This window comes from Phocoena phocoena, chromosome 12 (assembly GCF_963924675.1).
Source record: "Phocoena phocoena chromosome 12, mPhoPho1.1, whole genome shotgun sequence".
NCBI lineage: Eukaryota > Metazoa > Chordata > Mammalia > Artiodactyla > Phocoenidae > Phocoena > Phocoena phocoena.
Window position 1 is genome coordinate 608,540 of NC_089230.1, and position 70,801 is coordinate 679,340.

Consider the following 70,801-nt stretch of genomic DNA (forward strand, 5'->3'; position numbering starts at 1 on the left):
GTCTTCTGCAGTGAAAACGACAGCAACCCACCTCTCCACCCACCCTCTTTCTCTATTACTCACACTTCTCTCTGTGCAGGACCCTGGTTCCAATCCCTAGCCTCCCATTCCTTCCCTAATCGACATCAATTTAGCTTCTGAAATCGCCACACCATTGAAACAGCTTGGGACAATAAAGATTGGTAGTTACTACCAAATTTCTAAATACAATGGACATTTTCCTGTCCTTATCTTACTCGACTTCTCAACTGACATGTTGATCAGTCCCCTGTTTGAGACACTCTACCCTCTCAGCTCACAATACTTGATAGTTTTCTTCCTTCTTCTCTCTTTCCGCCAGTATCTCTGGAATTCTTGAACTTGGGCCTTTTTCTCACCTATAGCTACATATGCTAAGTGGCCTCATACAGTTTTATGGCTTTTTTTCTTCACCACTCTATTGCCAGTGCTTTACTCAGGGCCTAACTTAATACATAGTAAGGTAGTATTTGACGAATGAATGAATAAATGATTCCTTGTATTTTTATCACGTAACATAGTTCTTAGTTGGTTTCCATAAAATATTTGTGAAATAACTGAATGGACATTATTATTCTAATCCTGCAAATGAGGAAATGGAGGGTCAGAAAGATTAAATAATTTATCCACGATCACACAGCTAATAAGTGGCACAGCTGGTATTCATTTGGTCTTAATTCCAAATCTTTGTTCTTGCCATTACATCAAACTGCCTCCCTGTATATTTCACTCCTAACTCCAAGAATCCACCTTCATTTACCCTATTCTCAAGCCACAATGGGAATGACCTTTGCACTTGAATATGCCTCTTATTTTCCCACCTCTCAGTCTTTTTCAGGCTTGAACCCATATTTCCACTTCTAATTGCACATTTACAGGAAGTTGTCCTACCAGTCTCTTGAGATACTTTTCAAATTCTATGTCAACCTTAAAATGTTAATTTTCCTGGTTGCAAGTAAATTTTCTCCCACCTGTGAACGAAAAATGTCACCTGCCGTATCAGTAAACAAAGGATGTTGCAGCCATCAAGCCATCACATTATGGCCACCTGACAGTCGGCCCTGGGGGAACTCAGGATGGCGGCAGGATGCCCCACCATCCCGCAGTCATGTGCTGAAGTACCCGTCCACCCGGGCAGTGCACCTGAAGAAACTCAGGATGAGAAAACACAGGATACTGGCCCCCAGTAGCTGAGGTGCACATCAAAGGAATGCTTTCAGTGAGCTCAAACTCTTGCATCTTCCCATACATAGAAAAGTACTAAATTCCTTAACTTGAGATGTCTGGTTTTCTTTAAATAACAGTAATCTTTTGATGTTCCGACTACCAGGTCTTTGTTGCAAAAACACCTGTATATCCTGGCTCCCCCATTGCCTCTTCCCAGCTGTCCCTCGGAGTGATCTGAGAATCCTGTCTCCTGGGCTTGAAGTCCTCAGAATGTCCACCGAATAAAACGTAACTCTCAACTTCTAGGTTGTGCATTTTTTTTCAGTCAACACACCTAAACTGCCTTTAAGTACAACCGTATATTTGTATCATATTCTTTCAGTGTTGAAACTGCCTATGTGCAGGGATTGTAATCACACAGTGCCACCTTAATATTATGCTTTACCTTTCATGTTGAAAGGCTGAATCAGTGTTTATTGACTTGGAATGAAGAGTTTTAACTTTGTATTTGATCTAAAGACAGAATACTCAAGGGACATGAGTAGAACCAAGTAACTGAATATACAAATATATATTTAACATTAAACTCTATCCAGAGAATCTAACTGAGGGTCTGGATCAGTTGAGGGAATTTGGGGGAAAGATGTTGGTTCTTCTTGGCTCATTCAGACAATTAGGCCATTTTCTTCAGTGGGCTTTTGACAGGGAAATGGGGAGCTGCTCGACTGAGGTTGTGAGATAAAGCAAAGTCTAGATTAGCAGCAGCTTGTGAGTTTTGAGTTGTTGGTGATGCCATCTCTGATCTGAGGCAAGTGGAGAAGCCAGGAAAGGGTGGGCTGGGAGAGTCAAAGGAGGTCCTTTGTGTCAACGTGATGGGCTAGAAACAATCCCTTTGTCTTATCTTTCCAAACTTGTCTGCTGAGTGTAAGCGAAAATAATGAAGGAAAGGGAAGCCATCTTGCATTCTAAATCCAAGAATCTTCTCTGTTGCCATAAAACAAGTCATCTACACTCTCAGATACAAAGTGTCTGCTGAGAGGTCAACTTTAACACATTTCTGGCACCACTGTCATCTTTTTTTTTTTTTAACATCTTTATTGGAGTATAATTGCTTTACAATGGTGTGTTAGTTTCTGCTTTATAAGAAAGTGAATCAGTTATACATATACATATGTTCCCATATCTCTTCCCTCTTGCGTCTCCCTCCCTCCCCCCTCCCTATCCCACCCCTCTAGGTGGTCACAAAGCACCAAGCTGATCTCCCTGTGCTATGCGGCTGCTTCCCACTAGCTTTCTATTTTACGTTTGGTAGTGAATATATGTCCATGCCACTCTCTCACTTTGTCACAGCTTACCCTTCCCCCTCCCCATATCCTCCAGTCCATTCTCTAGTAGGTCTGTGTCTTTATTCCTGTCTTACTCCTAGGTTCTTCATGACATTTTTTTCCTTAAATTCCATATATATGTGTTAGCATACGGTATTTGTCTTTCTCTTTCTGACTTACTTCACTCTGTATGACAGACTCTAGGTCCATCCACCTCATTACAAATAGCTCAATTTCGTTTCTTTTTATGGCTGAGTAATATTCCATTGTATATATGTGGCACACCTTCTTTATCCATTCATCCGATGATGGACACTTAGGTTGTTTCCATCTCCTGGCTATTGTAAATAGAGCTGCAATGAACATTGTGGTACATGACTCTTTTTGAATTATGGTTTTCTCAGGGTATATGCCCAGTAGTGGGATTGCTGGGTCATATACCATTGTCATCTTAACACAGCTGTCTCTCGTGTTCTTTTAAGGTTCAGTTACTTTGTTTTCTTCTTTTAACTTTTGGTGAAGTCCAAAAGTGACCAGGTGAAGCCTAAGAACTCGGATTAATAATAAATTCAGTTCAAATAAAATAGGTCTCTTTCTTGGTGACTTTTATGGGTCTACCATTGTACGCACTTTACAACAACCCTGAAGATTCAATAAATGATCGGCTAAGGCTATGCAGCCAGAAAAAGCGAGGCAGAATCCAGCGGAGGTCAGTATACTCCCCAAATGTTCCGCTGCGGAAGCGCTGTCCTCCCTCTCCGCACGCTCGCTCTCCCGTCTTGGGTGGGAGCTGCTGCAGCAGCTACATCCCAACGAAGTCGAACGTGAACTTGTAAGTTTTATGATTTCCGCACGCACTGAGGTGAATGTGGATAAACTTTTCAAATGAAAGCAAGCTGAGGATGTCTTTGGAAAGTACACATTCCATGGCAGGTGGTTCAGGAGCCCCAGACAGCTCGAGGTCGCGAGCAGAGAACAAAGGCGGACGACGGGCAGCGACTGGGAACCGGGAACACCGGGAGATGAGGCAGGGCCCCCACAGTCCACCGCGACGAGGCCCCCGGGAAGGGGGGTTGGGGAGGGACCCCCGGGAGGGAGGGGACGCCCGGAAGGGAGAGGACCCCCTGGAGGGAGACGATGGGGGTGGTGAAGACTCCGGAAGGAGGAGGAGGAGGAGGAGGAGGAGGAGGAGGAGGAGGGGGCGGGGCGGCGAGGACCCCGGGAGGGAGGGGAGGGCAGAGGCGGGAGAGGGACCCCTGTAGGGAGAAGAAGGGGGCGGGGACCCTCAGGAAGGAGGAGGAGGAGGGGGAGGGGAGGGGAGGGGAGCCCCGGGAGGGAGGGGGTGGGGACAGGGGCGCGGACACCTGGGAGGGAGGGGCGGGGAGGGACCCTCGGGATGGAGGAGGAGGGGGAGGGGCGGGGAGCCCCGGGCGGGGCGAGGTGGGAGGAGAGGGCTGACGTGTGAGGGGCTGGGCCGGGGGCGGCGGGCTGGGGGCGGCGGCGAGCGCGCCCAGGGCGGCGGGCCGGGGCGGGGCTGGGGGCTGAGGGGAGCGGCGGGAGGTGGGGCCGCGGAGCGCGCCGGGCTGCGGCGGCCGGTAGGCGGGGTAGCGGCGGGCTAGGGCCGCGCGGTGCCGAGGGCAGCGGCCGGGGGGCGGCGGCGGCGGCGGCAGCGGGCGCGGCGGGCGGCAGCGGCGGCGGCGGCCGAGGGAGCAGAGGGCCCAGCGGGCGCGCACGGCGGCGGGCTCGGCGGGCGGCGTCCTCGGCGGCGGCGGCGGGCGGCGCGCTGGCGGCGGCCATGGCGGTGGCGGCGGCGCTGGCGGGCCGCGGGGCGCGTGGAGGCAGGGGCCGGCCCCCGGGCGGCGGGCGGGCGGAGGGGGCGGGGCCCGGGCGGCGGGCGGCCCGCGCTGCGGCGGCGGCGGCGGCGGCGGCGGCGGCGGCGGCCGGGACGAGGCGGCGGCGGCGGCGGAGGCGGCGGCGCGGGGCGCTCGGGCTGATGGCGGCGGCGGGCGGCCCCGGGGCTGAGCTGTCCCCGCGGCCGTGCGACAGCGACCCGGCCACCCCCGGAGCGCAGTCCCCGAAGGTGAGGAGCGGCGGACCGGCGGCGGCGCCTCGGGCCCGGGGCCGGGGACCTGGGGGCGGCCCCGGGGGCGGGGGTGGCGGCCGTAAGGAGGCCGTGAGGGGGCGGCGGGGTCCCGGCGTCGGGCTGGCCCGTCCGGCCCACCGAGCCCTGGCACAGTCGCGGAGCCCCGCGCGGGTCCGGGGGCGAGTCGGCCTCGTTCCGAAGTCTTTTTGGCGGTTTCTGCGCCGAAGGAGCTTCTGAGCACGTCCCCCGGGGGACTTTCTGCTCCGCGTAGAAATAAAACTTTCTTCAGAAACGGAGGGAGTTTTCTTCACGTTAGTCTGGGATACTGTATGTTTTTAAAAGCTTCTTCATTTGAGGAGTATCTTTTTGAAATATTTGAGCTCTTCCTAAAAAACAGAAATGTGTTCAAGTGGAAAAACAAGCCAGCCAGTTAATGAACTTGGTTTGAGAACAAATAACCGTACTGTTATTTTCAGGCCGACTTTTTTGTTTTCAAGTTTTGTAGTTTGCACTGTTTTAAGGAAGTAAAACGGACTTAGTGTTTTAAAGTCCCAGAGGAGTGGAGAGGAATCGACATGAGCGGTAGGATGTCGTGCATTAAAACATTTTGTTTTCAAAGTTAGTTTACTAGTTTGTGACAGAAGGTTACAATGGAGCGATGAGTTGTACAACCCCAGTATTTCAGTTGTAAGTGAAAAGTTGGAATTGCAACGTGATGGGAACCGGAACCCCGAGGACCCTTGTCTTCGCTGATCCGGGGTCAGCGTTGGCATAGGGACGATTCTTCGGTCCCCTGGCGAGGCTGCCCATGCCAGGAGCCCCTCCTGTGCGGTCCTCTGTGCACGAGGGCCCTCAGGTGCCCCGACCGGTGACAGCGGCCAGGCGGTGGGTCTCCGCGCAGCTGTGCTCGCAGAACCTGAGGCCTGGCCTGCGTGCGGCGGCCCCCCCCCCCCCCCCCACCGAGTACAGGCCCAGCTGCAGGAGCGTGTCTGAAGCAAGTGTGGGACCCCCAGAAACGGGTTTAATCCCAAGGTGGGAGCCGCCTGTGACTCTGAAATGCAGATAGCTGATATCGGAGATTTCGGCAGCCTTAAAGCTTAGGACTTCTGGGTCAATATCGAGGTTGCAAGCGAAGTTCTTTCAACTTAATTGTATTCCATCATAATATTAGGAGGTATATATTGCTGTTTGACCTCTCCGATGTTCACCTTATGTTATAGCACATTTGCCTAGAATTTATAATAGTGAATTCAAACACTACTTGTGAAATTGTGGTTTCAGCTTTTCTGAGGACTTCGCATTTTTAACTTTTTGTCCCTTTTTGAGTGTCTGAATTTTTAAGCCAAGGGAAATGTGCTTCAATGGATATTAAAACCCTTAAAGTGCTCAGAAGCAAGTAAAATATAAATGATACTCAAATGCTTATTGAATATGAAATGTTTCACTTGGGAGAATTACTGTTATGTGTAAGTTTTTGGAGAATGGATTTAGACTGTTCTCCATCTCCTACCTGGTTGCTTTTCTTTATAGGAGTATACAGAGCTCTTCAATTGAATGCTTATTTTGTAAGAACTGAAGAGGAGAATATTCCCCGTTGTTTGCTATTTGGTAAAGAATCTGAGTAAATTCCTAACAGGTGGAGATTTTTTTTTTTTTTTTTTTTTCGGTACGCGGGCCTCTCACTGTTGCGGCCTCTCCCGTCGCGGAGCACAGGCTCCGGACGCGCAGGCTCAGCAGCCATGGCTCATGGGCCCAGCCGCTCTGCGGCATGTGGGATCCTCCCGGACCGGGGCACGAACCCGCGTCCCCTGCATCGGCAGGCAGACTCTCAACCACTGCGCTACCAGGGAAGCCCAGGTGGAGCCTTTTAATACTTTATAATCATAGCATCATAATCATATTAACTAACATTTACTGGGCACTTAATTGTTTGCTAGGCCTTGCTCTAAGGGCTTCCCATGTATTAACTCATTTAATCCCTACATTAGCCAAGTATTGGAAGCAGTATTAGGGTCCCAGTTTTACAGATAAGGAGCTGATCACAGAGGATAACCACTCAGCCTGTGAAGGGCAGTGTCCAGTAAGATTCCAGGCAGTCCAGCTTTGGCATGCTTGACCAACATACTTACTACCTCTGTATTCTTAGAACCGTGGTATTTAACAAAATTGTATTGTCTTAGGAAGCTACATTACCTTGATTTTGTTTTTTAATCTATTTTTTAAAGTCTTAACTAATATGCGATTAAATTAATTTCCTGACACTTGATAACATCATTCATTGCCTTAATGAAACGGTCTAACTTAACAGCCCTTCATATTGTCACGTAGTGGAAGATGTCGCTTAAAATTTTTTTTAAGCCTCTCCTTTTTGGGAGGTATTGTGTGGTGTTATATAGGTTGATGACTCTTATTAGGGTATATTTTTTGCTAAATATTTGCAATGTAAGAAAAAAATTAACAGGATTGATCATCTGTTTTTAGTCCTTTTGTGTTCCCTTTTCACAGGGATATAAGTACCTAAAGTAGCCAGTTAGAATAGTCCAATAAACCAGCTATAAGTTGAGTTCAACACTACGTGATCCGTACATTTTTATCCTAGCTAGGGTAGGAGGATTTGCTTTAATTTCAGAGTATTGCAGCAATTTTATGTGTTTCTCTAAAGCAGGAGGCAGTTTAACCTCTTGGTAAGAAAGCAAAAGTAGATTTAGACTTACAAGTTTATTGAAAATTTTCTTACTTTGATTTGTATTGAAGATTAGTTTTTCCCAGGTCTTGCCCATTCCAGATTCTTGTCCCTGATTAATTATAGTAGGAAGTTAACATTTGTATAGTCCTTAGAAAGCCTTTAAGTTGAGCCTTCTAGCAAGTCTGGGAGGATACATAATTAATCTTTCCTTATTTATTGGTCTTGTTATCTCTTGAATCTTTTAAATGTTTAGGATGATAATGAAGATAATTCAAATGATGGGACCCAACCATCCAAAAGGAGGCGAATGGGCTCAGGAGATAGCTCTAGGAGCTGTGACACGTCCAGTCAGGATCTTGGGTACTGTCATTTTATTGCCTACTAATGTTTTTTGTGGTACGTGTCTTTTCTCTGCATTAGCTCCCTGCTCCCTATCCCCCAGCGCTGGCAAAGGCAATCATTAAAGATTGTAGAATGTTTTTATTGTGTTTTACAACGTGAGAGCCAAGTTGCTTTTTGCTACTTAGTGCAATTTAAACTCAATGTTTCATGTGGTTAAAATACACTTAAATTCACCATTTTAACTATTTTTAAGAGCATAATTCAGTGGCATAAATTACATTCACAGTGTTGTGTAACCATCACCACCATCCATTTCCAAAACTTTTACATAATAAAATTCCCATTTCGCGTATCCCCAGCCCCTGGCGGCCACCATTCTACTTTCTGCCATTACGAATTTGCCTATTCTAGGTACCTCATGTAAATAGAATGATACAGTGTTTGCCTTTTTGTGTCTGGCTTAATTTGCTTAGCATAATTTCTTCAAAGTTCATTCATGTTGTAGCTTGTGCTAGAATTTCCTTCCTCTTTAAGGCTGAATTATACTCCATTGCTATAATTATTCTCTGTGTTATGTTTCTCTCTTTATCTGTTGATGGACACTGGGTTGTTTCCACATTTTGGCTGGTGTGGATAATGCTGCCTTGAACATTGGTGTATAAATATATTTGTTCAGACTTCTTTGGGTATATACCTAGGAGTGGAACAGGTGGGTCACGTGGCAATTCTATGTCTAACTTTTTGAGGAGCTGCCAAACTGTTTTCCACAGTGGCTGCACCATTTTATATTCCCGCCAGCAATGCACAAAGTTTCTGACTTCTTCACATCCTTACCAGCTTGTTGTATTTCCTTTTTTTTTTTTTGATAACAGCCATTCTAAAAGGTGTGAAGTGGAATCTTGATGTGATTTTGATTTGAATTTCCATAATGACCAGTCAAATTGAGCGTCTTTTCATGTGCTTATTGGCCATTTGTATATCTTTGGAGAAATGTCTGTCCAAGTTTTCTGCCCATTTTTAAATTTTTTGTTGTTGTTGTTGTTTAGACATTCTTATCAGACATATGATTCGCAGATATTTTCTCCCATTCTGTGGGTTGACTTTTCACTCTGTTGATAGTGTCTTGATACACAGAATCTTTAATTTTGCTCAAGTCCAAATTATTTACTCTTTCTTGTGTTGCACATGCTATGAATCCACTGCTGATTCATATCTAGAATCCATTGCTAAATCTGAGATCATGAAGATTTACCCCTATGTTTTCTTCAAGTTTTCTAGTTTTAGTTCTTACATTTAGGTCGTCCATCCATTTTTAATTAATTTTTCTGTGTGATATGAGGTAAAGGTTCAATTTCATACTTTTGCATTTGGTTGTCCAAATTCCTAGCACCACTTTTGAGAAAACTGTTCTTTTGCCTGTTACTTTTAATTGGATGGATGCATAAAATGGTGTTATATTCTGCCTGTATTATCCACTGATGAAATTTAGAGGTTGAATTGGTCCGGGTCCAGACATCTGTAGTCTTTACTATTCAGGATTGGGGATTGATCTGTAGTGCACTGGGTATGTGGAGTGTATGTACTTTATAGTTCAGTTTATTGAGAAATGGGTTTTTAGAGTTCTGCTTTCTCTGCTGTTTGTGACTCACTGAACAGAAGATGGGAAACAGAAGTTGATTACTTTATCCTTTGGGTGCATGAAATAGTGGCTGTGGGTGCTAAGCCCATGAGAAAGAATTCAGAACTGGTATCACTACCCCGATTTGCAAAAGCTAAAAAACGTTGCCTTTGTTCCTGACAGTTGTGAGACTTTGTTCTTTGTGATATGTGGAAAATGTTATGTCCAGTGTACATTTTTTAAAAAAACATTCATTTATTTTTGGCTGCGTTGGGTCTTTGTTGCTGTGCGTGGGCTTTCTCTAGTTGCAGTGAGTGGGGACTACTCTTTGTTGTGGTGCACGGGCTTCTCATTGTGGTGGCTTCTCTTGTTGCAGAGCATGGGCTCTAGGCATGCGGGCTTCAGTAGTTGCAGCATGTGGGCTCAGTAGTTATGGCTCATGGGCTCTAGAGCGCAGGTTCAGTAGTTGTGGCTCATGGGCTTAGTTGTTCCACGGCATGTGGGAAGAGCTTTCCAGGCCAGGGGTCGAACCTGTGTCCCCAGCATTGGCAGGCGGATTCTTATCCACTGTGCCACCAGGGAAGTCCTCCAGTGTAATTTTTTGCTTTGGTATTCCAGATGGTTGTTTCTTTTATCTCTCCCTCTTTTGTAATTTCATTGATGCACATGAAATCATAAGAACTTCTTTGTATTACAAAATCATAGAAGACTGAGAATTAAAATAATTAAAATAGTTTTTCCAAATCCTTAAAATATATTCTCAAAAATGTTTAAAAATGAATATCCTTTAAAACAAAAATGATTAAAGTGTTATAAAAGCTACATTTAAGGCATAATACATATTTCTGTGCTTAGCTTTAGCTACTATCCAGCAGAAAATTTGATAGAGTACAAATGGCCGCCTGATGAAACAGGAGAATACTATATGCTTCAGGAGCAAGTCAGTGAATATTTGGGTGTGACCTCCTTTAAACGGAAATATCCAGGTATTAAGTCTTAGTTTATATAACAGATTACGTCTAGCTTTTTTTTTTTTTTTTTTTTTTTTTTTATGCGTTACGCGGACCTCTCACTGTTGTGGCCTCTCCCGCTGCGGAGGACAGGCTCCGGACGCGCAGGCCCAGCGGCCATGGCTCACGGGCCCAGCCGCTCCGCGGCACGCGGGATCCTCCCAGACCGGGGCACGAACCCGTGTCCCCTGCATCGGCAGGCGGACTCTCAACCACTGCGCCACCAGGGAAGCCCTACATCTAGCTTTTAACTAATAGTAATTCTTGTTGATAGGTTGTCAAGTGCTGAATACTTGAGTACGGATTGTTTATAACGTGTTTTATATTCTTCTGCTGACTGATTTTTATTTGCAGCTTTCATTCGTTCAGCATCTCTCTTATGTCTTGTAAACTGATATACAAGCAAAATGAGGAAGATGAATTTCCTGGAAAAACTTGAGGGAGAAATCCTTTTGTAGCCCCATGAATGAACTAAGGGCTCTGTTTCTTGACTGCTGCTTCTTGGCCTTAGGGATCGAGGTAGCTGCATCAGCTGTATCTGAACTTGGAGAGGCTGTGTTTCACCAGCTAGTTTAGTACAGCTATTTGTCTTACCTTCTGGCTTTGGATTACTCTGTTTTCAGTTTTATTTTACCTTTCATTTTTTTTAATTTGTAAGCTTTTTTGTGTAGTCTTTTAATAATAATATTTGGAATATGTAACAGGGAATACTTTTTTAAATCCATGAAGATTTTAACTTTAAACATTTTTTAAAGGTTTTTAAGCTTTTAAAAGTTTTACAAGTGCAAAAGACTATTTTTGATAGTCTTTTATTCTTTTTTTTTTTTTTGGAGATTTAGAGCGACGAGATTTGTCTCATAAGGAGAAACTGTACCTGAGAGAGCTGAATGTCATTACAGAAACACAGTGCACTCTAGGTAATGAACATTAATGAGGCGATACCGGATGAGTATTTATTCTCTTTCCCAAAATATTTTACAGAATTAATAAATAGATTGAATTATTTAAATGCTAAACTGTTAACTTCATTTTTGATTATTGTTAAAATACAGAAGAGAATGATGTTTTATAACAATATCATTTTCTAATAACTTTAACAGAAGTGTCAAAGTGTGTGTATGTTTTGTGTGCAAAATTTGTACAGTACTTTTTAAAAGTATTGGTCCTCGTCTCTTAAAAGGCAAATTTTGCTCAATTTTTAGTTATATATAGTTATCTCCCTGCTTTATTTGTAATTTTCCCTTCATAAATATATTAAGGCAACTTTTTAATATAAAACCATGGGAGTTCATCTCAGCAGTTGGTATAATCTGATGCCATGAGTTCCAGAAGTTGCCTTTGTGATTTATGTGTGGGTGCTGATGCTTTTGGTGAAATTTGAATTGACTCTGTAATATTTCTGGTCTATCGAATTTGAAGACTGAGAACTGAAGTATATACTGAAAAAGTCCGTTTCTCATCTAGTGTCCCATGTTGATTGCCAGTGGTTAGTGTGTGTCATTATTTAGCAGTTGTTTCTAGTAAAGGGATATGTGTTTATATATAGTATGTAGAATCTTAAAAAAGTTTTGGTTGAAAAATTGATTTATTTGCCTTTGCAGCTTTGGTAATCTATTTCTTTTTAATTGTTTGACTTTGTATTATGAGTATTATTTTTTACTATTTTTGAATGTATTAAACTATTTTGCTTTGACTATTGGAAAACTTCTTAAATGTAGAGTAGTTTGAAGGAAAAGCAAATTTTGCAAAGTGGTATGTTCACTTAGCCTTGAAAAAGCTTCTTTACCTTTTCTTTGGTCTGAAATAGGCTTAACAGCATTGCGCAGTGATGAAGTAATTGATTTAATGATAAAAGAATATCCAGCCAAGCATGCTGAATATTCTGTCATTCTTCAAGAAAAAGAGCGCCAACGAATTACAGATCACTATAAAGAATATTCTGTAAGTATCCAGGTAATCACCATGTTGGTTTGGGGGAATGACGTTTTATAAAGTTAGATGTGACTTCCAACTGTAATATTTTTATTTCAGCAAATGCAACAACAGAATACTCAGAAAGTTGAAGCCAGCAAAGTGCCTGAGTACATTAAGAAAGCTGCCAAAAAAGCAGCTGAATTTAACAGCAACTTAAACCGGGAACGTATGGAAGAAAGAAGAGCTTATTTTGACTTACAGACGCATGTAGGATCTCTTACATTTATTCATCCCTGAACCTCGCTAATTACTTGTTACCGTAGGCTACTGAACACCTTTACTGTAGTGTTTCGTACCAGCAGTATGTCCTTTTCTTCCCCAGAACCGAAGCTGTCGTTTTTAATGTGCCTGATACTGTTTGCTTCACTTCTCTGCGTGTGTGTGATATGTCTCTTGCTTTTTGGTTGGCATGCTACTGAAGGAGTCTAGTAGCTGCATAGCATCCTTGTGTGTCCCAGGGGTAGGTATAAGAGACTTCCATAGTCGTTCACGTACTTCTCACCCCTACCACATGAGGTTAAAACTTACAATTTCCGTTTCATAGATGAGGACGTTGAGCTCCAGAGGTTTCATAAGTAGCCCTTAAGTGGTGAGCAGACACACTGCCTTTCCTCAGAAATGACGGCCACGGTAAACAGCCAGACGAACTCACTAGAACTAGGAATACCAACCCCCTTAGGTCATAGCTCCTAACGTCTCTTATATTTTTAGCTTTTGCGGGGAGAAACACGGTAGAGAGCAAGAGGGAGCTGTTTTCCTAAAGCCTTGATTCTTCGCATGGAGTCCGGTGTGTCTTTCTCTTTGTGTTAAACCAGGTTATCCAGGTGCCTCAAGGGAAGTACAAAGTGTTGCCGACAGAGAGAACCAAGGTCAGTTCTTACCCAGTGGCCCTCATCCCTGGACAGTTCCAGGAATATTACAAAAGGTACTTAGTGGTTTTTTTTTTTTTTTTTTTTACCATTAACATCAGTGTTGGTGAGGGACTTCAAAGCCTTGTGTTTGTCTTCTAGAAGTTTTTAGCTCTATAAGCATCACCATAAGATGTATAAGATTTGTGTCAGTCTTTTGTATCTTCTATGGTTCTGTGGTGAAGAATGCTCTCTACAGAACTTGAACATCTGCTGACAAAGCCTGGGGTGCCATCTCACTGCCCACCTGTTTGTGTTTCTGTGGACAGGTGCCAGGGGTTCTCCAGACCTCCATCCTTAAAGTATGGTCCATGGCCCAGCATCGCTGGTGTCATGTGGAAGCTTATTGGAAATGCAGACTCTCAAGCACGCCCCCAGACCTTCTGCCTGGGCGTCTGCATTTTCACAGATGTAGAGGGTGTGAAGGAAGGCACAGAGTGGCTGTGGGGAGGCATGGCCACCTGGGAGCTTCTGCTACCCTGGCCTGCCACTGCTTCCGTTCCTGTAGCAAGAACGCTGCTTGTCTCTCCTTTCCAACCTGGATATAACTGAAAACAGGGCCCACAGCATCACTTGTGTCAAAATCTCAGCTTTTACTTCATAAAAAACCTTATGCTTTCTAGGATAGAGAATATTCTTTAGACAGTAGTATTTAAAATAGACTATACATGCTTCCATGGTGGTGCAGTGCTTAAGAATCCGCCTGCCAATGCAGGGGACACGGGTTCGAGCCCTGGGCCAGGAAGATCCCACATGCCGTGGAGCAGCTAAGCCCATGTGCCACAACTACTAAGCCTGCACTCTAGAGCCCAAGAACCACAACTACTGAGACCGCGTGCTACAACTACTGAAGCCCATGTGCCTAGAGCCCATGCTCCACGACAAGAGAAGCCACAGCAATGAGAAACCCGCGCACCTCAACGAAGAGTAGCCCCCGTTCGCCACAACTAGAGATAGCCCATGCGCAGCAACAAAGACCCGACACAGCCAAAATAAATAAATAAATAAATAAATAAAATTAAAAACAAATAGACTATACAATCACACTATTTGAAAGTCAAACTTAAATCATGGGTCAGCACATTTTCATTTTCTCACTTTGGGCAAAGCACATTATTGAGTGATAGGCCTGTGTCCCAACCCCTGTGCTTTCTGGTGTGACGTCTTAGGTCAGCGGGATGCTGATCCAGTGTCCTCTCCCTACTGAGGTTCCGAGATGATAGCCGCCTGGTGCGATCCTGTGGGGATGGCTCGGACGTCATCTGCAGGCCGTGTGCTGACTGACCTGGGGAAGGGGTTGCTGATCCCTAGTTTCAGATGAAAGAGATGATTACATTTGTTAGAATACATGCTTCACAAATTGGTTTAAAATAATTTGTTGCTGGAAATTTTGTTTCTTAAATAGTATCTTGTACTGTGCACCGCTGTGACTTACCTGTGTTAATTTATTTGATGCTCACGTTCACTCTGTGAGGTGGACTTGTTACCATACCTGCTTTACAGGTGAAGCAGCAGCAGTGCACAGGCAGTGAGGACTCAGGAAAGTGGGAGGGTGGAGGTGCTCAGGCAGGATTCTGTATTGCCACAGTTTCGTCCTTGTCTGCTGACATTTTTTGCGGGGGGAGGGTGTTGAGGGTAAAGGAGAGAGACATAATCTTTTGATAACAAGAATCAAATATACATTTTATATTAGACTGGTGAAAAAATGTTTAGGCTTTTTTTTTAATTCCTTGTCCCTATTTGAGTACCAAAATGAAAAAAGTATTTATTGCCTCTAATCATTTTTCAAAAGTATTTGTGGTTAATATTAAGGCTATTATCGTAGTTCAAAATTAGTCCATATATATTTAACAATAAAGGAAAACTGGGGACTTCCCTGGCAGTCCAGTGGTTAAGACTCCGAGCTCCCACTGCAGGGGGCACGGGCATGGGCACGGGATGGAACCAGTTCTCTCCCTGGTTGGGGAACTAAGATCCCGCAAGCCGTGCGGCACAGCCAAAAAAAGAAAAAAGGAAAACTGAAAATCCTCTCTCTGAACTATAGGTACTCGCCAGATGAACTGCGGTATTTGCCATTAAACACAGCGCTTTATGAGCCCCCCCTGGATCCTGAGCTCCCTGCTCTCGATAGCGATGGTGACTCAGATGATGCCGAAGATGGTCGAGGTGATGAGAAACGGAAAAATAAAGGCACTTCGGTGAGAACGTTTATCTTCAGTAGGAGGTGTCTCCTTTTCCTTTGAAGTTTTGCTGATAGCTTTCCTGGAGTGTTAAATTGAACTTGTATCACTACCCTCTTTTTGAAAAAGGACAGTTGCATATAAGTTCCAAAAGCTTCCATCAGGAAAAGTTATTGATTGTGTGTGTTGATACGGACTATCTGTGTGTGGCCTTTGGTAAGTTTTATCCTTAAAGTTGCCCCTTTGTGGTTTTCATGAGCAGGTTAGGCAGGGTACTAGACATTGGTTTACAATCTTATGCTTAACCGTCTTGGGTTAGGGGGAGCACATTAACTTGTGTTTCTGTTGCTTAATTAATAGTCTTCGGCCTCTTCTGGGATAATGTTAAGGTTACCAACATGTGCTGTTAGTTAGGTTTTCCTGCCTGACTTTTTTTTTGGTAGCAAAATGCAATTGCAGGACAGTCGGGAAGTTGATGTGCTCTGTGGAACTGAAGGAGAACAAAGAAGACAGTAGTCAGGGGTTTGATTTTTATTTAGCATGGCATATTAAGCAGCTGGCCGTTTTATATCTTTCTAGCCGACCTGAACGTGGGGTTGTGTTAGCATTAATGGGCACTACACTTTGTCACTAACAGCTTCTAAAACATATTTACTGATACATATCGCATTAAAGAAAGATGCTCTTCAGATACTAAAGTGACGACACTGCTTTTCTTCCGTCACGTTGGTACAGGGGTGCTGTGTTGTGACGAGGGTGTGATGAAGTTGACACTCTCCTACACTGCTAGTGGGAGTGTTGGTTAATACAGCTTTCTGGGAAAGTGTTTTCACAGTCTGTACCAAGATTTTTAACTTCCATGGAATTTGACTTGGCAAATACACTAATAGAATTTATCCGAAGAACCTGATCAGATGGTAACAAAATTTAAAATCCAATGAAGAAATGTCCATTGGAGTGTTATTTTCTATAGCAGAAATTAGAAATATCATGTCCACAGTGGGTTACATATTACATTTACATGGTAGAAATGCAGTTCAAAGAATATTTAATGATGTGATGAAGTGCACATAACACTTAAAAATATTAAAACACAGATGCACACACACATACAGTGTAATTCAGCTTCATGTTTGTGTTTTAAAAGATGAGGGCACACATGTAGGTAGGATGTGTGCGTGTGTTAGTGTGTGAATCTGGGTATCTGTACAAACACGTAACTAGAAAAGAGATACATCACGTTCCCAGGCGTTGTCTCAGGATATTTACCAGGGTGGTTATGGATAACTTGGTCTTTTCTTTTATAATTTTCATAATTTATATGAATGTAACATTTTTATTCTAATTAGAAAATTTTAAATTAAAAAATGAAGAATTAAGTGAATATTGAACTCCTAAACTTTGAACATGTACAATATGTCTGATACTGTTGTAAATACTTGACGATATTGGCCCTCTGCCTAGTTTAACATTAGGAAGTTACAGGTGTGGGCTTGAAGAACTTCTTTAACAACCTTTATTACTCAGTAAAAATACCCACACTTGGTTAAAGTAGTTTCTTTTTTAAAGAATATTTTTGTGTGAAACAAATATGCTCCCTTGTGACATGGTAAAATGGTGTTGAAGCTGTGTCGTGTAATAATAGCTGAAGTAGATAATTCTGTTACTGTTGACTTAGGTCAGAAAACAAAGTCGATTAAGGTACTTGCTGATATAAATGGAACTAGCTATAATGTAAGATGGATAAATGATTCTTACCATGACTTCTTTCAGTCTCACACTGGAAGATGTTTTCTTAGATTAGAATTCTCTTTTTATTTTTGAATTAATGGAACTTTAAAACTTTTCTTGGATATATTCTGTAGTTTTCAAATCTGCATGAGTTCCAAGGAACCTCTGTTTGTGCCTTTGGCTTGCAGGACAGCTCCTCTGGCAACGTGTCTGAGGGGGAAGGCCTTCCTGAAGGCCAGGAGGAGCCTCTGCAGGGAAGACAGAGGTCCAGGGACAAGGCTGCTCCTCCACGAAAAGATGCTTCCAAACGTTCTGTACTGTCCAAGTCAGTTCCTGGGTACAAGGTAGAAGAAAAAAGCCCCTGACTCAGCTTCCTTCCTGACCAGCCTCTCTCCCTGAAATATTTTAACTCTGAATTTCAAAGTTGTGGAGCTCCTGCCTGCTGCACTTCACTAGCTGTTCTTCTGTGGTGTGTGCCCTCTGTCAGCCTCCCTTCCTTTTTGCTTTATTTTCCTGGTGGCTTTTCTATCACTTTGGCTATGGTTTAGCTTCTGTTTTCTGTATATGTACAATTGATAAGAGAATCTTTTTTTGTTCTTTTAAATAATAACCAGGCAAGTATGGGTTTTTAAGGAGTGATCTAATAGGCAGAACTTTATACTTGTTTCCTCAGACTAAAAAGCATCATGGTCTGATGCTGAAAGCGCCCTGGTACTGGTGAAGCTGGGCCCGCTGAGCCATGCAGTGGGGAGGGAGCCCCTTAGGCCAGGCTGCATTTCTGCAGTGCCTTTCACTAAGAGCCATCTGGGTTCAGTCTAGGAACTCTTGGGTCCACTCACTGGCCACGTTGAGCTAACCCTCTGGTGGAAAACAGTAAAAGTGGTCTACATTGTGGTGGCTTTCAGCCTAACCTTGGCAGGTAGCCTGTGCAGTTCTGTGACGAGGATTTACGCATTATCTAGCAGGTGGTTTGGCTTAGATGTTAACTTGTTAACTTTTTGATCCGGTTATTCTCAGAGTCAGGTAGCATGCTGTCAGCAATAGGGTTATTTTTATCAGTTCCTCCTTCCGTCTGCCCCTTCCCCTTCAGAGGGTCGGGTGAGCGATGAGTAGCCTTATTCATATATGGGGATTTAAGAGTATCATAAAAGGAGAAGAATTAGCTGCAAGTTTTATGTTTTGAGTGGTAACAGTGAAATATACACTTTTCAGTCTGCTATGTATCAGTATGCTTGTTACGTGCTTATGAAGGGGTTTTGAAGGAGCATTTTAGAGTAAGTTGATCAGAAAGTTTTGCTGAGCGGAGTTGCTGAACACTTGTGTATGTCAGGTCAGGGTTGTGGTGTATAATCCAGAAGCACGGGTTCAAGTGGGCGCTGGCCAGTGTCCCTAGCCTAAGCAGAGCCCTGCTAACAGTCCATTGCCTTTCTTTTCCTGAAGTAAAAAAGCAACTTCACAAATTAGCATATTCCGTATTTAATTAGAAAATGCCTTTACGTCATCAGCTTTCAAGTATATATTTTTTCAGCCCAGCTTCATTCAGCAAGGACGGCTGCACTAGGCTGCAGCCATGTGATTTTTGTCCTTGTTTTACATACATAGATTATCTAATTGTTTTAAACTAAAGATTTAAATTAATGCTTAATAATTGAAAGCAAATGACCTCCAGAGATTAAGTTTTGGAAAGTTGGCCTGCTGTGTTTGCTAACAGTGTGCTTCTGGTCCTGGAAGAGCTTGGAATGGGAGCTGCAGCTCAAAGCACACTGTCAGTGTTACATAGACCTTTCAGAAAGTAAGCCTGGATTAATCATGGGTTAAAAAAGAAAAAATACTGAAACAGATGTTTAGAGGCTGAAAGTGAAGAACTATTCAATGCTATCATTGATTTAAGGTAGAAGAAATGAACTGATTGACCTAAATTGGTAGTACTCACGGGAGTCTGATACGCAGAATGCATTTTATAATCTGTGAACATTTTTAGTACCTGAAAGTGTTTCAGTTATTTCAAAGTTTGGAACAACCAGTATCTAGACAATACATTAATGTGAACATGTTTATTAAAAGTTACCCTCTCTATGAAAAGTATTAATAAGCCAAGATGTGCCTAAAAATTAGGGTACTTTAAGCTGAAGGTCATATATATAAACATGTTTTAAAATATGGGAGTTAAGAAAAATTATAATGTATTTGATGTCTTGCTTAATAAGATTCACTAGTGCTTGCCCTTAATTTTGTAGGACAGTATTGTTAGGTTACATTAACCTGAAATCGCAGCATAATTATTAGGATTCAGGCCTATGTTAAAAGTATATAATTAAAATCTATACTATATTAATGCTAACATGGAAGTCTCACTATCTTTGGTTGTTTTTCAAGCAGGAAAATAAGTGTATTGTGAGCCTTTTATTTGAGATGCTGAGAACTCTTAGGGAGATTATTTTTTCTTGTCAGTAGTGAAATTTTGATGTTGTGCTGTTACGAAGTAGGACTGTCTCCATCAGACATGTATGGAGGGTTCCGTTTATTAACCTTCAGAGAGTTCCATACACTGTTCCCTTCCTCCACACCACTGCAAAGCCCGAGAGACGAGCTTCCCAGTCAGCGATTGGTACCCGACGTGTACAGTCCTCCACGTGAGCAGTGTGGCTTCTGAGAGAGCTCAGGAGTGCTTGAGTGAACAAAGTGTTTTCTTATATTGAGCTGTGGCATATCATCATAGAAAATGCTGCAAAGCTCTCTCTCTCTCTCTGTCTCTCTCCCTCTCCCTCCCTCTCCACCCGTCTCTCCCTCTTTTCATCAAGACGAAGACTATTGGGTAAGAAAAATTTTAAGTGGTTTAACAAAACATTATGATTTTAAGCTTAGAAGTAAACCTAGAATTTTCTTGGTATCCCTTTTATCATAGGTGTTCAATGTATATTTTAATGATTGTAGAACTTGAACTGCTCTAGAATGTGAATGACTAGCTTTGTGTTTTATTCTTTTGGATTTTTTGTAAAGGATCTCCTATGAGGAGTTCTTGATTTAGATCTCAATACTGTGTGGTTACTTCCTTGACTTTACTGAAAAATATTAAAGTACTTAGTATGCCAGTATCTAACTTGAACTACAAGTATTAAATAAGTGTATCTTTTACATTTAGTGCAGGTACCGTAACCAAAAGATATTTCTTTTTTTTGGTGGATTGATAGGTAGCTTTCTGCTGTATATTATGGCGGTTACAGATTTGATCATAACTGAACCAGAATTTGGATCATAGAAGTGCACTTCCTAGCTATTTTTTATTTAGGAATGAGAACCTTTTATGCTTAGAATGTAGCAGTGACAACAGAGGGTAACTACACTGCAAGACTTAAGAGGTTTGAGCATGTGACACTACCCTTCCGTTGGGGAGCAGGGTATAAAGATACACAGGAGATGGAGAATAGTCAACAGTAAAGTTTTATATGTATGTTTTAACTTCCATGATATTTATTATTTTGTAGAGACATTTGTGATTGTTTAGAGTTATTGTTTTTATAATATTTATGTATAAGGTTGACTTTTTTTTAAATAAATAAGCCAAAAATTATTTTTGAATGCCTCTGTCATCTTTTGTAGAGAAAGATAATTAAAAAAAATTTAAAAAACCTAAAGAATTCAGAACAAATTAGGCTGTGCAGGTTTTGAAGGTGGCAGTGAGACATTTCAAAGCTGGAATAATACAGTATGCAAAGTTGGAATTTTGTTTAGGCTCCTCGTTTGTTCAGTAGCTTAGGAAAGGGAAACATAAGATGCATTTGGCTGGGTTGTATTAAACAGAAATACAATATTTCTATTTAAAATGCCTTTTCTCCCAGTTTTTATATAAATGAATGAATGAATGAGTGAGTGAGTGAGTGAACATGCCCCCGGCCCCCATTTCCTACCTGGCCCCGGCTTGCTCTCCTTTCCTACCACTGCCCCATGTTCATGTGGAGCCAGTGAATATCGTGTTACTACGGTCGAGGCTGTGATCTTCCAATGTCCCCTTTCCCCTCCCGATTTCAGGTGTAGTGAACCTTCTTCTTTGTTCTTTTCCATGTGTTGCCACGTGTTTTCTTAAAGCCCAGATGCCTTCATTGGATAGTGCCTGTTTTTAATCTGAAAAATGAATGGTACTTAAAACATAGGGTGTCTGCATACTTTTAAGTGATAATTTCATATTTTGCCTGTCTGAGAACTACTTTTTCATGTTTTGTATGTCATAGTGAATGCTTTTCCTCTTAAATATAGGCTCTTTTATTAATGTATTAGATATGCAAAGGGAATAATCACACAAACCTTTTTTGCGCACGATTGTATGCTGAGACATCTTGCAATTAAAAATGTTAAAACATTGATTTTGTAACTTAGATTTTATAGATCTAGTTTCGCAACTTTGGAGAATATCAGGTTTTTTAAACAAGATGAGCATATAAGCTGCTTACAATGGAGTTTTCCCTTTGGGAACAAGCCTAAAACTTCCGTGTAGTGGTCACTCAGTACTTGGATTTTTCTCTTTCAGTTAATAGTGCAGTTTGACATGTATTAGTCTTCCCTTCCAGTTCATTATACGGATCTTACTGGGCATGTAGGGAGTGTAGAATGCTGTATCTAATCCTAACATGAGATCATGCCATTGACAAAATTTAAAAATGAAATCTAAGGCTTTAGTCGGTAGGCTGTTGTATGTTGAAGGCAGATTCATGTCAGGTTATGTCCTTCAAAAAGGTCCTCATTAGCAAGTTAACCAGAGTAAAGATAAGGCAATACAGTGATAATTCCTTTTGAACCCATAGTAAGTTCTTCTGGCATGAATTTATAGCCCTCTTCTACCCTTCCAGCCAAAGGTCATTCCAAATGCTCTATGTGGAATTTGTCTGAAGGGTAAGGAGTCCAACAAGAAAGGGAAGGCTGAATCACTTATACACTGCTCCCAGTGTGATAACAGTGGTAAGTATTGACATGTCTTCACATTTTAACCACCCTATTTGTTGCTTCGAAAACTAGGATTCTTAGTTGTCAGCTAGACTTGAACCAAAGAATCATCAAATATATAAAGTCCATGTATTTTTTTCGACTTTGTGTTTTCGTTCCTCTTTGGCAGTTAAACATTGTAGCCATTCTTGAGACGTCCAAGCAAACTAGCATTTTATTATGCCATATTAAGTTACAAATTCTTGTGTGAAATACAACTAATACTGGTTTTGGTTTAGGCCATCCTTCTTGCCTGGATATGACCATGGAGCTTGTTTCTATGATTAAGACCTACCCATGGCAGTGTATGGAGTGTAAGACTTGCATTATATGTGGACAACCCCACCATGAAGAAGAAATGATGTTCTGTGATGTGTGTGACAGAGGTTATCATACTTTTTGTGTGGGCCTTGGTGCTATTCCATCAGGTAAAGATTAAAAAAGAAGGAATGTTATCTCTGAGTGAAGGGACTCTTCCAGCATTTTTTTTTTTTTTTTTTTTTTGAGGCTGCATGAACACCATAATCACCTGAAGGGCCTGGAGATCCTTTTATTCACAAGAAGTGACCAAAGCTGTGATCATGTCCACCTGTTTTTCATCCTTAGACAAGCTGACTAAAGGACAAGTGAGACATCAGACTGCCTCTAAGTTTTGGAAGTAGAGCTCAGTGTATATAGATTGAGGCAGTGTTCTACTGAAATAGCTACAGGAGTAGCATCCATTTGTTTCAAAGCCTTGATTTTGTAAGTCATCTAGAAACGTAACAGAAGCTGCGCCTTTATACAAATTAAACCAGATTTTTGTAAGTTGAGGCAGCATAACAATTCCAGATAACCAGAATGAACAGAATCAGAGAGTAAATCACAGTAATCGGACTGAAACATCACACGCATAGTTGTGTAACTTTAGAACTTCTTTGCATGGGTGACACCGTCTCATACGTTATAAAATACGTGCCTAGGTTTCCTGGGACTTGTTGAGATGCAAGCGACTTACTTATTCAGACTTGTTCAGTGATTGAGATCAAGTACGTTGTAGGGCTCATCACAGTGCCGTCAGACACTTGACACGCTTTACAGGGCTGTGTGAGTGCAGCACACCAGCGCTTGAGAGGATGCCAGGAGCGCACAGGCTGAAAATAAGCGGAAGTCAGTAACAGGTTTTATGTTGGGATTTGTATGCTTGAACTTTTAGCGTATGATAGTGTTTGAACTTCAGAAAGGATTTTAACTGTTGAAAGGTCCCTACCATTATTTAGTTCCTCCCATGACCCCTTCCCTCCCCCTGTGCATTTCACTCACAGGGCATTGATGACACGGATTACCTTAAGGGAAGTTTGCATTTTTCTCCTTAAATTAAGGAACTCCTTAGTGCCCGTCCCACCAGAAATCCAGTGAGGATTATCAATAGCCGTTGCCAAAGGAGGAGAGCTAACTGGGTTTAAAATTCAGTCCTAAAAAGTTAAATTTCATCCTGTATTAACTAACAATTTTTCTCCTAGGTCGCTGGATTTGTGACTGTTGTCAGCAAGCCCCCCCAACACCCAGGAAAGTGGGCAGAAGGGGGAAAAACAGCAAAGAGGGATAGTTTTTGACCCCAATACTGTAATGTGCATTGAAATGAAGTATTTGGTGCCAATTTACAACATTCTCATTTTTATGCCAATAAAAGATTTCTGAAACTGTGTGCTTAAAATCTGCAAGTTCATTCATTTTGTTACAAGCTACTCTTACCCTTGAAACCAATTTCAGGTAGAAGAATAGTTCCATCTCCCAAAAGGTCTTTATCTTAGTACCCTGTCTCTTTCCAGAAGTTCAGTGGTAATATCATGCAGCTTAATTTGAAACACTTTATTTCTCCGTTAGCCTAAAAGTTACTATTATTTTCATGTAACTTTCCTAATCTGTATCCTTTCTTGTCTACCATGGGTAGCATAGCAAAGTTATTTAATAACGGAAGACTTTTAATAGGAGCCCAAGATGATAAAATTACAAATGACCTGATGAGATTTGGTGCAGGTGGGTTCAGAACTGTCTTTAACTGGGACCTGCCTACCAGGAAATCCTGTTTGGACGGGAGGTGCTGTCCCTGCTTGGGGTGTAGGCATGGGACTTTAGTCCATGCTCAGGCAAGTGTGCAGAAGTCATTACGTTTCGGACTTGCTTTTAGTTAACTCTTCAACGCTGACACTTTGTAACTTCGTAAGTCACTGCAGTCGTGTTTAGTCACCTGACAGACTAATCAAAATGGGGTTTAAACGTTTTATTATGCACACTCCTTCTACAGGAATTTTGATGTTTAGAAAGAAAATAAATGTCGTGCTTGATGCTTTTCATACTTCTGGGGTGACTGAGGTAACAAAACTGTATGGCTTTATTTTTCCATCCCCCATCTAGGAAAGGTAACCAGAATTCCAACCAGGTACAAGTAGCTGGGTTCACAGCGAACTGCACTCAGCTTCACAGATTAAGGGCACTATACTCCACAGTATGTTCAAAGAATCAGAAAAGAATCTCAAGTACCAATTTCAAAATACTAATTAATATCGTCCAAAGAACAGACTCCTCTTCCTGAGACGCATCTTCTGGAGCATAAGCCTGCTTCCGACTCGTATCTGTACCGTCTGAATAAGCAGTCTCACCAAAGGGGTGCTGTTCGATCGTTGTATCATAATACACTTTCATTTCAAATTCACTCTCGTGGTGAGACGGATGTCCATAAATCCCTATTCCCACGGGGCGCTGGAAGTGCGCTGGTATGAAAACCACGTCCTGGCCACAAGTGACAGACTGTAACTCGTAGTCGTCAAAGCTCGGGTGCAGGGTGCTATCGGATACATACAGGTCCGCATCACCTTTCAAGCTCTGCATCTTAAGAACTATCTTTCCCTCATGATTTAACCTCAAATAGCTGTAATTCCCAGCTCCTATCTGACCCTGAACAACGTGCAGAAGGATCCACTCTTCTGGAACTTCCTCCTCGTCAGAGGCGTTCAACGAGGAGACAGCCTGAGATGCCAGAAGCAGCAGCAGAGCGCTCTTCCACGGAGCTGCCATGACTGGGGCGCCTAGTGCGGTGCCTTCCTCATCTGTGACTTGTCCTGCGGACACACGACAGCGGGAGGACACGCTGAGCGCGTCCGGAGCCGCAGACTGCGGGCGGGTCCCGGCCACCTCGGCGGCCCGCCCCGCGCTGCCCCCGCCCCGCCCCCGGCCCGGGGAGGGGACCCGCGGGGAGGAGGACGCGCGCGAAGGCGGGGCGGGAGGGGCAGAGGAGGGGAGTGGGCCGGGGACCCACCGGGCGCGGGGTCGGGCGGAGGGTCCGCCGGGGTGGGCGCGGGCGGCAGGTCCGGTATCCGCCCCTGGACTCACCTCCACTCCCCGCAGGCGCCGCGCCGGGAGCATGAGGACCGGGCGGCCGGGCTGGAGGAGCCGGAAGTGAGGCGCGCCCGGAAATAAGGTGTCCGGAGGTGGCACGGCGCCCGAAAGTGAGGAAAGCCGGTAGTTGGCCGGCGCCCGGAAGTGAGGCAAAGCCCGGAAATGAGGTAGCGCGTAGACTCCGGGTTCTCGCGAGAATGGCGAGGTGGTGAGGGCGGCGAGGTGGTGAGGGCGCCGAGCGGCGGGGGCTCGTAACCAGGGCGACGGGGGCGGGGCGCTGGCCCTACGCCGCAGGGTGCTCACCTGGAATGCGCGTCCACTTGGCGAGTTCAGCGTCAGGTCCCAGAGGGTCCCCAGGTGAGAAACAGGTGCGCCCGAGGGACCGTTGTCCGGGCGCCTGTTACCTGTTCTCTCTTTCTCTTAACTGTGTTACTTCTCGAAATGCTCCTAGGAGAGGCTTCAGACTGAAGTTGTATTCATATTCAGCATTTATTTTGTTAATTTGGAATATGGTGTTAATGGACGCCTGTTGGCCATTGGAAAAGATTCTCCCAAGAAAGATTATGTGCATTTTAGTATCACACTTTCGTGTTGATTCCAATTCCTGTGTTTCATTTTAGAACTTAATGGATCACTTTTGTGGAAACAGGTGGAGTGTAAATATTAAAAACAGGCAGTGACCCTTGTGCTCCTTTCTACAGAACCTGAACTCTGCCAAGCAGCTACAAGAGGTGGGTTCGTCATGTTGCTAAGGAGATTGTCATGTGTTGGGTGAAAGAATATGTCTGTTGCCGCATTGAATAGTTACATTTGCTTTCACCTTTGGGCATGTAAAAGAGACATGACAGACTTAAGGCTGATTATTTTGGGGGGGTTGGTTTGCCTGAAGTTAGGAGAAATTGTATCCAGGTGGGTAGTTACTGGTTTGGGTTGATGATGAGATGGCACTAGTGGACCTCAACACTTCCTCCTGCAAGAAGTATCTGGTTACCTGTGACACCCGCTGAACCGGAGCTGTTCCGAGTTTAACATTTTCCTGTCAAGAAAGCATATCAGACTGGAATACAAGGAAGTGTGTAGGTTATAGAGATACATCTGGATCTGTTTTAAATCATTGGAAAAGATTGACTTTAAAACTTTAGCATCATTACTGCTATTAGTAGTCAGTGATTTGTGCTTGCCTAGCAAGTCATGGTGGTGTGGCCTGAAAAAAATGCACAACCTAAAAGCTGAGAGTTATGTTTTATTCGGTGGACATTCTGAGGACTTCAAGCTCAGGAGACAGGATTCTCAGATAGCTCTGAGGGATGGCTACGAAGAGGCAAGGGGGAAGCCAGGATATGTAGGAATTTTTGTAACAAAGACCAGGTAGTTGGAACATCAAAAGATTACTGTTAATTAGAGAAAACCGGATATCTCAAGTTAAGGAATTCAGCGCTTTTCTATGTATGGGAAGATGCAGGAGTCTGGGCTCACTGAAATCCTTCCTTTGATATGCACTTCAGCTATCTGGGGCCAGTATCCTGTGTTTTCTCATCCTGAGTCCCCTCAGGGTGCACCGTTGGGATGCTGTAATGTGATGGTTTGATGGCTGTAACATCCTGTGTTTACTGATATGGCAGACAACTTTCTTCATTCACGTGGCATAGAAGTACAGAATTTGTGTTTCAAGAACCACAGGTTTGTAAAATCAGGCTTTACTCAGCCTGACCAACAGAAAGAGTATATCAGTTTTATTTTTAATGAAAGCAGCTAAATATAAAGAGTAGTAATACCTTTTAAAGTGTTTAATAACTTAGGAAAGGACTTAAAAGTCACGGGAATGCCTGAGTGTAATTTGGTAGTGTTCCCATACCTCCGTGATCAGCCATTGCTCCATTTTTACACTAGTTCTGTCCTCGAAGGAGCTAGAATTAGAGCCTGTCTCTGGTTCTGGCGAACGTGTAGAACTTTATATTTTCTTTTGCTACAAAGTAAGCCATTAAGGGTACTTTAATTATGGTGCCTGTGGGCACTCAACCTGCTGTCTGACTACCACACTGTGTTTTCCTAACTCAAGAATAAATTGGCACATCTCTGGCTGGCTTAGCTGCTAAAAGAGAAAGATTATGATCTTTTTTACTCAAAGTGGAGTAGTTTTCTCTTTCTAAAAAAGATACATATACACATTTATACAAAGGAAAATAAAACAGAAGGAGACGCGCAAGGTTTTAACAGTGGTGCCCTTGTTTTTTTTCTAGTCTGGATTTTCTAATTGCATGCAGCTTACATGCTCTGCTGTATCAGTGGAAGGGTCTTGAACATACAGCCTCTAGCTGTCTGGGAGTTACTGACTTAACTTTAAAACAATGGTCTCTCTAGCAGCCACTGTCTCCAGATTTTCCTAAGGTGCTTCTGTAGCCTGAGATACACGAGAACCTCATTAGAAACGAACTGTAGTGTGCCCTCTCAGGCTTGTTCCTGTGATGCGCATACTGGACTCTTACATTGATTTTCCCCGGGGAAGACACAGCAAGGAGGGGAGGTAGGGAGGGAAAGGCCAACTCTATTATTTTTGCATTGTTTAAATATTTTGCATTGTATTGCTTTTGTACATGAAAAAGGTTAAAGGATTTCTGTCGGTGTGGGTAGACTAGTGCAGAAGCAAAGGACCCTGACAGATAATAGCCTGCTTCCTGCCCACAGGGTCCTTGTGGCTGTTCAGGCCGGATGCCACTCCTCAGCATCTCTCCACCCTCCAAGGCCTCTCCATCTAGCTGGCGGGGGGTGGGGGGGGGGGTGGGGGTGTGGGGGGGGCGGGGAGGGAGGGAAGAGAGTCAGGTGGGAGGGTTTTCTGGGCTGGGCTTGTAGGTGGCCTGCATTACTTATCCCACATACTCCCTGCCCCTGCTGCCCTGGCCAGAACTCAACCACGTGGTGGCACTTAGCTCCAAGGAAGCTGGGTCTTGTAGTTTCCAGAAGGGAAGGGAATGGCTTGGGGAACAGGGGCAGCCACCGTTATCAGACTAAAGCCAGAAGTCTGCTTCGGCTCTGAGCCCACAAGCAGAACCCATCTCCCCGGGGCACAACCTGGGCAGGGCGTCCAGCGGGACACAGAGGACTCTCAGCATGCACTGCTCTCCTCGTCAGCCCCGGACGTGGTTCCTCAGGGAACCAGTGACCCATGAACTGCTCCCCCTCCAGAGACTCCCCTTCCTAAGGGAGACAGGTCCATAGCAGTGCTGAAATCAGGTGGAGTGGGTGTTGGAGGAGTTTCCCAAGTGGACCCTGACTCTGCTGCCTGGGGACCGGACGGCTGTTTTCTGAAGCCTTTGGTCCTCCCCACAGACCTTCCCCTCCATGGCCTCGTGTAAAGTGGTCTGTGAGGAGGGGGCTGCCGTGGTCCCCCTCCTGCAGCCGTGAAGATGGGGGCCCGGAGACGCTCAGTCCTAAGCAGTCAGCCGTCGTGCCTGCTGTGCCCTTTCTCTGGCCTCCTGGCTCTCCCAGGAGCACGTGGGCTCCTGGCTCTGTTCGTCCTGTCAGCTCCGCCTGCCAGCCGGCAGCTCTACCTCAGTCCCGCCGGGTGTGCTGTTCAAGCCCGACTTTTTCTTTTCTTTGTGCGTACTTGCTCTCTTGTGTCTCTTGAAACTGAATGGCTGAGACCTGGAGGTTATGTGGAACTAAAGGCTTGAGTGGGGAGGTAACCATCCTTGACCCTGACCTTCCCGGGAAGGCTGAGTCTAGATGGTCCCTGGTCTCTTGGGAGCTTTGAGGGGCAACCCATTCCAGTTTGCCTCCCTGAAGCCCCCAGGCTTCTGGATACTTTCTGTTTCCACTCGTTTCTGCTTGCTTGAGCCAACTTTAAGTGTGGGCTACCAATGCTGGTTCTTTCCCATCATTTCCTTGAGGGCTACAGGATCAGAGAGAGGGGTCTGCCTTCCGGGTCATTACAAAGTGGAGTTTAACCAGATGCTCCGTCGCCGTGGACCACCTGCATACCGTGTTCTGGTGCGTCTGGGCAGGCTTTTGCAAATAATCTCACGTTTCAGTGCCTGACACAGTAGAAGTTCGTTTCCTGCTTTTCACCACCCCAGCCCAGTGCTGCTGGTCAGGTGAACCCTACTGGGTAGCAGCTCAGGTGACCAGGTGCTTTCCTCTAAGCGCCCTCTCTTGATGTTCCGGTGGACGGAGGCTCGTGCCGGTGGGGCCGAGCCTGTGTGTAGGGCTGCAGCTTCTCCCTGCATTCAGCTGGGTTGTGTGACTTCCAGAGAGGCCGGGGAATGTGGTTTGGCTGTCGGGAGAAAGTGGAAGGGGTTTTTTGGTGAAAAACTAGCAGGAGAAGGCGTACTAGGAGGCCGCAGAATTCGCGTCTCTGCACAGCCAGGGCACCTACCAGGCACTGATGGGGGACCACGGACACCAAAGGGGATGGGAGGAACCCCGAGCGACTGGTTGTTTCAATTATAGTTTTATTTTTCCTAATATATTTTTTATCTTTCTAAGTTTATTTTGTTTTCTATTCTTTGATATTGTACTGCTTCTTTCCTTCTTTCTTTCTTTCTTTTTCTTTCTCTCTTTCTCTCTCTCTCTCTCTCCCTCCCACCCTCCCTCTCTTTCTCTCTCTTCTTTCTTTCCACAAAGCTTGTGGGATCTCAGTTCCCAGACCAGAGGTCAGGCCCGAGTGCCTGTGGTGGGAGCTCCGAGTCCAAACTGCTGGACTGACAAGAGAACCTCAGACCCCAGGGAATATTAATTGATGTGAGGCCTCCCAGAGGTCCTCATCTCAGCACCAAGACCCGGCTCTATCCAACTGCCTGCAAACTCCAGTGCTGGACGTCTCAGGCCAAACAACCAGTAAGACAGGAATACAGCCCCACCCGTCAGAAAAAAAAAAAAATGACAGGAAAATATGTTACAGACGAAGGAGGAAGGTAAAAACCTACAAGACCACATAAATAAAGATGAAATAGGCAAGCTACCTGAAAAAGAATTCAGAGTAATGATAGTAAAGATGATCCAAAATCTCAGAAACAGAATGCAGAAAATACAAGAAACATTTAACAAGGATCTAGAAGAGCTAAGGAGCAAACGAACAGTGATGAACAACACAATTACTGAAATTAAAAATACTCTAGAAGGAACCAATAGCAGAATAACTGAGGCAGAAGAACGGATAAGTGAGCTGGAAGGTAAAATGGTGGAAATAAGTGCCAGGGGGCAGAGTAAAGAATAAAGAATGAAGAGATCTGAGGACACTCTCAGAGCCTCTGGGACAACGTTCAACACACCAACATTCAAACTATAGGGGTCCCAGAAGAAGAAGAGAAAAAGAAAGGGTCTGGGAAAATATTTGAAGAGATTATAGTCAAAAACTTCCCTAACAGGGGAGAAAGGAAATAGTTAAGTTCAGGAAGCGTACAGAGTACCATATAGGATAAACCCAAAGAGAAACACACCAAGATACATATTAATAAACCATAAAAATTAAATACAAAGAAAAAATATTAAAAGCAAGCGAAAAGCAACAAATAACATACAAGGGAATACGCATGAGGTTAACAGCTGATCTTTCAGCAGAAACTCTGAAAGCCAGAAGGGAGTGGCAGGACGTATTTAAAGTGATGAAAGGGAAGAACCTACATCCAAGATTACTCTACCCAGCAAAGAGCTCATTCAGATTTGATGGAGAAATTAAAAACTTTACATACAAGCAAAAGTTAAGAGAATTTAGCACCACCAAACCAGCTCTACAACAAATGCTAAAGGAACTTCTCTAGGCAGGAAACTCAAGAGAAGGAAAAGACCTACAAAAACAAACCCAAAACAATTAAGAAAATGATAATAGGAACATATACATAGATAACTACCTTTCTATCCTGTTCCATTGATCTATATTTCTGTTTTATCTTGTTCCTTCATCTGGTATGTAGCCCTCTGCCTTTTCATCTTGTCTATCTTTCTGTGAATGTGGTTTTTGTTCCACAGGCTGCAGGATTGTAGTTCTTCTTGCTTCTGCTGTTTGCCCTCTGGTGGATGAGGCTATCTAAGAGGCTTGTGTAAGTTTCCTGATGGGAGGGACTGGTGGTGGGTAGAGCTGACTGTAGCTCTGGTGGGCAGAGCTCAGTAAAACTTTAATCCGCTTGTCTGCTGATGGGTGGGGCTGGGTTCCCTCCCTTTTGGTTGTTTGGCCTGAGGCGACCCAACACTGCTCCTACCTGGCTCTTTGGTGGGGCTAATGGCGACTCTGGGAGGAGTACTTCCCAGAATTTCTGCTGCCAGTGTCCTTGTCCTCATGGTGAGACACAGCCACCCCCCGCCTCTGCAGGAGACCCTCCAACACCAGCAGGTAGGTCTGGTTCAGTCTCCTGTGGGATCACTGCTCCTTCCCTGGGTCCCGATGCACACACTGCTTTGTGTGTGCCCGCCAAGAGTGGAGTCTTTGTTTCCCCCAGTCCTGTCGAAGTCCTGCAATCAAATCCCGCTAGCCTTCAAAGTCTGATTTTCTAGGAATTCCTCCGCCCGTTGCCGGACCCCCAGGTTGGGGAGCCTGACGTGGGGCTCAGAACCTTCACTCCAGTGGGTGGACTCCTGTGGTATAATTGTTCTCCAGTGTCTGTCACCCACCCAGCAGTTATGGGATTTGATTTTACTGTGATTGCGCCCCTCCTACCGTCTCACTGCGGCTTCCCCTTTGTCTTTGGATGTGGGGTATCTTTCCTGGGGAGTTCCAGCGTCTTCCTGTCGGTGACTGTTCAGCAGTTGTGATTCCAGTGCTCTCGCAAGAGGGAGTGAGCGCACGTCCTTCTACTCCGCCATCTTGAACCCTTCGTCGTTTTTTATTTTTTAATTGTGTTTGGTAACCTGCAATCCTTCTGAAATTCAGTTGTTTTTGCTATTATTTCCCAAGTGTTTGTCTAGTCCCTGAAAATTAAAATGGTCTGTTTCTTACACTCAGGGTGATATTCCTTCATATTGTATCCCAGCTCAGCTGTCTGTCCAGAGTTCTGTCCTGGGCTCTGCTCAGCCTGTTGGTTAGAATTAGTTGGGATGGGCTGCAACTCAGTGCAAAGGAAAGCCACATCTATGTCCTGGGAGAGACCAGCCCAAACCGTGCATTTGGTCCCAAGGGTTGGCGAATCCTCTTGGGGCTCAAGTCAGAATAACTAGGGTGAGTAGGTTTGGAGGTGGCAGCTCCGGGCATGGTCACCTGCCGCCGTGGGCGTAGATGCCAAGCCACTGAGGTGGCCCTGAGTGGCAGACCACAAACGCACGCTTCTCCCCTCAGTGTGTTTCCTTCTCTGCTGAGGCAGTGCTTTCTGGGACCAGATGGGCTGTGAGGTTACATAAAAGCACCTGGTGGAGGTGCCACCCACCACGAGTCAGAAAGTGTAGGTGTGGCGATTCCACTGACTAGTCTTAACACTTTTAATCTTTCTGATTTTGTTCTCTGGAAAATGGGAAAAAATATAACCATTTTAAAGGGTTATTGTAAGATTTAAGTGGTATAATGTATTATCGATAAACACAAATCTGCATGTTAATATCTATGAAAGTACTATTTGCAAATCATGGTGCTAAACTCTATAGGAATTACAGAAGAGATTAAGACAGTTGAAATAAGACAAATACAATACAGTTTATCACAGTTTGATGGGTGGATTCTTAAAAACTTTGAAACAATTGTGACTTTTGATATATTATTTCATGTGTTTCTTGAAATGTTTATGCTTTCAAAACACAGCGGAAGGAGGCACAGTAACTTCCTTTCATCCACAGGGGACACGTACACCCATCATTTCCACGTGCCAGCAGTGCTAGGCACTGGGTACTTTACAATTATAAAACTTGCAAAGCAAATCATGGTAGCTTTGAAACATTTAGCTATTTTTTATATGAAGCTCTCTGCTGTACCTTGGAAAATGTAAAATAAGTAAGTAAAACCAATTTGTAAATTAGAGAAGAATGTGCTTTAAAATATTCAACACATTTTATTTTTGTTTTTGTTTTCTCCAAACATCGCAGGCTTCTCAAGTCTTTCAAAGTCTCTGATTTATTACTACAGAGAATGTGTGTCCTGGGGAGATCGGGGAGCGCACAAGGCCTGACTGGGCCTGGTGTCTGGCCTTACAGGTGCTAAAATAGGCCTTCTATCCACCTCCTATTGGAAGTGCTTCCTGCCTTCTTTGGAGTTATTTCCAACAGAGTTTCCTAGGTAGCATGTTTTTGTTTGTCTCCTTTGTCTTGTTAAATCGCGACCCCTGCACCTGCAGGCTGGGAGGTGATTACAGCCCCACCCATTGACCCAGGAGGTGTATGCTGGGGGGTCACCCTCCATGAAGTGGCCTGGGGAGTCTAGATCTGTACATTCCTCGTCCTGCGGGTGCGTGCTGCGTGGGAGCCCCGGCCTGAGGCCCCTCGGCCGGTCCTCTCTGGCAGTGAACTTCCCACCGCTGAGGTCCTGCGCTCCCGCTGTCTCAGATTGTGTGCTGTTTCTTTTCACAGTTGGAATGAAATCAGATAGTCCATTATTTAGGGCTCTCTGGTTGGAAATAACAGAATAGCCTAGACGAAGGGAAACTCCACCGGATCCAAGACAGAAGGAGTAGAACCAAATGCTGGGACCCAGTGGCCCAGACCCAGTCCTGCTGTTCTCTACACAGCGCATCCTCTGCTCCACACCCCACGGCAGCATCCCGCTTGCCCTCGGCTTCCGTGTTCTTTGCTTCTGTGCTAATGGGATTCTGGCCCCCGAAAGAGAGAATCACTGCAATTTTAGCAGGTAACCCACCAGGTGTCTGCAGCAGATTATACTTTTAGGATTGGCACGACCCCTCACTCGCTGGGTGTTTGAGGGACAAATCTGAAATTCCCCACGGAGAAAGAAAGGGCTGGGCATGGATTGGATATGACGGCAAAAAAAGGAAGGAATTAATATTCACTCAAGCTTTGTGCCTGGAAACTTGGAAACTAGGAAAACGGTTTTGCAGTTAAGAGAAATGTGGGGACAGGAAAGGTCTGCAAGGGAAGGAGAGGGTGGAAACTGAGGTGTTGGCTGACCTTCCGTTGTCCTTGCAGAGCTACTGACCAGGCTCTCTGGGCCAGACCCCAGGCCTGGGCTTGGCTTTAGCCCCGTCGTCCCCACCCAGCCCCTCTCAACTCTGACCCCCGGCGCTGTGGCCAGACTGACATGTGTGTTTCCAGACGGGCAGCCCTGATTGTCTCAGTTCTTAGCTCCCCAGGGTCACCTGAGCATAAGGATGGGCCCTGCTCTGCGGTCTGTTGAGCAGCGACCCTCCCAGGATCTCCCCTCGGGAGCATCAGCTGCCCCCACTTCTTAGCCCCACCCCATCTCTGCTGGTGACTGTCCAGAGTCTTATTCTGTGCTAACTACCACTTCCCCCATCAGGCCTGTCCAGGCCGAGTCCACACAGCCAGCATGGTGACCACATGGCTGGGTTCTTTGAATCTAAACAACCCGCTTGGTGGCCGGACGGCGAGGCGCTTTGCTCACGACTTTGTAGCTGAGGCTTCAGGTGTGTCTGGTGCCCGTGAGGCGGTGCGGAATCAGGGGTGACCCGGGGCTACTGCCGCGTGTGTATAACCTGGTAGCCGTTACGGAGTTACTGACTGTGAAGTGGGACAGGTCTGAGACTGTTTTCATTTCTGTTTGTGTGTCACTGATTGATGCTTTATAAGACACAGCCAGTGAACCAGTGGTTGTATAAGCCGAGATAACCAACTTTAACGACCTAGAATGTTGTGAACTAGTTGAACGAGTCCCAGATGCGCAACGGGTATGGATTTGTTTTGTAGTTCACCACTGACTTTGTTCATCAGTGTAGAACATAACTTTGCATCTTAATCGTTGCTAACAGTCTTCGATTTTGGTCGCGGCTCTCTGAAAGCACTTCTTGGTGCCGGTGCTGGAACATCGTTTGGTCCTCGCGAGGCCTCTGTGAGGGTGGCCGGCGTTCCCTCCGTTCCCAGTGGGGGAGCAGGCGCTCCGCGTCGAAGCAAGGTCTGCTCAGTGGGAGCCGTGGCGCTGGAACCGAGGTCTGCTTAACTTGAAAGCCCGTGGGAGCAGTGAGCAGTCATGACAGGGAACTTCCGGGGTGTCAGTGATTTTCTTTTTCTTGGGGGTGGGGAGGGAAGACGAGTCACCAGATGTGACGTGTGTGTGGTCATACTGGTAATTACGAGTAAACAACAGACTGTCCTCTGCATGAAATACCATACCCATAGTCCGCTTATATGTACTTTGTGTTTCAGGTTGAAGATGGAATAACCACAAGAGATTTTCTCCATGAATGATGACCACGCAGGTGACATAGTCGTGGAAAAATACCTGGTGGATTCCAAGAAGTCCGCATCCCACCTTCAGCTCGCCTGCAGTGGGCAGTCCTGTGCTTTCCCCTTAGATGGAAACGAACTTTGTGTGTGGGACACCAAGGAACCTCCTCACCAGGCATTTAAAAAGTTATACGTGTTTTTTGTTAAGTCACAGAAATTTGCCGTCAAGCTCTGTTCCTCTGATGCTGTTTGGGTGAGTTTGCCCTTTGTGGATTCAGTTACCAGCTGTAGGAGAAAAATGCTAACAAAACAAAGCATATTAAGTTTTGACTTAGGAAATAAACTGGAATCACTTTATTTAAAAATAAATTTAAATACTTTAAAATCATTTAAAATTTCTTCTTGAGTAAGAATATTATCAAGAAGAGGTTCTTCTTAACGCAGTCAAGACAAGTTGAACTTATTTTAATTGTAGATTTTTAATACAACATGTAAGTGAGTTTATTGTGTTTATTGCAGAATCTTTAACATCAAACTGATAGGGTTTTAAAGACATCAGTTTTCTTTCTAAAGGTTATTTCATGACTAATATAATTATCTTAATACTCCTAAAAACAGGTTTTATTGTAAAAAATAAAAAAGCAAGTCTATCAACATTTTTGGTATTGGGATAGCTTTAATCTTCATTTTGGGCTTCAGGGGTTTGAGAATAGTGATGACAGTATATGCAAACCAAAACTGTATTTGCTTTGAAATTTTCTTTAACTTTCAATTATGCTGGCAAACACTTTACTAATAGTGGAAGCTGTTCATCATTGCTGAAGGGAAATCTGTATTTTGATTTCTTTCCCACTTAGTTAAGAGAGGTTTTTATGTGTTTCTTCAACACAATTTGCATTGATGAGTTGACCCTACATTCCGATCTCTGGCTTGATCTCTCTTGTTTTTCTATCGAGCATAAAATACTTAGAAAAATGTGTCCCAGGTGTTAAGTGCACATTGTAGTGATAATACCAAAGTGAACACAGCGGGGCGGCCACTGCCCAGGCTCTGCCTCAGCTGGTGCTCCCTTGTCTCGTCCCCAGAGGTGGCTCTGGCCCCACTTCCAGCATGTAGCTTTGCTCCTGTTTGAACTTTGTATAAACGGTGTCACACATTACACATTCTTTTTTGCTGGTCTCGTTGGTTTGCCATTATGCTTATGAGATTTATCCACATTGCTTGTTTTCATTGCTGTGCAGTATTGCGTTGTACGGCTAGACCACACTTTATCCGTTCTACTATTATTGGAGGTTTGGTTGGTTTCCATATTTTGATTGCTACATTCTTTTATGTGTCTTTTGACGCACACGTATATACAATTGCTGAGTCTTAAGGAATGCATATATTTAGTCTAAAAGTTAAAGCTAAGATTTCCAAAGTGGTTGTACCAACCTGTCCTTCTTCACATGGTGGGTCCACGTCCTCACCTACACTTGGTCCTTTGAATGTTGTCCCTTCTGGTGGGTGTAGTGGTACTTAATTATGATTTGCAATTCCCTGATGATTAATGAGGTTTAACTCCTTTGTGCACGTTTGTTGGCCATTTGGCCATTCCCTTTTGTGATATATGTGTTCAATCTCTTGCCAGTTTCCTACTGAATTATCTGTCTTTTTCCTGTTGATTTGAAGCGGTTCTTTATGTATCTCAATATAAACTTTGTATTGGTGTGTGTGCATTTTCTAGAGTTTTATGTAAGTGGAGTCAGGCAGCTTCTCGTTTTGTCTGGCTTCTTCCACTTAGAATAATTATGTTGAGATTTATCTACGTTGTTGCATGTATCAACAGTTTGTTCTTTTTTTAATTATTGAGTAGTATTCCATTGTATGGATATGCTCTAATTTGTTTATCCGTTCTCCTGTTGGTGGACGTTCAGGTTATTTTCACTTTTGTCTATAGAAAGTTGCTATGAACACTTGTGTCAGTTAGATCGAGTTGGTTGATAGCATTCTTCAAGCCTTCTATTTATGACCACCTGCTCTATCGGTTATTGAGAGAGGCATATTGAAATCTATGACTCTAAATGTGAATTTGTCTATTTCTCTTCTATCAGTGTTGCTCCATGTATTTTGCAGCTCTGTTATTAAGCAGGTAAATGTTCAGTATCTTTATGTCTTCTTGGTGAAGTGACTCCATTAATATTATGAAGTGACATGCTTTATCCCTGGTAATATTTCTTACTGTGGAATTTTGGCTACACATTTCTTTTTGGATTCTACTTTTTACTTGCTTTTTGTATTCTGAGGCCATTATTTTTTAAGAGCAGTTTTAGGTTCACGGCAAAATTGAGGGGAAAGTACAGAGAGTTCCTATATCCCTGTGATATGCGCCCACACACGCGTGTTTTCCCCCGTGCTCAGCATCCTCCAGATGGTACATCCGTCACAGTCGATGAACCGACATTGACATTGTTTTCACACGAAGTCCATCGTTCGCCTTAGAGTTCCCCCGCTGTGTGGTACATTTCGTGGGTTTGGACAAGTGTACAATGGTATGTAGCCAGCACTCTAGCACCACGCAGGGTGTTTTCACTGCCTGAAATTCCGCTGGGCTCTGCTTGTTCGCGCCTCCCTACCCCAGCTTCTGGCAACCACTGATCTTGTACTGTCTCCAGAGTTCTGCCTTTTCCGGAATGTTGTATGTTGGGATCATACGGATTGGCTCCTCTCTCTGGTCATGTGTAGTTAAGGTTGCTCCGTGTCTCTCCGCGACTTGATAGCTCATTTCTTTTTAGCACTGAGTCACACTCTGCTGTCTGGATGGACCAGAGTTTATTCATTCATTCACCTACTAAAGGACATCTTAGTTGCTTTCAAGTTTGGGAAATTATGAATAAAGCTGCTATAAACATAAATTTCTGTGCAAATTTTTGTGTGGACATAAATTCTCAACTCCTTTGGTAAATACCAAAGAGCAGGATTGCTGAGTTGTATGATGAGAGTATGCTTCATTTTGTAAGAAACTCTAATAAGGTGGCCACACCACTCTGCGTTCCCTCCAGCAAAGGATGAGCGTTCTTGTTGCTCCACATCCTCGCCAGCATTTGGTGTTGTCAGTGTTCTGAATTTTAGCCATTCTAACAAGTGGATAGTAGTATCTTACTGCTGTTTTAATTTGACTTTCCCTGATGAAAAGTTTCATACGTTTACTTGCTATCTGTGTATCTTCTTTAGTGGGGTGTCTGTTAAGGTCTTTGGCCCATTTTTAAATTGGGTTGTTTATTTTCTTGTTGTGTCTTAAGAGGTCTTTGTATATTTTGCATAACAGTCCTTTATTATATATGTCTTTTGTAAATATTTTCTCCCAGTCTGTGGTTTGTCTTTTTAGTCTCTTGATAGTGTCTTTCACAGAGCAGAATTTTTTAATGCTAACGAAGTCCAGCTTATTAATTCTTACTTTCGTGACTCACGTCTTTGGTGTCTTATCTAAAAAGCCGTTGCCAAACGCAAGTCGTCTAGATTTTCTCCTATGTTACCTTCTAGAAGTGTATAGTGTTCTCCGCTGTATTGCCTTTGTTCCTTTGTTAAAGGTCGGTTGACTCTTTCTGGCTCTCTGCTCTCTCCCAGTGATGTGTTTGTCTTTTCTTTTGCCAACATCACTCAGTCTCGATTGGTGGAGCTTTGGAGTAGCTTTGAACTCAGGTAGGTCAGTCCTCCAACTGTGTTATTTTACAGTATTATGCGGCTGTTCTCGGTCTTTTGCCTCTCCGTGTAAACTTCAGAGTAAGCTTGTTGATTTCATTCGGATTGCATTGAATCTGTAGATAAAGTTGGGAAGAACTGACATCTTGACAATGTTGAGTCTTCATGTCCACAAACATGGAGTATCTCTCCATTCATTTAGTTCCTCTTTGATATCTCTCAGCAGAGCTTTATAATTTTCCTCTTGGTGATCTTATGCATGTTTTGTTAGATTTGTACCTATTTCATATTACATTACATTTTTGCTAACGTAAGTGTCACTGTATTTTTAATTTCAAAGTCCACTTGTTTAGCGCTAGTATAGAGGAAAGCAACAGAACTGTATATATTAACTTTGTGTCCCGCAAACTTGCTATAAATTGCTTAGTTTCAGGAGTTTTTTGTTCATTCTTTTGGATTTTCTACGTAGACAATCATGGAAACATCTGTGAACAAAGGCAGTTTTCCTTCTTCCTTCTCAGACACTATTCCTTTTCTTTTCTTGTCTTAGTGCATTAGCTAAGACTTCCAGTATGATGGTGAAAGGAGTGGTGAGGGGGACATCCTTGCCTTGTTTCTGATCTTAGTGGGAAAACTTCTAGTTTCTCACCTTTAAATATGATAACTTTTGATATTTTGTAGCTATTCTTTATTATGCTTGGATACTAGTATACTGAGAGTTTTTTTTTTATCACGAATTGTTGTTGGATTTTTAAAATGCTTTTTCTACCTCTATTGATGTTTTTGTGTGATTTTTCTTCTTTCGCCTGTAGATATGGTGGATTCGTTGACTTTTGAATGTTGAACCAGCCTTGCATACATGGAACAAATCCCATTTGGTCATGGTTTATAATTCATTTTGTGCATTGTTTAGTTTGATTTGCTAATATTTTGTTGATTTTTGCATCTCTGTTCATGAGAGGTATTGGTCTGTAATTTTCTTTTCTTGTCATGTCTTTGTCTGGTTTTGGTATTCAGGTAATACTGGCTTCATAGAATGAGTAAGGAGGTATTCCCTCTGTTTCTTCTGAAGTGTTTCCTCTTATTTTTCTTCTATTTTCTGACAGACGTTTTGGAGAATTGGTCTGATTTCTTTCTTAAATGTTTAGTAGAATTTACCAGTGAGCCCATCTTGGCCTGGTGCTTTCTGTTTCAGAAGGTTATCAATTATTGATTCATTTTCTTTAACAGATATAGGCCTATTTAGACTACCTACTTCTCTTTCTGCAATGTCTAATCTGCTTTTAATCCCACTTAGTGTGTTTTTCGTCTTTCATTTTAGTTTTCATCTCTTGAAGTTAGAATTGGGTCTTTTAAAAATATATTCTAAGCCTCTGTTTAACCTTTTGAACATATGAAATGAAGTTATAATGACTGTTTAAATGTCCTTATCTAGTAGTTTTGACACCTGGATCAGTTCTGGTTTGGTTTCAAGGTCTAAACGACTTGTGGGTGTTTTCCATCATTTCTTATTTCTCTTGTTTTTTGACCGAATGGTCTTGTCTCCTTGAGTACCTTTCTGCTCAGATGGGCACAGCGTCCCTTCTGCCTGCTTGCCACGGGCCATAGCAGGTCACTGGCCAGGCGTGGAGCCGCGGCGGATGCAGGGAGGAGGGAGGACGGGATGCACAGCTCACCTGGAGTCTGTGCGCGTGGCCTTCTGCAAGACACGCCGTCATCCTCGTGATGCAGTGTCTTCCCTAAAGACAATGCCCGTGTTCCACGTGTTTCCAGAAGAACTTTTCAATGTTTTTAATGCTCTCAAGGAGCCAAAATCAAACCAAAGCTCACGCCATTCTGCACGTAATCCTGGAATAGAGGGTTACGCTCTCAGCATCTCCCATGAGGTCATCTCGGACATTACACTAATGACCCAACTCCCTCCAGGGCGACTTCCACGAGGGGCCGTCCTCGGCACCCTCCTGGGAAAGGTGCTGTGTTTAAGGCCTAGTCCCACCGATCATGTTACTGCGGTGTGTGCTGGAAACAAAGTATTCACACTGGACGTTGAGCTAAGACCCGACACCGCGTGAAGTTCCCCGGCACGACGCCCACGGCTCCCGGTGCTGGGCCTCACCTGCCTCTTCTCAGCAGGGTTTGTAACTGGACCTGTTTTTGTAAAGATGTGAGGGGCAACGAATGAAAACATTTCTTTATCTTGCGATTGGAAAGCACTGGACCCAGATACTGCTGTTCTATGTAAATTAGGAAACCTTTCCAGGAAGTCTGGACACCAGGGCTCACTGAGCACATGTGTGGTAAACTGTGTTTCTCTGATCGGCTCCTACTTGAGCGGTCTCTTCAAGGCCTGGAAAGCGTAGTGCTTTTATCTCTTCTAGCAAAATTTGCTTTTCATCAAGAATTGGCCTCTTCTGCCTTAATTCTCAGTTGGGACAAGTTTAAGTAGGTGTGCCACCTCCTGCGGGTTCTGTGCTTTGGTGGCTCTACGCACTGGCCGGACGCCGGGCCTGGAGAGCAGAACTCACCTCCTGCCCGAGACGCAGCTTGGAGACAGATCTTCCAGGGCCTGGTGTCGTGTCTTGTCTTCCATTTGCCAGATGAATGCAGTCAGCAAAGCTAGTTGCCTGCAAGGCGTTTTCTTGCCATTTCCACCGGAAAAACCTAGCGTAGGAGGGACGTTAGCGCACCAGACCTTCACTGATGGTTAAGCCATGGGGCCTCAGGTGTGCCGGGCAGTTTGCGGTGCAGAGTGTACGTTTCTGTCTTCAGGCAATTTTGGGCCAGATTGTGAAGCTGAGGGTCGCACATAACAAAAGGTCAGATGGTGGAGGTGACCTAGGATCAGGGCAGGGCTGTGAGCTTGTTGAGCGACACGTTGGCATTTGAGCTGTAAATATTTAACACGTTTTGTGCAGACACCTTTCGATGGTTAACTGGCTTAGCACTAGGTCACCGCCCAAACCTAACAAACACCATCTTCACGTCAGGGGAAGGTAAACCAGGATGAACAGGCGGACACTTAGCACGTACAGTGTTTGAAGGAAGACAGATGCTCCCGAAAGACGAAATGATAAGCCTGGCATGGAGTGCGGACGCCTCTGCAGGGCCGGCCTGGCGGCGGGTGCGGCGGGGCAGCGTGTGTGGGGTGTGGGCCGTGGGGAGGTGGGGCGCCCCAGATGCTGCTTCAGGGCGTGACGGGGGTGTCGGCCTCGGTCAGTCTCATCTCTTCAGTCGCTGCTCCTGGGGCCACAGGACCGCGGCGCTTCCCTCTCGGCTCAGCCCCTGAACTTTAGCTTCCACGTTATGCACGGGAAGTTCCAAATTCGGACCAGGGGATTATGTAAAGTAGAATTAATTTTAACAGAAACTATTTTCTGTGAGATTCGTAGAACTTATTAATAAAAATAATAATCACCAGAACACTCGGTGCCTGGTCTTCCCTCACCAATTCCCCCAGAGCTGGTCTACCCTAGCCGACCCTAGCCGGGCCCAGTGACCGCGGCCGGGTTTTGCACTTGGCAGGCACGTGTCATCATCGCGGTGTCCGAGGACAGAAGCTTCGAGGTACAGGACGGGCATTAGACTGTGGTAGTGTGTGAACGATTCGTGTTGTGCTTCTGGTTCGTGGTCACTGCCACGCGTGTAACGTCCGAGGGGTGACTGTCCTGGACTCGGCCTGCTGTCTTGGCTGCTTGCTGGGCGGGTGTGGGGAGCCGGGGCTCATGGCACCCTCTGGTGAGCTGGCATTCCAGGTGGGCTGAGTCAGTGACGGAACCCTCCTTCTCCCGGAATCCAGGGCCCTGGAGAGCTAGCACCTTAATTTACCTCCACAGTATATCCTGGGGGCCCAGCAGCAGGGCCACTTTCCAATATCAGAAGATTCATTCAGAGCTAAATTAGGCTTAAGAAGGAAATAACGCAAAACGCAAGCTCAGTTCCCATCCACCTCCGAGTCAGTGCACTGTATTTTCTAACTGACAAAGTGAGGATGTCCTATGTTGTGGCTGAAGAAAAGTTGGGGGTGATTAACAGGCATCTGCAGAGAGAGCGAGAGAGGAGAGAGATTGTAAAATGCTTCTGCTGTCACCTTGAAATTTCGCACTTGCAAAAGCTCTGGAGCAGGCTGCTGGGGCCAGAACCCCAGCTCGCCACTTACCAACTGCTGCTGACAGAATAACCGAGCTCGCCTGACCTCTCTTATCTGGAAAATGGAAATGATGGCCTCCGTCTCCTCAAGGGGTGTGAGAATTAGAGCTGATGTTTGGAAAACAGGAGGGTGCGCCTGTCGCTTAGTAACTGGTCCTTTCTCTTCAGGATACAGGTGACAGTGACCTTGTCCCCTCTCCTGGGCAGTGCTGATGAAGTGCTGGAAATGTGTCCAACCTTCTCTTGTCTGGGTCTTCCAAACCTATAGGTTGTTATTTCTGGAAATGTTTATCTCCTGTATGTATGATGCTGATATCTTTAATTGTATTTCTGTAGTTTTATTATTTATATGCTTATTATTTTGTCCTTTAGATAACCATTCACATAAATTAATTTGTAATTTGGTAGAAGTATTAGTTCAAACTATAGCAATAATGGCAAAATTTTTACCTCTTCTAAAGAAGCGTGTGTCTGTCCAAAGGTTTGGGACCATCGTATGGGATCATTAACATACAACTCATCAGTGTTAACAGGTAACTTAAAACTTTTACCTGTTTTCTGTCCGTGGGCTATATGTAACCTAATACATACATGTTAACCTGTAAGCCAGAGCTGTGACAGTCAAGGGGGTCTGAATCCATTTATCAGTCTCAGGGATCGAGCATACTTCTTGGAATTATGTTGGAATTATTGTCCTGAAATTAACTATGGGGACTTTATTTGACTGTTAAGAAAACAATTATAAACTTGATTTTGATGTCATCTATAAAGTTTATTTAGGACGTGCAGTGTTTTCAATATTCATGTATCCTAACTCTCCTTCTAAATCCTTGACACTGTGGATTCACAGTAAGTTTTAAATGAAATGACATCCTAGGCAACGATTTAAAAAAGAGACATTTATTTAATTGCTGTTTTCACCACTAATTCCGTAGTCTTATTGTTTCTTACTTAAGAATCGTTGTTGCTGCGTGTTTAATGTTTTTTGGTGCTATTCTCACTCTGGGAGTTAGTGACTCATGGAGGGGCTGGGATGACCCCCCAGGCTTCCCCCCGGGCCGTTCCGACCACTGTCTTCCCACACTCATGCACTTTCCAAAATTTGTGTTCACTTACAGTTTCTACTTCCTGGTGAGGAACTTACTTTGGAATAGTTCACATGTGACTAAAAGAAATAGCATCAGTAAAAGTGCTGGCTCCCAGTTTAAACTCTGTCAGGCGCCTTTAAAGCTAAGAACTCACGTGCCCCCTCCAATAGCCTCTCCCCTCCCGAGTCTCCTTGTGAACCAGCAAAGGCTGCAGCTGGTCACCGGCTGTGTGGATGGCCAGCTGAGAACCACAGGCTAACTCCAGTTTTCAGACGTTGTTATGACTAAGTGAACACGTGCACAAAGGTCTCTGTTTCACTATTGCTTTGTATCCTTTGCTGAGGCCGTACCTCCAGCGCCTGGTGGGGTTTTCATACCCGCGGGGCCTCGCCTGCAGAGAAGCTCGGTCCTCTGTAAGATCTCGTACAACCATTAGTGTCAGCTTTATATATTTTGAGAAATTTGAAGATATTTGATATTTTTAAAAACTTAGTTTTGTTGACTTAAAAAAATACGCACAATGTGAGAGCTGTGAGTTAAGTTTTATTTGAGGCAAAATGAGGACTGCGGCCCGGGACATGGCACTTTAGATAACTGAGAACTGCTCCGATCAGGCGAGGGGCTGGGAGGGTGAGGGCCGGGGTATGTAGGAGTTTGGCAGCAAAGGGCAGGTAGTCGGAACATCAAAGGACTATCGTTAAATAAAGAAATCCAGGCATCTCAAGGTAAGGAATTCAGCGCTTTTCTATGTATGGGAAGATGCAAGAGTCTGGCCTCAGTGAAGTCATTCCTTTGACGTGCACCTCAGCTACCTGGGGCCAGTATTTTCACGTCCTGAGTTGCCTCAGGGCTCGCCGCGGGGAGTGGCTGCAGTCTGATGGCTGCTAGATGGCAGCTTTCTTTTCAGCCCTGAGTTTCCTTGGCTCAAGTTGCAGGCAGGGCTGCAATCTTTGGTGACTGTGACATCCTTTGTTTACTGATGTGGCAGGAAATATTCCATTTATAAATATTCCATTTACCAGATTTTAGGTGAGCAATTGAGGTTTACTTCACAAAGCATGGATACTGTTCTCTTTTAAAAACAGTGGCTGTTGATATAATTTGGGAAAGACCTCGCGTGAGGAGGTAACCCAGGTCTTCCTCCTGTGCGTCTCCTTGGCTTTCACATCGCACTCTTCTGATGCTTCTGTCCCCAGACCGGGGGGAGGGGGTCCCCCAGGAAGCCGGTCAGCACGACACCAGTGGGGGTCCCACAGTTAACCCAGTTCTGACACTGTCTACCTGGAGGTGGTTAAGGGCTCAGTCCTACGAGACTGCCCCTCACTTCAGATGCCAGTCGCAGGTAGCGGGTCCCCAGGTCACCCACAACTTTGCCTGACTCGGCTGCAAATCAGAGGTTCCCACGGCCCCTTCCTCTTCTTGATTAATACAGGCGAGCAGCCAGAGGAAGAGCTACCAGGGCAAGGTTTGGGGGCGTCCTCAGCATAGGAGCTTCTGTTCCCATGGACGTGGGGGGCATCGCACCCCAGGGAGGATGTTGTCACCCACCTGGATCTCCCTGAACCTGTACTTCTGGGGTTTTTATGGAGGCTCATTGCTTAGGCAGGATTGATTCGATCCTTGGTGGTGGGTGATTGAAGTCCGTATCCAGCCCCTGCACCCCTCCCCCGAGGTCAGGGGTGGTTCCCCTGGCAACCAGTCCCCATCCTCAGGTGACCTGAGGGCTTTCCAGCAGTCACCTCATTAACGTAACAAGCGACACCGTGGTCACTCTCATCAGGAGATTCCAAGGGTTTTGGGAGCTCTGGGCTGTGTCCGCAGTGCTGTGTTTGGAGAGACCAGGCGTGTGGCGCTGGGGACAGGAGCACATCGTGCTTGGTCCAGTGTTTTACGGAAGACAGTGACCGCTGGGTTGTGTCTGCACCTCAAGTCGGCACTGCCCCCACGACGTGCCGTTAGGAGGACGCCCCCGGGTGGGGGCATGAGGGAGGGAAGGATTGGAGGCCAGAGGAGAGCAGCCAGGGCGCCGCCTCTCACCCTGTCGGCTCCCTGCTCACTCTTCTTGGCTTCCTGCTTTGCATCCGACCACCTGGTGAGAGTCCTGTGTCTACACGTGTTCTTGCGTGTCTAGAGGTGTTTTGCTTTTCCAGCTTCGGACCTTCGGTTTGGTGGAAGGACACCATTATCGCTGTGTGTGACACACGTTGACCTGAGGAAAGAGAGAGTTTCCGCACCAGGGGGGTGGAGTCCAAGCCATGCAGCTGGCCAGGTGATGCCCTGCAGACCCGCCCACGGGGCTCAGGCCCACAGCGACCCCCTCCCCAGCAGGGGTTGGAGAGAGAGGGAGGAGAAGCCAGGGTCCCGGGCGAGGCAGGTCCTGTGGGAGCGGCGGGGTGGGGCGGGTGGAGGCCTGTCTCAGTGGACAGCGGGCTGCGGCTCTCCAGCCCGTTGGCAGTGTCACAGCGGGGGCTGCCCAGGGGTCCGCGGCTTTTCCACTGAGCCCGCTCGTCACCCCTCCCTCCCCACGCCTGTCCCCGTTGCCAGGTGCCCGAGGATCTGCCACTCTGCCCCAGGAGGAGCTGGGGAAACTACTGGTTTTACTGTTTAATCCCGCTATGGATTCTCTTTCCTAGGCACCTGCGTCCATTCATTTTCTTGTTACAGCAGGTGTGTTGTCTCTGCTCTGCTCGCCTTCAGATTTATCGTGATTGGTGTTCTTTCAGTTTGTGATATATGTATATATATATATATATATATATATATATATAGGTAAATGGCTGTAAGCTCTTTCTTTTTAGAGTAGGTCAGAAATTGCCTTTATCCATTAGATCTATTTTTTCCTAATGTGTTTGCCTTGGCTTTCATTATTTCTTGTGTAAATACTCATTTATTATGAAGTAATAAGCCCACTTTAGGAATTCACAGTTATCTCTAAGTAGACCATTTCCTCCTCACCCCCTTTCTGTGGATCTATCCTTGAGACTCCATCTCTCTCCCTACAGGCCTCAGGATATAGGGTCTAATGTTTATTTCTAACCTTGTGCTTTATAATGTATAAGCCTAAGGATTTTTCTTGATTTGTGATCTGAGCTTTCCAGCAACATGCATTTCCTACAACATCCCACTGGGTCAGCTGTTAGCCTTGACCTTGACATCATTTTAATGTCGCCTCTCAGATTGTCAGTAATTCTGTCCGTAGAAGACAGTCAGCCTCCCTCCACAAAGGCACCGGACACAGGAGAAGAGATTGAAGTGACACTTCTTGTCCTGAGCCTGGCGCCCTGTGACTGTGGATTGTAAGTACCATGGACTCCACCACGGCCGTATGAAGAAAGCCTCCTTCCTAGATTAGGTTCATTTTTTTTCTAGACTGATTAAAATAAACCGAATTATCTTTGTCTGACATAACCGTAAGTGTTCTTAGGACTGCATATTTTATGTCTTAAGGTTGATAATCTCGGCCAGTTATTTTTAAGTCTATTTAATTAAAAAAGTGAGATTAATTTTCTTCACCCAAATCTAGGCAGATCTTGACTTCTGCAATAGGGCAAAGGGTGATGTCGTGACCTCATTCCCCTTGGCTCCACACAGAGTTTGGAGAGCTCTGGAGATGACTAAAGAGCAGCCTCTGGTCCTGCTGGGGTGGGAGACCTGAGGAGGCTGCTGGCGCGGCCGCAGCCTTTCTGTGCTTGCGCAGCAGGCAGTCGTGTCTCTGCACAGGTGCCCCTGCCTGCTCCGGAACAGCGCCTGGCCTGAACTTGAGCTGACTAGTGGGTCTGAGGCCTTGGGTCCCCACCGTCCCTCAGGGAGCAGTGATCCCACTTCTGCTCAGACTCGCTTGGTCTCCCTGGGGCTGGTGTTGGAGGCTGAGGACCCGAGAACAGCCTGGGCAGTGGCTGAGGCTGCTGTTTGGCTTCATGCCCAAAGCGCATGTGGGACAGAGGTGTCTGTGGAGGCCGTTCTGAGTCCAGGTCTGGTGAAACCAGAGGCGGCTGATCAATCAGATTACAGCCTGCGTCTAGTTTGTAAACGGAAAAACAAAGAAGAAATGGCAGATCTGTGTTTGCCTTGATGTGCACGCTGCTCTCGGTCAGTCTCCAGTCTGTCAGCACCACCCGGCAGGGTCTTCTGTGCAGCCGTCACACAGGCGTGGAGCCCGCCCGTGGGGAAGCCCACCTGTGTGGGGTCTCGCGGGGGCCGATGTGCTGACCTCCTGTGACGTCAGGGGGGAGAAAAACCTCCGTCCAGAGTTGAGTTGGGCCCAGCTTGTGGCCTTCCCTGGACAGTGGGTGTCTAGGAAACCCAGACCCTGGGATGTGCTGAGAGGTTATAAGTGATCGGACTGGCCTCCTGGGACACAGGCAGAGGGACCCTCAGGTCGCCAAGGTTGTGTGTCACCTGTTCCGCTCACGTGGATCCAGCGCAATTCTCGGTGCCCTGGAGCTGAGGAAGATCAGGACACTTTTTTCTCCTTTTCTTTTAAAATGAGTCTTTCTTCTGAGAATGCCAGCTGCTTGCGGACTGGAAGCCCAGCGGGTTTATTCATATTTAAGTTGGCAGACTTTGAATTGGAGGCCATTTTACGTTGCAAGGGTAAGACCTACGTTCAAAGGATCTTTGGTGTGAATTTTGTGTAACTTTAAAATTTTGCTTTGCCTGCTGCGTTTGGAGGTCAGAGGTGAGGAGGACGAGATGCGCTGGTCCCCAGCGCCAGCTGCTCTCACCAGGCTGGCGGGTCACCGCTGCGCTGCCCTGGCCTCTCCTGGTGTCCCCAGTCCCGCTGGCAGCCCGGCGCCCTCCCTCCTTGTCCCGGGGCTCGGCCAGGCCGCGTCAGGGACCCTGAAGTCGGCTCTGCCTGTGTTCTCGCCGCAGCCTTGGTGTGGTGCCTGGTCACCCTCACACCTGTCAGGCTGAGCGACGTCTCCTCGCCCCTCCTGGTGTCCGCTGAGCTGCAGGGATGACCGACTCCTGCCCGCCCTCCCGGCCCCCCGTGGGCCCTACAGCCGAGGCCACTTCTGAGCCGGCTGCCTGCACCCTGCGCTCTGAGGGATCCCGGCCGGCCAGGGGTGGGGCCCAGGCCACACCTCACCTCCTCGTGGGACGTCCCCCCTCCCTTTTCATCTGTCTGCTTATGTGACGGTCCCTGAACTCTCCAAGCCTCCACTGGCCTCAGTGCCCACGCCTGCCCCCCTATCCCGCTGGTCTATCCTTTAAGACCCAACTGGATGTCCCCTAGACCCGGCTCTGTGTTCTCACAGGGACGCTGCGCTTCCCAGCACTTTCACAGCCGTGTTATGTGTTTAGTCCGCGGGCTTGGGCTGGGTCGGCTCTCCGTGGGCCGGGCCTTGAGCCGCGGGCCCCAGGGGCAGGGCCTGTCTGCTCCCTCCTAATGTCCTGGTGTCCTGAGGTCGAGCCCCCGGCCCCAGCCTGTGTGCAGCAGGCACTCAGGGAGACGGCAGGGAGCACCCCTGCCATATTGCTTGTCTGTTCCTCTTTGCTGGGAATTAAGATTTCAGGAGCCTCCGCGTTCAAGTTGCTGGCTCGTGTGCTGTGATGAGCAAAAGCAGTGGTCGTGAGGCCAGTCGTAGGCCATTCACTGTGCGTAGAGTCTGCACGGTGCACCTGTCTGTACTGTGGTTTATCCTTCTTTTCTCCCAACGGCGCTGTAGTGGCTGCTTACTGAGACTGTGGGTGTGAGAGTTCAGGGGATCACACGGGGCCCTGCAAGCAGTGCTATCAGCACAGCTAAAGCTGCGTCCACAGTTCGAGTTCATCATTAATTCTCTCACGACCGGTCCGTGCAGGCCTTCTGCTTGCTCACATCCATGTTCGAAAATCAGACGGCCCTGGTGGAAGTCAACCCCGCCGCCCCGGTGAGGTCTCAGCGGCGCCCCGGCGTGGGAAGGGATCTGTCAGTGCCGCCCCGGTACAGTCTTTCAGGAAGGATGTGTACGTGTGGGTTTATCACTCGGGAGAATTTAGATTCCTTTTTATCTTAAGAAATAGAAGTAAAGTTTAGTAAGCTCCCAGCTGTACCAGCAATAAGGAAATTATTGCTCACACCATGGCTCCTATCTTGTTTAAAAGTAAATGGCTTGTGGTTTATTTTCATGTGAAACATTATTTTATTTCAGGATAGAAGGTAGACTTCACAACAGGACTTTTATTAAAAATACGAATTCAGTTTTTCGCAGGATAAGAATAAGCTTGACGGTTTTCCTCGCTTCCACATGCTGCACATCTGTATCTGCATGAGTTAATCGTCCAAAACTGCCTTTAAGTCGCACGTCTCCTTGAAGTAACTCCGTCATATAAGTTTGCTCTCATAGACCAGTTTTGTGTTTTCATTTTAGCTCCTGTGTCTTATCGACTCCTCCGCTGTATTTCGGACTTGTTAAGGAAAAAAGTACTAAGCCGGCTACTCACAAACAATCTGGTTCGTGTAATGTAGTCTGAAATACAAACTGCAGAGGGGTTCCTTGTCTGAGTTACCTTTGTTTAGCTTCGCTCTGTCATTTTGTGAATTCACGTTCGTCGAAGTGCAAATTCGGCGTTTTCTTCTTCCTTCACTCCTTCCTTTCTGTGCCTCTTGCGTGTTTTCACGCGGTGTTTGTGGTGGGGAGTGTGCTGACATTTCTTCTCCTGAGTTGGGTATAATTCATAGGAATTCAAAACATGAAAAATACTGGTGGTGGTTCTTTAGTGGCCAGCACAGAGTAGACTTATTGTGAGAAAAGTTTGTCCTTGTTTCCCTTTGCTGAAGAGTTTCACATTTTATTTATTTATTTATTTAATTTTATTTTTATTATTTTCTTTTTTTGCGGTACGTGGGCCTCTCATTGTTGTGGCCTCGCCCGTTGCGGAGCACAGGCTCCGGACGCGCAGGCTCAGCGGCCATGGCTCACAGGCCCAGCCGCTCCGCGGCACGTGGGATCTTCCCGCACCGGGGCACGAACCCGTGTCCCGTGCATCGGCAGGCGGACTCTCAACCACTGCGCCACCAGGGAAGCCCAAAGAGTTTCACATTTTAAAGTGAATCTCAGACATGATGCTACGTCTGTGTCCTGCATGTGCATTTCTTTTAATTTTTAAAATTATTTATTTATGTTTGGCTGTGTTGGGTCTTTGATGCTGCGCACGGGCTTTCTCTAGTAGTGGCAAGCGGGGGCTACTCTTCGTTGCAGTGCATGGGCTTCTCATTGCGGTGGCTTCTCTTGTTTGGGAGCACGGGCTCTAGACGCGCAGGCTCAGTAGTTGTGGTGCATGGGCTTAGTTGCTCCGCTGCATGTGGGATCTTCCCGGACCAGGGCTTGAACCTGTGTCCCCTGCATTGGCAGGCGGATTCTTAACCACCGTGCCACCAGGGAAGTCCCTGCATGTACATTTCTAAAGCACACTGACGTTTCCTTACCCAGCTTCGGTGCCAGCATATCCGCACCAGCAGGGATTCTTTGGTGTCTTGTGTTAGCCAGGCTTTTCACCTTTGAGTATGACATTAGCTGTGGGTTTACCGTAAGTGGCCTTTGTTATGTTGAGATATGCTCCCTCTATACCAACTTTGATGAGAGTTTATCGTGAATGGATGTTGAATTTTGTTAAATGCTTTTCCTGCATCTATTGAGATGATCATGTGATTTTTAGCCTTCCTTTTGTTAATGTGGTGTATCACATTGATTGATTTGTGAATATTGAACCATCTTTGCATCCCTGTAATAAATCCCACTTGATCATAGTGTATGATCCTTTTTATACATTGTTAAATTCAACTTGCATATATATATATATATATATATATATATATATATTTTTTTTTTTTTTTGCAGTACGTGGGCCTCCCACTGTTGTGGCCCCTCCCGCTGTGGAGCACAGCCTCCAGATGCACAGGCCCAGCGGCCATTGCCCACGGGCCCAGCCGCTCCGCGGCACATGGGGTCCTCCCAGACAGGGGTACGAACCCACGTCCCCTGCATCGGCAGGCGGACTCTCAACCGCTGCGCCACCAGGGAAGTCCTCAACTTGCATATATTTTGTTGAGGATTTTTGCATCTGTATTCATCAGTGATACTGGCTTGTAATTTTTTTTGTAGTATCTTTGTCTGGCTTGGGGATCAGGGTAATGGTGGCATTGTAGATGAATTTGGGAATGTTTCATCTCTTCAAGTTTTTGGAATAGTTTGAGAAGGATAGGTATTAGCTATTTTTATGTTTGGTGGAATTCCCACGTGAAGCTGTTCAGTCCTGGACTTTTGTTTGCTGGGAGTTTGTAAATTACAAGTTCAATTTCACTGCTAGTGATCCATCTATTCAGATTGTGTATTTCTTCCCGAATCAGGTTTTGAAGATTGTATGTTTCCAGAAATTTGTCCATTTCTTCTAGGTTGTCCAGTTTGTTGGTATATAACTGTTTATAGGATTCTCTAATGTTTTTTTCTATCTCTGTGGCATTGGTTTTAATTTTTCCTCTTTCATTTCTTGTTTTCGTTTATTTGGGTCCTCTCTCTTTTCTTCTTGATGAATCTGGCTAAAGGTTTGTCAATTTTGTTCTATCTTTTAAAAAAAAATCTCATTTCATCGATCCTTTCTATTGTTTTTTGGTCTCTATTTTATTTATTTCCTCTCTGATCTTTATTATCTCCTTTCTTTTGCTGACTTTGGGCTTTGTTTATTCTTCCGTTTCTAATTCCTTTAGATGGAAGTTTAGGTTGTTTACTTGAGATTTCCTTGTTTCTTGAGGAAGGTCTGTGTCACTTTAAACTTCCCTCTTAGACCTTATTTTGCTGCATCCCATAGATTTTGGAAAGTTGTGTTTCCATTTTCATTTGTCTTGAGGTATTTTCTGATTTCCTCTTTGATTTCTTTATTGACCCATTTGTTGTTTAGTGGCATGTTGTTTAGTCTCCACGTTTGTGCTTTTCTCATTTTTCTTCCTGTAATTGATTTCCAGTTTAATGATATTGTGGTTGGAAGAAATGCCTGATAGAATTTCTGTCCTCAGTCTCTTGTTGAGACTTGTTTTGTAGCCCAGCATGTGATTTATCTTGGAGAAGGTTCCATGTGCACTTGAAAAGAATGTGTATTCTGCTGTTTTTGGATGGAGTGTTGTAGATATCTACTAAGTCCAACTGCTCTGTTGTGTCATTTAAGACTAATGTTGCCTTATTGCTTTTCTGTCTGGATGGTTTGTCCACTGATGTCAGTGGGGTGTTAAAGTCCCCCACCATTATTGTGTTGTTGTCAATTTCTCCCTCTATATCTGTTAATATTTGCTTTATATATTTAGGTGCTCCTGTATTGGGTTCGTATATGTTAATGAGTATAATATCCTCTTGTATTGCTCCCTTTATCATTATATAATGCCATTCTTTGTTTTTCTTTATAGCCTTTGTTTTAAAGTCTGTTTTGTCTGATCCGATTACTGCTACTCCTGTGTTCTTGTAGTTTCCTTTGCATGAAATAGCTTTTTCCATTCTCTCATTTTCAGTCTGTGTATGTCTTTAGCTCTGAAGTAAGTCTCTTGTAGGCAGCCTATAGGTGGTATTTCATGGTTTTGAATAAGAGTTTATATATATATATACACATTTATGTAAACATATATATATAAATGTTATGGAGTAAAGTTATACATGTAAATAGGGAAACTTCACCTTGTTTCTGGTTTATTTTTTATTTCTAACGCCACTTGGGACTATCTCAGTTATTTTCTCTTATCCTCCTTGAAGTGAGGAGTACCCTTTGGAGAGTCCTCTGTCAAGCAGGCTCATCAGGCAGTTTGCCGTGGCCCACGACCGAGCTGCCACGCTCTGTGTTCAGGATTCAGGTACACAGTCCAGCCGGAGCCGCGCTTCTCTGCATTTGTAAGAGTCTCTTATTCTGCCCGCTGTTCCATTTTAAACAGATTTTTAAAATCTTGGTTACTTGAAGTTATATGACAGTGTTTGAGTCGAGATTAAAATCAAAACTCACTTCCCCTGGAACGTTATTAGAATTAGCCCAGAGCGTCTGTGTGTGCGTTGCAGTTCCCGCAACACGAGCACTGGGTCCAGGTCTGCACTCCGTGTGTGTGGCCGTCTCCTCCATAAGCTCCAAGGGAGCCTGGCGGGAGGGCTGCACGTAGAGGCTTATTCACAGACAAAGGGAAGCTGCAGAATAGCCATCAGCTGCCCCCTGGAGGCCTGGTCTTCTGGTTCCTCAGTGGGTTGAGCCCTTCCTCCCCCAGGTGGAGGAGGGCACGCAGGGCCGGGCACTCTTGGCCTCGTGGCAGCACCGTGATGTCAAGTGCATCAGAATGCCTTTAATTCCTTTCTGGGACCTCAGCAGTTTTCTCGGTGAAGTTTGGAAGAAGTCGGGAGGCAGTTTTCATCCAGGCAGCTTCACTCTGAGCTCTTCTTTTCAGAAGTAGACGTCATTTCTGCTCCCTAGATTTGCTCACAGGTGAGAACATGCCTTTGCTCCCAACCCAGGGTCTGTTGTGTACCAGCACCCCCTCACCCTGACCTCCATGGGTGCTTGCCATCTGTGCAGAGCAGATCCCTAAAGCTTACGGTTATTTATAACTGTGCTGACTTCCTTCTGTTTTTCATATAATTCTAGCCAAAGAATTTTTTGGAATAATTTTAGGCAATTAGATATGTAGTGTTATCAGTAAACTGAATATTTTTGTGATACTCAACATGCTTGCTTACAGAGTGTTTGATTAAAAAGTGGGCCCTCAAGTTTGAATGTTGGATCTACAACTGATTTCTCCCTTGTTTTAGGGAACTGTTCACATGGAATGGCTTAGCCGAGCATATGCCTCTCAAGAGCCGTTGAGTGGGCGGCCTGGGCTCAGACCTGCGTCCTGGGCGTGACCCTTGGCTCCCCGCCCTCAGGCTCCTCGCTGTAGAAGAAGTCGGGCCACGACGTGAGGCACCCGGCGGGCCCTCGGTGCCCGGGGATGGGGAAACTGTTGTTAAACTACCTGAGAAGACGAGCACCAGGTGAACTGGAGATTCTACATTTTATCTGCTGCAAGTGTGACTCCTCTGAGCTATGATTTATAAGGAGTTCCTCTCACGTTTTTAAGCAGGAGATGGACAGCAGCTGGCCTGTGGCTTAGTCAACCACTTGTCCCTGGTCTTCAATGACGATCTTCAATGATGATCAGGGACACCTGCTGTTTTTTCAGGTAAAATGTAGAATTTTAGTTCATGTGGATTTATGAGTGGGTCTTGTTACCAAACTAGGTCCGCTTGCCAGACGCTGAGATGCCATGGGGTTATTCATGACGAGACGGGAGAGCACATCTCAGATTCGCTCCCCAAGGGTGGGGACTGAAGCCTCAGTAACCAAGGGACCCGTACGTCAGAGGCGTTATCTATAGAGCTGGCTAGGGAGTCAAAGATAAGGCGAGCTTGGTCGGGACGCGTTCCCCGTGAGGGTCCTGACCAGCTCTTCCCTCACCTGCTGTTCTGTAGGACGAGCTCGAGGGTTTCTGTTGGTCACCCATTGCTGTTAACCCTGTGGGCATGGTTTCTGGACAGGCCTTTTAACCCTATGGGGCATGGTTCAGCCTCATTATGGTCTTGTTATTAGTTGCTAAGTGCAACTCTCGTTCCCTTCAAGACGAGGACAGACTAGAACCATGGCTTGAACTGGGGAATGAAATGATGAGATTTAACAAACCAGATTCCACTGAGCTCCGCTAGACCAAGAAGGGTGAGTGTAATTTGTGAGACCGGAACTGTGGGCATATTTGTGGTAGGGGCCCCGAGGTTTTGGGGGAGTGAAGTCGTCTTACAGACAGGACAGAAACATGGTTTGGAAGTTAGTAGCGTTTGTAAATAAACATTTTTATGAACGGAACAAGGCAAAGAACTTTTTTAAGCAAGTAGGTTTGAGAGGAGGACAATGATGTTAAAATTACTGCCTCTTTGGCTTTGTAACTGAGACCTGTAGGTTCCTGGTCCTAAACCTTGAGGTCTCGCCCCTCTTCGTGAGACTCCTGGTGCTGCTTGCTTCAAAACTTACACTTGGGGCTTCCCTGGTGGCGCAGTGGTTGAGAGTCCGCCTGCCGATGCAGGGGACACGGGTTCGTGCCCCCGTCCGGGAGGATCCCACATGCTGCGGAGCGGCTGGGCCCGTGAGCCATGGCCGCTGAGCCTGCGCGTCCGGAGCCTGTGCTCCACAGCGGGAGAGGCCACAACAGTGAGAGGCCCGCGTACCGCAAAAAAAAAAAAAAAAAACCTTACACTTGGTAGGTATTGTAACAACAACCGAAAAAACAAAGTATCTTTCACTAGTCCGTGTGTTTTTGTGAACTACAGAGGAGGAACCAGGGGTCACTGGCCCCAGCCGGTGGGGAGGCCACACCCGGCAGTGGATGAGAGCACGCCCCGGCCTCTCTCCGGGTTCCCGGCCTCGGCTCTTCCCAGAGTCTGCAGCCGGCTCCGGACAGAGGGAAGGAGCGGCCCTTCCCAAGGGCAGACCAGGGCCTGGGGGGCGTGCTTCTTGCAGCGTCTCTTTTCCTCACCCACCCAGCCTCTAGCCCATGTAATTCCAGGACGGCCCGTGGCTCCGCCGGGCTCAGTGCCTGTGTCGGGAGTGCGCTTTCAGGGCCCCTCGTGCACGTACACCGGGCAACCCCCATGATGGGTGTCCACGGTGATTGCGTTGGTTGTGGACGTCTCTCTGTGGATTTTATTGTTGGCAAAAGGGCTTCTGCTGAACTAAGAAAATGCAGTAGATAGTCCAGCCTGCATTTTAAAATGGGCTCTGTTTCCATTTTGGGGAAAAGAGGCATCATTAGCCCCCTTTCCTGTTCTCAGCACAGCATTTTGCCCCATGCGGCTAGTTGGTTAATGGGCATACGGTTCAGCTTTGAAAATAGGATTGGTCTCTCAGCGTTTACCCGGAAGGCAGGAAACTGGGTTTCTGTTTCCATCATCGTCTAAGGGAAATAGGAGAAGTGTGTTCTGGATAGTTTGATTGTGGTCAGTATTAGGTGCTAAATTAAAATTCCCTCCTGGAGGACCTGACCTCTGAGAGCGCAAGCAGGTGGTGTGTCCCGTGTGAAAACCACGGATCACAATGATATTTAATTTACTAACGGGGTCTGTGTTTATGCTTTAGGCTTTAGAACGTCGTTTCCCACCACACGCTGCTGTCCGGCACGGAGACGTGGGGAGCCCGGCCCCATGCCTCCTCTTAGCCCGTGCCTGGCACCGGGCAGACGCGGGGACAGGCTGCGTGGGTCTGAACACGTCCCTGGGGGGCCCACCCCCTCTCGTGTCGGGCTGAGGGCAAGGGGTGTAAAGCCAGATCCTGGGGTCAGTTATTTCGGAAGATTAAAGTAATTAAAATTTCATTAAGTATTATGGAATTGCATGAAAACGAATTCTTATAAAAGGATGCAACTGAGCTGAGAACTCTTGCTTCTGGGTCTTGAGTCCTTCGTCTGTCTGGGCGCTGCCGAGTTGGCCCCCTTCCCGCTGCCCTTCCTGTTGGTGGGGACCTCGCGCCCCATCCCTGTCCACCCACCGTCCGTCCTGCTTCTCGCCCGGGCGGGAGCCTCCTCCCTGGGGGAGAGAGGACTGCGGGCCTGGGTTTTGTGTCGCTCACTCTGTTTCTAGAGCGCGTCCCAGCCCACACCCGGCACATCGGTCTTCTTCGGAGGCGAGAGAAGAGAAGACGTGTGTGACACGTGGACACAGAGGAAAGCGCGTCCTGGCTGGGGTCCCTGGGGTCCCGGCGCTCACCCCGAGGCCACGCGTCGGCACAGGCCTCCGGCTCCGCGCTTCGTGTGCCCAGGCGGAGCTTGGAGGAGAAGGTCCCGTTGTTGTCACTGGGAGTTGCGGGTCTGTCCTGAGGCGCCGGGCAGCCTCCTTACGGCGTCTGCTCCGCTGCGCCCCTGCCTGCTTGGGTACCGCAGCCGCGCCGTCGGGAGCCGGGGAGGGATGCTAGTCAGTGGTGGGAGGGCTGGGAGGACGAGAGGAGGGTGTCCCGCTCCGCAGTGGATGACTGTGGGCCCCGCTTGGATCCACCACGCGTGGCCCCGCGGCCTCTTGCCGCCTGGGGAGGTGGGTGGTGCGAGCGCCCTCGTTTGACGTGCGAGGAAAGGCCGCTCAGCGCGACAGGGGCGCGTCCGGAGGTCCGAAGGGACGGTGTCCGGCCCTCCGCGCCCACGCGGAGGCCGCAGCGCCGTGTCTGCGCGGGGGGCGCGGGGTCGCGGCGTCCCGAGGAAGCGCCGAGGTGCCGCCCCTTCTGCGGCCTTGGTGCTTCGGCGAAGCTCCCGGAAACTTACACCAGAGGGCAGCAAAGCCATTTCGGATAGTTTTCTGCTCGGTAAATTTTAGCTCTCAGTTTTCTCGAGGTCATGTCACAGAGCTGCAATGTGCGTCTTTCCCGGTGTTTCCAGTTCTTCCTGTTAGTTTTCTGACAGGTGTGATGTGGTGATGTTGCAAGTCCCTGTCTAATCTCTAACTTACCATCTGTAATTCACACGCCGAGCCCACGTGAGCACAGGCTGCTGGAGGTGAGCTCCTTGCGACGGCAAGGATGTCTCCTAGCCCTGCGATTTCAGTCACGAAGTGTCAGACTCGGGAGATCTGAGGCCTTGGATCGCCCAGGATCACGGCGCCCAGGACGTGGGGCTGGAGCCCTTCCCGGCGCGTGGCAGCGGCTCAGAAGCGCAGCTTTGCTGCAGCACGGGGAGCATCGCTGGTTTTCTGGTGCGAGTGTCTCCCCGTCGCCCGCCGGCGCACCCGCCGGAGTCCAGTGGGCAGCCCAGCCCTGCCCTTTCCGTTTGGCACCACTTCTCGCAGGACCGCAGTTTTCATTTCCCAGACTCCAAGAACCCACCTCCAAGAAGCCTCTCGCCGCACGGGCTCCTCAGCGTGGCAGGCGGTGGCAGCGTCTGGGGGTGACTTTAAGGGTGCCCCTCCCCCCCGCCGCTGCGAAGGCCTTTCGAGTTGGTCACTAGGGCGGGGCGGGACGGGGCCCAGACAGAAGCCACAGCGCTTGCCGCCGCTTCATCAGGACGGAGCTGACGGGCCGGGCAGCCCAGCGCTGGGGCCGACGGGGCGCGGGACCCCTCGTCTGGACGGCCGTCGCGCTGGCCAGCGGCATGACCTGGGCAGTACTGCCTGTCCCTTCCTGAGCAGACGCTTATTTTCCTGTAAAAGGAGGGGATGGATGCAGTAAGTGATAACCGGTCCGTTATCTACAAGTTTAATTATTCTGATGCTGTAATTGCTGGTCAAGCCGTTGGGTTACGTCACAGTTCAACACCTTCAGAAACCATATTTAGCCTTTAAATGAAGTAAAATCCACCTCCTTGGGCGTTGGTTCCTCTGGGTCGCTTGGCTCGGAAATGCCTCTGGCTTCCAGCGTTACTTCTTCCTGGACGAGGTGCGGTTCTGGTGTTTTGGATGAAGGTACTCGGTCCTTCCTTCCTGCTCTGTCCCGCTCAGGTCACGACAGAGCAGTGAGCACTGTCTGCTTCCTGGGACGGACGCTGAAGGTGTGGTCGGTCCGCAGGACAGAGCTGGCACCGCATCTGGTAATGGTGACCCCAGGGAGACTGTCGGGCAGTCCGCTGTCCGAGCAGAGCTTCTCCAGGGTCCCCATGTCCTACCCTAACCAGGAGGCTGGGCAGCTGGGCAGCACACTGACACTGATCGACGGTTCAGGACTTTTTTCTGTGTGTGCGTGCGTGGTGTGCGTGTGTGTGTACACATACGTGACATGCATGCGCGCACAGCACACAAGTACATGCATGTGTGCACATATGTACACACAGTTAAATAAGCCTTTCGTTTGTGTGGCCTAAAAATGACAGCAAATAATACTAAAATACTGGAATAATTTAAATATAAATTCAACGTGATTTTATAGTACAGATGAAAATATGCCCAAGGGATACTATGTGGAGGAAGTACCTTCTGGGGAAAAAAATGTTTCAGTGAACTTATAGGAGATCACTTGGAAATAGAATGGGAAAGGGGGACAGGAATATGACAGGAAAAGAGGTGATGACAGGAGACGCGGCTTCGATTCATCAGATTGTGCTGGCAAAAAGCATATTTTCAAGAAAGCTGTTAGCATTTATTTTCTATGAGTCTTGTAAAAAGGGACTGAATCCTGGGGAAACTAATCAGGAATGGAAAGTTGGTTAATTCCCAGGCCTCTGCAGGGTGGGGCGCTCGGCAGCAGTGAAGAGAGAGGGAATTTGTTTTAGGCCCTTAGTCCTTTCAACTTCTACCCTGTGACATGGGCTGTGCAATGAGGCAGCAGACACCTCCGAACTATGTTTTAAAACAGGTTTAGAATTTTGGCTTGAATACGTATACTGCCCAGTTATTTTAGAGTTTTTAAACGGCCAGAATTCAAAACACTCATTACAGTAAAATTTAATCATGTAACATCTTTTAGAAAGTCAGGAAGAAAAACCAGAACCTAAGCTGGTTCTAACAAAGTACATTCTATACATTGAGAATAAATAGATGTTTGGTGTTAAGATGAAAGGATCTCATATTTAGAGCAGTAGAGTTTTTGTTGACATTTATTTTGTTAGTAATGGTTACTGATTTTCATTGCAGGGCAAAGACATTTCCTAATCCTGTACAGTCTGTGCAGTTTTATTACATAGACGCGTTTATCTTGTCGTCCTCGGCCTTGAGTTTCAGCTGGCCGAGCATCACATCGACACCAGCAAAGGCGCCACATGAAGGCAGTCATCTCCTCTCGGGCCTGTCCTCTCTGGACTCGGGGTGCCGCATTTCAACAGGAGTTATGTGTAAATAAAGCGTTTACATTTACAAATGCCATCCAAAATGTGATAATAGCCTCCTGTTACCAGAAATCCCCCTTCTCCACACGTGGAGCTTCCCTGTAGGGCCGTCCCTGGGCTTGGGGTGATCTTGCCAGGGGCCGGGGCTCGTGAAGGGGGTCATCACCCTGGTTCAGCAACATATTTAACTCATTTCGTATGTAGAACCGTTACTGTTTATAATAAGTTGAAATTACGGAATATTTCATATATATCCACAGATGTACGTTCGTGTGGGCTACTGAACACCTGCCTGGCCACACCTGACTTCGGCAGATATTAATGCTTTACTGTCTTTTTTTTCAAAACTTTTTGAGGAAACGAAACCTTGCAGAGAAAACTGGAGGCCTCCCCTCCGAGCTCCGTTCCCCCCCAGCTTTCCTCTTCCCGAGACCAGCGTGCTCGCTTCCCGTCCCTGCTCTGTATTTGCTGTGCATCCAGGTGTCCTTTTGGTTTGATGGAGGGGTCGCGTGTGACGCGCCTTTCGTGCTTACAGCCGCGCTTATTCCTTTAGTGTTAGTAAAATATGATTATTAAGTGGCATGAAAACTTTTTTTTATTTTCAAGTTTTTTAAAGGTAGAATCTTTAGTTGTAGTGAAAGGGAAACAAAATGATGGATCATATTTCATTCTCTTCCAGGTATAAACAGAAGAGCAGGTGCACACCTGTTTTCAGGATCCCCATGACAGATGCAGCAGATTACTAGCTTATCAGCAGTGAGTGATTTTTATTCCTGTATCCTTTCTCCTGCTGTCCTCCCATCACATCCTTACCATTGCCCTTCCAGCAAAAGCATGTGCTGAAGGTCCAAGCCCCAGGCTCGGGCTGAGCGCCGGGAACTCGGGGAGCTCATGGTCCTTTGTGTAACGGCTTCATCTCAGTAGTGAAAAGAGCCTCAAAGGAAAAATAAAACTGGAGGCAATAGAGCATATGACATATAGCAGGGTGATATAACCTGATGCTTCTGGCCTATTAAGTAACATAGTAACTTAGTACATTTAAAAAGTAAACTGCTACACTTAGTATGTGCACCCTGTGATGAACTGAACAGCTTACCCCATTTCACGTGGAAGATGGCAAAAATTACAGCGGTTGCTGTTGAATAGCAAATTGATTCCAAAACTTTAAGTTTTGAGCTTTTGTGGCTAACATCATCATTTTAACTTAAAGAGCACTGATTTTAATTTATTTAGAAGCAAAGCTCTGAGCTTCAGACACTCATTTTATAAACTTTTAATTTATTCAAAGGTCTAAGTCAAATTCTTCTGAAAAGTGTTATACTTGAAATTTCAGAAGGACTGATGCAAGGTGTTACAGGTTCTAGTATATTTTGGTTAGAAATGTGACATTTTTATGCTAGAACCTTTTGCTAAAAGAAAACCCCAAACCAACCAACCAAAAAGCACCTATAGCAGAAATGTGTCACCCTGATTATTCTGGCCTTGAGTGAGGATTTCTGCATATTTTGGTGTTAGCATTGGGTTTATTATTGAACCTAGTACTCTTTCTACTCTATACTTTTCTGCCACATATACTTTCTTTAAAAATTTATTTTATTTTATTTATTTATTTTTGGCTGCGTTGAGTCTTCGTTGCTGTGCGCGGGCTTTCTCTAGTTGCGGCGAGCGGGAGCTACTCTTCGTTGCCGTGTGCGGGCTTCTCACTGCAGTGGCTTCTCTTGTTTTGGAGCACGGGCTCTAGGCACGTGGGCTCAGTAGTTGTGGTCCACGGGCTTCATTGCTCCGCGGCATGTGGGATCGTCCTGGACCCGGGCTCGAACCCATGTCCCCTGCATTGGCAGGAGGGTTCTTAACCACTGCGCCATCAGGGGAGCCCTCCCACATATACTTTTTAAGACAGTGCTCTGGGCTAAACATTGAAGGTTAGGTCATTGGTACATTGTCCCTCCTATGCCACATTGATGAAGTTTACCCACCACGTGCTGTGTCGAGGGCTTGCCCTTCATGTGTGCAGCCTGTGCCTGGGGTCTCTCCCGCCCACGGCCTCGCCGTCTAACCTCTGGCTCAGACCTGCCTTCCAGCTCAGTACCTACATGCCGGACGGCCGTTCCACCTCTATTATGGGGTGTCTGACATCTGCAGCCTCACTTACCTCTTAGTAGACTCTTGGCTTCCCACCTGGAAATCCATACCGCCCGGGTCTCCCCACCGTTTGAGCAGTGCGCCCACTGGCTCCGGCCAGTTGCCTGGGATCAGCTAGGGGAGGGGCTCTGGTCAGGCCTCTCCTGTCAGGCCTCAGAATCATACCTAATCATCCACCTGTACGTCTCTGGTTGGAAGGAGTTCCCAACCGAGTCACAGGCCTCGTGGTTGCTGCTGGCTGGAGCAGGACCCTGGAGGTTTCGACCTCAGTGCGGCTGCAGCGCCGCCATCACGGCGGGAGCCCATTCTTGTCCCGTCCACCAAATTTGTCAAAGGAAAGCGAGTGAGTTTTTGACAGTGCACAGCCTTTGTCAACTTTGTTTAAAGTGTTTAGCAGATGCAAAGGTACGATGCGGTCAGTTTGCTGCCAGGTTCAACGGTAGTTTTTACTGGGCATGAAATTCTTCTAAGCCTTGATGTTTGACGTTAGAAGACATTTTAATTCTGTATCGAATGTTAATGTTTACACTTTTGTCTTTGATTAGTTTATGGGCCCAGTTTTTGATTTTACTGGTAATCCGTTTTCACTTAAAATGTGGTGGAGCGTTTGGGTGTTTCAAGCGCTAGGCGGACTGGGTGGCAGCCATGGAGGTGCTGCGGGAATGGGAAGCAGCCTTTGTGAATCCGCAGGTTCTCTCTGTAGGATGTAGCTAGTCTGTCTCTACAGAGGATGTGTTTAAAAATACTCACAGCTGACGGTTGAAAATCGGGGAATTGAGGAGGTGGCCCCTTCCATGAATTCACTGCCTCACAGTTTAGTTCAGAAGACACTTTGTTACCCAAAAGACCAACTGAGAGACTTGTGAACAAAACTTTTGTTTGTAGGACTACAGCTGCAATTTGGTTTTTGATATATTTGGAATGGCTTTCTAAATCAAGGGTTTAATGTATAATGCCTTCTGAAATCTGCATGGTGATTCAAGGGTATCCTCTTTATTTCAGTGAAGTCTTACCACATTGCTTAAAAGGACTCTCTTTTTTTTACTGTTTTTTTTTTTTTTTTTTTTTTTTGCGGTACGCGGGCCTCTCACTGTTGTGGCCTCTCCCGTTGCGGAGCACAGGCTCCGGACGCGCAGGCTCAGCGGCCACGGCTCACGGGCCCAGCCGCTCCGCGGCATGTGGGATCTTCCCGGACCGGGGCACGAACCCGCGTCCCCTGCATCGGCAGGCGGACTCTCAACCACTGCGCCACCAGGGAAGCCCCAGCACAGAATCTTAAAGGGCAGAGGCCTTCACCTCCAGATGCAGGTCCTTGCGCCCCCGGGATGGCTGTCCATCCCTGGAATCTGCTGACCTGAGTCACAACTGACTGTTACCAACAGAAAGCAAAGGATACAGTCCCTTACAGGAAATGAGATGTACGTGCTGAGGGCAATGGGTTTTTTGAAAAGACCAGTCTGCACACAGACTCTAGGGGTTACAGTTTGACGAATAGCACTTAGAATGTTTAATGTACTGTTCTCAAAATGCAGTACATAAAATTTATCTTAAAGATACATATTTATCACATCCAAGTGTCTCTCTTGAAATGTTACATAGGTTGTATATTTGATCAGTTTTTGCAGAGTTTCTTAGAGTCTTTAGTTAACATAATGCAGTAAGGATTGACTAAATTTACCAAATATCGCCATTCTTTAGTTAAAATGTTTCAGTCATGAAGATAAATAGGAATCTCACATGTGATGTTCCTTTAATGCTGTTAAGTGTTACATTTAAAACATACTTCTTTCCATGCTTTCGGACACTTGCTGTCTCTGAAGTATTATGAGTTACAGTATTAGAAAAAGATTTCTTTGCTCATTTAACTTTTGAATGTATTGTACGTGACTCTTATTAAAGGTGGTCATTTCAAAGCTATCATCATCATCACTGTCGTCATCACCGTCATCATTTTCTGTGTGTGGAAAATGGCTTGTCAGCATTTCCACTATAAATTTTTTTTTTGCATGTTCTAATCTTTATTTCTTTCTGGAGTTTATCACAGAGTCATAAAGACTTGATTGAAACTTGGCATATTAGAGCCTAGTGTGAGATTTTTTTTCAATTTGGTTCCCAAATTTGTTTCATCTGTTTAAGTTAAAAATGAAAAATATGATTTTGGAGCTTTAGATGCTCTTTTACTTATAAAAATAAAGCCCTGGCTTTAGAATAATGGTAAAGACGCTTCTTTTCAACTTAGGTAACCAGTTTTTCTCATATTCTCAGAGAAGTTATTTCATTTTGAAAAGTAACGTGATGCTGTTTTGTCTGACATCTTCCTCTGTTTCCATTTCATAAAAGAAGATATTTTAACCTTTTGCATAGAATACTTTTCTCTGTTATAAGGATTAAATAAGATAATGCATGTGAATTTCGTAGCATATGCTAAAGTCATTAACTGGAAGCCATTTTTAAAATACAAATTTATGAAGGCTGGCGGACATTGCCTTAGAAAACTTTCAATCTTTGCGTGCAACTAATTTCACACAATTCGTTTGTTCCCACGAGTTTAAGGAGAAATGCACAGAATTTTGCTTCCTGCAGTAGAAGGTCAGAAGCTGAATTAGAAATGATTTCTGCTTTCAAAGAAATCGTCATCGAGAAGGTGGTAGATGTGGGCGTGAATAACATTTACACAAAGCTGACTCTTTAAGCATCGTAAAATGAGAGGAAAGGGCGCCGCAGAGCAATGAGGACTGGGACATTTATTCTGTCTGGAAGATGAGAGAAGTCTGCATTTGGCTGGAATCCCACGTGCTTCCTATTGTTAGACAGAACTTGATTTTACGGGGACTTTGAAGGTACATAAAATAGAGAAGCAGGTTGACTGAACTCGTTAAACTTCCCATGTATTGGAGGGTCTGGACTGGTCCCCGGGTCTCCCCAGGCCTCTTTCTGTTCCCAGACTGACTCGTATTTAAAATCGCGGAAGAGGGTTGACGTGTGGTGCCGCGGTGAGTGCAGACCCTCAGAAGGGAGGTACAGGGGTGTGCGGTCTAGCCCTCTGTCAGCCTTCCTGTCCCAGCGGCCGTCTCCTGCCACTCCAAGCAGCCCGTCTGCACCGGGCTCTTCCCCAACCACCCTGCTGCTAAAACACACGCCACCATTTCAACGTCTGGCTTTCAATTCCTCGAGGTCCCAGCTGCTTCCGAGTTGGAATCAACTTTGCAGGCAGACTCTGGCCACTGCTCTTGTCTCATCCCTGCCTGGCCTCCTCAGGTGTGGGTGTGGACCCTCTGGTCTCGGGCCGGGCATCCAAGGGGGGCCCAAATTGCTGGGCCCAGGCCATTCTCTTGCACCGTGGGCACTGCTGTGACATGTACCAAGCCCTGGAGAGTTTTAGATGCCCCAGGGGCACTGACCAAGACAGAAGAAGGGCAAACCCCAGATGTTTCCCTGTCCCCTCTTGGGTGCAGTTGGTGATAAATACTGCTCACCGAGGGTTCCTATGCACCACATATTCCGGCGTGGTGTCCTCACAGGAATCCTAGTTCACAGACGAGGCGGCTGAGACCCTGGCATTGGCAAGTCCCGAGACCTGTGGGCCGTGAGTGTGACCTCAGGCACTGGCTGGCCGCAGAGCTCATGCTCTTAACCCTGGCGGAAGGCCACTGGGTGAGGGTCCCCACGCTGGCTTCTTCCCGTCCAGCCTCGGGGAGCTGTTGCTAGAACACAGATGAGCTCACATGCTCCACGTCTACAGCACTCCCCCGGGAGGCCTTGGCGGATGGCCAGACTGCACCTCCCACCACCTGCCTCCGTGGCCTGGACCAGCGGCAAACTCCTGCTTCTGTGTCAAGACTGGCCCCATCGCTGCCCCACGAGGCCGCCCTGGCCTGTCTGGTTGAAATCAGGGCTTTCCTTTGCTCAGCGGCCGTGCCTCCCTAAAGCTCTCCGTGCCGGGGGACGGTGTGTGACGCACCCTCCCCGTGAGATCCTGAGACTCCGACCTCCTTGAGGACAGAGCCGTACCTGGCTGACATACAGTTGGCGCTCAAAAATGCCTTGCGTAGTCAGAGCCCAGGGGGCTGCCGTGGGTAGTTTAAGGGGCCCATCTGCATGGTGCGGAGGCGCGTTTCTGTTTGCCCACGGGGCACTGGGAGGGTCTATCCTGCCTCAGGTTCTCCACGGCCCTGATGTAAGGCGGCCTGTGAGTCTCTTTCTGCTGGAACCTCAGCAGGGGTCAGTCAAGTCCCTTTAACACCCTGTGAACGTTTTATGTTTTGGCATTTTGGCATTTTAAATACATTTTTTGCTCTTCTAAATTACCTTTTTTTCCCAAACACTATTCGTTCACGTCAAACTCCTTGGTCCATGGCGCAGTATTTAACCAGGCTGGGACGCCACCTCCTTCTTAGCGCCCAGCTGAGCCGTCAGGGGCCTCGCCTCAGGCAGGAGGGACCCCGTGGCCTGGGCCGTGGGTGTGGTCTTGGTGAGCCGCTCTCTTAGATGAAGGCAGCTGGGTGTACTACGTGGGAAGCCGAGCTCCTGTGTCTCGCCCCACTCTGCCGGGGCCGGCTCGGCATGGATCTGGTGTCACTTCCACTGGAGGGGTGGCTACGACGCGCACCTCCCGTCCCTGGGCGGCAGGCGCGGGTTCGCAGCGCTCAGCGCGTCTGTCCCGCACGCGCCGGTGGCGCTCTTCCCGGCCCTAGCGGAGCACAGCTCTACCTTGCGCCCGGGTCGGGCCATAAGCTGCTTTCTCCAGTGGGGGCTCGGGTGCAGCTCGATTGCGAGCAGAGCCCGCCGGGTCGCCTCGGGAGAAGGGCAGGAACAGCCGGCGGACCCGCAGAGTCCAGGGCCGGGCGCCGGGAGCCTCTCCCCGCACGACTTACCCTGCAGCGCCCTTTCGAGGAGATGCACCTTAAGAAGTGACACATTTCTTTTAAAGGCTCCCTGTTTTTATAGCTTTGACAAAAATAATGAGTAATAGTGGATTTTACATGAAACTTTGAGGAGATTAAGTTTTGTCAAGATCTGGTTTTCCAAGTGCTTCTCTTTTCTCTCTGTAAAAAATTCAGTCGAAATAACCCAGGGTGGTTGACTGTGTCAGTGTTTACTTCAACAACTCCCGCCTTAAAGCCAGTGTGTGGGTACATATGTGTGTATCCATGTAACACGCAGTACACATGCACACATACATGTGCAGGCTTTATGTGTACATGTGCGCGCGCACCTTTGTGTACATGTACGTGTGTATGTACATATGCATGTGCCTGCACGTGTGCGTACGTATAGTAATCTACCTGTGAATGAACCCCTTTAGTTGTATCATACCTATTGGCGACCACTGGTACCTGGCACTGTTCCCAAGTACAGGGGCACATGAGCGAATGACACAGCAAGGTCCTGACACTTGAAAATTCTGTAGTCTTACAAAGAAAGAAGCAAGTGGGTTCAGCGCAGGTCAGACACCCCGAGCCTGAGCCCCTTGGGGGACCCTCCCTGACAGGTAACCTGAGCCGCAGGTGTGTGACGTGGGGAAGGGAGCCAGCTTGATGGGGGAGCAGCTCTTGGGAAGCGGGGTCACGGAGGAGCGGGGTTGGACTGGGGGCGCTGATCCGGGCAGGGGTCAGCCCCTTGGGCTCATGGGCCTTGGTCACATAGGGTTTTGTTCTGGGCGGGGGGCCATCAGGAGGGGTTGAGGAGGAGGCCGGTGCCCTCACAGCGCCCGAGTGCATGCGCGTGGGTGCTGCGCACCCCCTTGTCTACGCGGACGTTGGAAATGGCTCAGTCGTGCCGCCAGGGGCCCAGCTCAGCCTCTGGGTGCGGCTCTGCGTGTTGGGGGCTGGGGGCTGGGGTCGGGAACGGGCTGCAGGAGGGTGAAGGGGCTTTGCACTTAGCTCCTTCCTCATGCTCCCAGGAGCAGGCACCTGGTGACCCTGGCGGCAGCCCCAGCCAGGCTCCTGCTCAGGGACCCAGCACCAGCCTCCGAGGTTCCCCTCTGTCGGGGGTGTTCCCAGGTCCCCCGTGCTGGGTGGGTCCCGCAGTTGCAGTCTGAGGGTCCCTCGTTCCCTCGGGAGAGAACAAAGCAGCTCCGGGAGACCATCCTCCAGATTCCACGTGCTCTGCCCAGCGTCTGCCGTGGCCCCTGTCCTCCTGGTCCCTGACTCCGTGGCCATGTCTGGACCAGAGAGCCACGGGGCGATGCAGGGAGGGCGTGGGGGCAGTCCAGGCAGGAGGTGGGCCGTGACTAGACCCGTCTTCACACAGTGCTGTGAGGCCCCCTCACAGTGGGCACCTCTCTGAGCCAGTGCCCCTACAGGGGGGTGACCCTACAGGGGTCCTGGGAAGTTTCCTTCCAGATGCTCCCTCCTGGGCCATGAGTGACCGTCTGGGACACCAGCGCGGGGAGAATTCCTCTCTCTGAAAACCGCGTGTCTTTTCGCTAGGAGTTTCAGTGCATTTGCTTTAGGAAGTGGCTAAGGATGTCGTCTGTGCTGGGCAGCTGCTCACACAGGGACTGGACAGGGGCCCAAGTCACCGCAGACCCCAGGGTCTTTCAGTGCCGAGTGTGGTATTCCAGGACTCACCGTGGCGTGCTCTTGGATGAGAGGTGTTAGATTGGGAAAAACAGTTCTGAGGGGTTTTGATGGGAAAATAACTGGTTTTACTTCCTGAAAATAAACATCTGAATGGTATACGATGGAATGAAAGGACAGGAGTTTAAGGTTACGGAGGTTTACACCATGTTTTAATAGCTTGTTTTCTTAAATTTCTGTTCAGTTACACAGTGTACATCAAAGAGTTCCAACTAAACACAGCCCCGTAAGGCCTGTCATCCTGCAAGTCCAAATTCAGGGGAAGCACAAATCACAATTGGCCCAAATGTCCTATTTCCAGTAAAATAGAAAAGAGGTCGTTGCTGATTTCTTCTAAGCTTACTGACAAGTGTAGCCACATTTATCATGCATGAGTGATGCTCTTTTGCAAGCATCCTGCTACATTGTACTGACCTCTTCTGAGAATTACCCCTGTAGCTGTCTCCTTGTGTTGGACAAGCAGGAGTTAACTCATTTTATCATCCAGTTCACAAAAAAGTGAGGGCCCTATTTTCATATTTTTGAATTATGTTTTCTATCATTAAATGGCTTATTTTTAGAATGAAAGTATGTAAATCTTTTTTATGATTTATTGATACCTTTAAGAATTATAGCAGATGTTTTTTCCTTATACATTTAAAAGATCTGATTGGCTATTACTCTTTTTTTCTGTGTCTGAATGAGCTTTTGCATTTGCATTTTTTTATGATGTAAATATGTAACACAAGACAG

General features: G+C 46.5%; 2 protein-coding genes across 3 annotated transcripts; one reads left to right on the forward strand and one right to left on the reverse strand.

Moving 5' to 3' along the window:
* The first annotated feature begins 4,496 nt into the window (after positions 1 to 4,496).
* Positions 4,497 to 23,701, forward strand: PHF10 (PHD finger protein 10). Of its 2 annotated transcripts, none has more exons than XM_065888697.1 (12): positions 4,497 to 4,590; positions 7,533 to 7,639; positions 10,095 to 10,225; positions 11,083 to 11,166; positions 12,057 to 12,190; positions 12,281 to 12,430; positions 13,039 to 13,148; positions 15,176 to 15,329; positions 17,231 to 17,386; positions 21,887 to 21,995; positions 22,259 to 22,447; positions 23,522 to 23,701. In XM_065888697.1, the coding sequence occupies exons 1-12, from the start codon at positions 4,504 to 4,506 to the stop codon at positions 23,605 to 23,607; spliced, it is 1,497 nt and encodes a 498-aa protein (XP_065744769.1). In that variant the 5' UTR covers positions 4,497 to 4,503; the 3' UTR covers positions 23,608 to 23,701. The 2 variants fall into 2 exon arrangements, with proteins under 2 accessions (XP_065744769.1, XP_065744770.1); XM_065888698.1 differs by having other exon boundaries at positions 4,504 to 4,590; positions 11,089 to 11,166.
* Positions 23,702 to 24,521: 820 nt separating this feature from the next.
* C12H6orf120 (chromosome 12 C6orf120 homolog) lies at positions 24,522 to 25,076 on the reverse strand. Its single transcript, XM_065889180.1, has one exon. The coding sequence runs from the start codon at positions 25,074 to 25,076 to the stop codon at positions 24,522 to 24,524; it is 555 nt and encodes a 184-aa protein (XP_065745252.1).
* Positions 25,077 to 70,801: the final 45,725 nt, after the last annotated feature.

Bases quoted from the DNA above. Each gene is read 5' to 3' on its own strand.
- PHF10 (XM_065888697.1), top strand. From the start codon at position 4,504: ATGGCGGCGGCGGGCGGCCCCGGGGCTGAGCTGTCCCCGCGGCCGTGC. The intron at 10,226-11,082 runs GTATTAAGTCTT...TTTTTTTTGGAG, and splicing joins CTTTAAACGGAAATATCCAG to ATTTAGAGCGACGAGATTTG. The intron at 13,149-15,175 runs GTACTTAGTGGT...TCTGAACTATAG, and splicing joins TTCCAGGAATATTACAAAAG to GTACTCGCCAGATGAACTGC.
- C12H6orf120 (XM_065889180.1), bottom strand. From the start codon at position 25,076: ATGGCAGCTCCGTGGAAGAGCGCTCTGCTGCTGCTTCTGGCATCTCAG.